Source organism: Aulonocara sp. 'chitande type north' Nkhata Bay, linkage group LG22, assembly GCF_057382095.1.
Source record: "Aulonocara sp. 'chitande type north' Nkhata Bay isolate Kocher_YH1m ecotype deep benthic linkage group LG22, A_spYH_male_GT1.1, whole genome shotgun sequence".
In the NCBI taxonomy this organism is placed as follows: Eukaryota; Metazoa; Chordata; class Actinopteri; order Cichliformes; family Cichlidae; genus Aulonocara; species Aulonocara sp. 'chitande type north' Nkhata Bay.
In genome coordinates, this window is record NC_141364.1 from 31,726,320 (window position 1) to 31,790,577 (window position 64,258).

The 64,258-nt window shown below is 41.8% G+C and overlaps 1 protein-coding gene across 2 annotated transcripts; it reads left to right on the forward strand.

Moving 5' to 3' along the window:
• Nucleotides 1-4,326: 4,326 nt before the first annotated feature.
• Nucleotides 4,327-20,824, forward strand: khdrbs1b (KH domain containing, RNA binding, signal transduction associated 1b). Of its 2 annotated transcripts, XM_086279738.1 has the most exons (11): nucleotides 4,327-4,752; nucleotides 6,593-6,714; nucleotides 8,238-8,354; nucleotides 8,734-8,880; nucleotides 13,096-13,229; nucleotides 14,101-14,341; nucleotides 14,784-14,851; nucleotides 15,203-15,261; nucleotides 15,975-16,161; nucleotides 18,325-18,392; nucleotides 20,711-20,824. In XM_086279738.1, exons 1-9 carry the CDS (start codon nucleotides 4,659-4,661, stop codon nucleotides 16,079-16,081), a joined length of 1,089 nt encoding a protein of 362 aa, XP_086135864.1. In that variant the 5' UTR covers nucleotides 4,327-4,658; the 3' UTR covers nucleotides 16,082-16,161; nucleotides 18,325-18,392; nucleotides 20,711-20,824. The 2 variants fall into 2 exon arrangements, with proteins under 2 accessions (XP_086135864.1, XP_086135863.1); XM_086279737.1 differs by having other exon boundaries at nucleotides 15,975-18,392.
• Nucleotides 20,825-64,258: the final 43,434 nt, after the last annotated feature.

Genomic DNA, 64,258 nt, shown 5'->3' on the forward strand with positions numbered 1-64,258 from the left:
CCACGCATATGAACTTGAGGGGCATCCCATTGTTAATCCATAGGTTAGTCCAGTCTTTGCAGTTATAACAGCTTTGAGGTTTTCCACAAGGTTCAGGAGTGTGTCTATGGGAATGTTTGACCATTGTTGTGGCCATTTTTGTTGAATGTTTATAAAATGCAATTTGTATTCATTTTTGTTTTTTCTTTAAAGGTGTAAGAATATTCTGACCTGGTTTTGTTATGTAAATTTGTAATAAATTTTATTGGAGAAGCTTTTGGAAAGTGATTGGTTTATTAGCTTATGGACCCTCCCATTAATCAAGAGATTAAGAGCACCCTGGATGGGTGTGGTAAAGAGGTTTTTCGTTTTTTGTTTGCCAAATGTCAGATGGGAAGACGGGAGGGTTAGAAAATGATTTTTTTGACCACTTTTGAAGTTGTTAAAGCAAATTAAGTTAACTTTTGTTTAATTTTAAGTTTTAAGAAGTTATTTGGCTGATTTTTGTTTATAATTTTCCACGAAATAAACGGCATATGATTTTTAAACAATGGAGTCAGAAGTGCATTCTAAAACAAACCTCCCGTTGCCACCCACGGCCTTTTCTTGGACTTTTTTGGTGTTTGGAACGTAAAAGGCCGCGACAACCATTCTTCCAGAAGCGCGTTTGTGAGGTCAGACACTGATGCTGGACCAGACTTCCAGTCTGCGCTCTAATTCGTCCCAAACGTGTTTTATCAGGTTGAGATCAGAACTCTTGCAGGCCAAATAATTTATTCCACGACACACTTGCTTATCCATATTTTATGGACCTTGCTTTGTGCACTGATTCACAGTCACGTTGGAACAGGAAGGGGCCATCCCCAAACTGTTCCCACGAAGTGAAATATTCCAAAATGTCTTGGTATGCACCTGTGGACATGGGAGAACACCTGAATTCAATGATTTGGATGGATGACTGAATACTTTTAGCAATATAAACAGAGTGAAGTGATTTGCAAATCTCACGGATCCATATTTTTTTCATAGTAGAGCAGAAGAAGCATATCATATATTTCAACTGAGACATTTTACTCTTTTATGAAAAATACTGGCTCATTTTGAATTTGCTGTGCAGCATCCCCTCTGTTTTCAACAACAGTTCATAAACATCTGGGAACTGAGGAGACCAGTTACTGGACTTGTGGAAGAGGAAAATGGTCCCATTTTTGTCTAGAATTCTAGATCAGGACCTATGACAGGATCCAAATTACTTGGACATAAAGTACTTCTTTATTTACACCAAAATGAGCTAATACACTTTTTAATAGAGGAGGGGACAGTGATATATCTGAAATAACACAGCAAGAGTGTCACATTACTTATTTACTGAAGCAAAAGATGTTGCAGAGAAAATTAAAGTTTTTGACTGCTGAGTCTTTGGCATTTCCCCCTGTTTTTGCAGTACCAGCAGAATATGTAAGTAGCCTCACTAATAGCTTTTCCTTGGACTCCTGTCTCCAAGTAGTAGAGCTCCAATTCTAATAATAGTCTAGAGGTATAGCATAATGATACACAAAGAGGCAGGCATTTCTCTTTAACAAAACAAAGGATTTGCATCAAAAATCAAAACAACCTGTCTATAAATTTTAACGATTTAGTGTTACTTCAGCATTTCTTTTGCTTCAATTCCTCTTCTGTAAACCATCAAGAAAAATAATCGCCCTGCCGAAAGGACGGGGGTGTAAAGTAAAATCTTGCACAGAGGTGAAAGAGAGAGTTGTTTTCTGTGGCGGCTGAGCAGTGAGGGAGGGATGGGGAGTGTAGAAGGGTTGGGAAGAGGTGGGGATAGAGGAAGAGGAAGGGGAGTGGGGTGGTGTTACAGACCTAAGCAGGTGTGACAGTTCTGAAAGCTTTCATGGGGAAAAAAAGGTTTCTCTGGCCTTGTAGCGATGCTAAACTGAGCGTGACCCTCAGACTGAACCCAGCCATCTTTCTCGCTCACTCTCACTTGCTTTCGTGCCTAAACCTCCCAAGAACAGGAAAACCCTCCGCTGACAGTGTGAAGACTAAAGGATTTAAGTGTACAAATTCCTATTCTCCTTCTATTTGTCCTGCCACCGATTTCATTCTATCTCTATTTTCCCTTTACCATCGTGGCTGGAGGAAACATACTGTAGAGATAAAAGCTTTCCATTTACAATGGGATATCATCCATTTAGTGTCTCTTCTGATATGATGGTTTCCAACATGATTACATTTAGTCAATATGCATTGAATTATATTGGTTTTATGCCAGATACCAGCCAGAAAACATTATTGGAGCATGATATGGGAGGTTTTTTAGCAAGCAGCATTTTTCTAGGAATTTGTGTGTCAAAAAAAAACAACAGTCCACTGCTCCATACTGAAATACATTTTGACAAGAACATGACTTATTTATTCTAAATTCGTGGTCTGAGAGGATGGATCCTTTAGTATTCTTCTGAATTCTCATCAACTTCTAACAGCAAATCACACGTTTCACTAGAATCTCAATAACTATATGGAACTGCATGGTTCTCAGATGATGTATCGAAGTTCATTTGGTAACCCTGTAACTGTTTCTCCGGTGCCACTGGGAGGCTGTATGGAAGAGGATTAGGAACACTAGGGAAAAATGTGGGGATGTGTTTTTTTCAGTCATGCTAACATTTACCCTAAAGCACAGCTGTGCTGAAGTCCAGCTTCACTGAGGCAGTAGTCTCCAAGTCCTGTTATACTGCAGTTTGTAAAAACGGCAGTGAAACCTGCCATAAGGAGCTGCTGAGAATTTCATTAGTTTGACTTTTAGTAGAGTTTCAGACTCCCATGATGCTCCAAATGCTGTTTCACATGCTCTTCTGCCCTAACAAGGATGAAACTCCAGGGGAGCGCTGAATTCTTGCCACTTTTACGAATCTGTGGGGCATGAAAAATGGTCAGATGCAAAGATCTGGAATAGTGATGGCTTATATAAGCCTAACCCCAGTGTTTACCTCCTTCCATCTGCCCCTGTTTATCCCAGACTGTGGCCCTGTATGTTAGGGGACATGGGAAGTCCACACGAGCAGAAGGCAAGAGCACAAGCTATCCGATTGGAACTCCTCCACCTGCCAAGAGAAGTAACTCTTCCTTTTATGAGCCAATTGAAATTCAGCTCACAGGCGATCCATTCTGTCAATGACATGAGGAGTCAGGACAACCTTGCAACCCCCAACACTAATAACACTGTAATGGTCAGAGATAGATCAAGCTGAGCGCTGATAGTTAGAGCAGGTCTTCAGCCTCTCATAAGTGTTGACTGCAGTCAATTTTTGCCTTCATTTGTTTTGAGCAGATGCATGCCTGGGTACACCTGCGGTCGATTGTAATAGTTTTCAGTCCGGCGGCCGACTGACAAATGATCTGCAATTTCAGCTATTCGCTCAAAGAGGATCTGCCCAGGCATAATGCATGCCACTGTATGTACTCAAATAACCAATATACAGGAAACCGCCTTCTTTTACTTTGCATGGACCAGTCAGCTGTACCCTCTGACACCATGTGCTCCACAGAATGGCACTGCAAGGTTCATTACCGCTTCCAGAATCAATCCTTGAGCTGTTTCTCCCAGACATTAGGCTCACGGCTGCTTTTCACTCACACATAAATGTTTTTGAATCAATAGACAGCTGAGAGGAAAACGTGTAATTCGACTGAGAAAGGGTTTCTGTTGACAGACCCACTTTAAGCTGCACAGAGACCCGCTCCTTGTCGTTGTCGTCACTGCCACTAAGGGGCAGTAGAGAGCCTCAAATGAACGCGGCACATCTTCAGGGCACACCATCTTCACTGAAATTCTGTTTACTAATTAAACACTGTGGGTGTCATCATCTATTATTATCCTGCTCACACCACTTAATATACAACCGATGTTAAAAGGTCCTGTACAACAGCACATAAGAGATAGAATATTTCTATTGCTACATATGTATGACTTTAACTGCACAGACTAATTGTATTCTTCATGTGAGAAAACGATAATATCCACAAGACAGATTGAAGTATTGTGGCTTACTTCTACAGACATCACAGCAAACATATGAGGACATATTTTAAAGCATGTGGCCTCTCTTGAGCACCTCTAGTTCAGCAGGCCACCCTATTGTATCTCTAAGTTTCCCCTAATTTAAAGTATGGGGTGGAGGGTGTGGGGGAATTGAACACCTTGTGGGCAGTCTAGACGTTTTTATTATGACAGTAACTCGCTCCAGAGCGGACACACCCATATCACTATTGAAAATCTGATAGTGGGATTGTCGCTCCTGGAGGCGGCGCATCCGAACAGCACACAGTAGGCGGCGTCAGTCCGGAGAAGTACGTCCCTCTGAGCTCACTTCCGTCGGTTTGAGTTGGCTGTTCTTCCAGCGCCTCGCAGCTTTTGTTCTCCCATTTCCAACTAGCCAGCGCTGCTGAGAAGAGGGAATCAATCAGTTGGGAAGCGGCAAACAGTAACGGAGCCGTCGGTCGCACAAAAACGCCACATGCAAAGCGCGGTCTGCAAAGAGGATACGCGGTTCTCCGTAGTTACATAATTGGACTACTTTTTCCTCCCCGTATACTGTTGGGTTTATTTTTCTCCACGCTTTATTTTTTGCACCGAAACTGACTGCCCCCCCTACACCTCCAAACTCAACAAAATGGAGAACGACGACAAATATCTCCCCGAGCTTCTGGCAGAGAAGGACAGCCTGGACTCGTCGTTCACGCACGCCATGAAACTTTTAAACGCGGGTAAAGTACTGTTACACTGTCTTTATTTTTGTTTTGTTGTGAATTTTTCCACCGTACGCTTTATCCTCTGGAGTTGAGGAGAGCGGCGCCATGTGTTTGCGGACGGGACGTGAACTACCCCGTTCACCGCTACGCTGAGACGAGGTCCTATTCATGGCTCAAAAACAAAGAAAAATACGTTTGGGCGTTAAAATCTGTAGTTAGTGAACGAATAGCGTCTGAAAGAGTAAACCGCTTAAGGCTATCGCTACACCACGGAGGAGCTACACTTTTCAGTTATTGCGACTAATATCCGCTTCCTCGCGTGCAGCTTTTGTCGCACCTGCTCTTTTCTGTAACTGTCGGTGCTCGCGCGAGTTTAAACTTGGGCACGCGGGCTGTTTCCGTCGTGTGCTCTCGAGTCCCTGTTGATATATGTTATTGCGCAGCAGCCTGTGAATGTGCGCTAGTGTCCAGGAGCGGGGGTCACCTCAGTACTTTAAAGCCGAGAATCGGCCTAGCAGAGGCGACAAAGAGCCTTTAACCGCGGTGCTTGCCGATGGCCACTGCTTAAGTGTCCTTGAGCAACAAAACTGCAGCCATGGCCGCCCCGGGACTGCTGCCTTGCAGCTGTGTTGAAGCGAGGACAAGTGGACACACACACCTACCTAGTAGTACTGTGTGAGTTGGTCAGCTATCCGTAATACAAAAAAGGATGTTAAAAGCTAGCTATGACTGCTTTATATAAACAAATGTGATTATATAGTTATGTCAGCCATTGGCCATGTGCTCTGTCAGTAATTGTGAACCATTTTCTAAAACTGATTTTATTTTATTTATTTGCTTAACTCAGGTAGCCCTGGTGATAATGAAGTTGACCGTTTGGTAAACGTGATTTGGCGAATCTAGGCTGCGTGTGTGAAATTTGGAAGCGTGGACTAACCAGGAAGACAAAGTGTGTCAGGGTGTGCAGTGTGGATGGGTTCCCTCGGTGAAACATCTACTCAGGCTTCTCCTGATCTGCAGCTGGTAGACTGTGGTGTAAGCTGGCATGTTTGCACATTGAAGGCTCGGGAGTTGTCACAGTCAGGAGGGCGGAGGTGGTTTGAGATGGGAGTACTGCAATGGGTGCTGGAGGGGGAAAACCAGGTGCTCTGCCACAAGGAAGAGGTTACAGAGGATGCTCGCAAATACTTCGTGTTGATTTGTTTCCAGTACAGATTAGAGTTGGACTGTTTTGATTTTTGTTAAAGAATGAACAAGGTCTGAGATGATTTGGCTGATCAGCTGTTTAGGGTGACATAATCACAGCAAAATTGTCTTTTAGAGTGAACAACAGCGAGAGAATGGGCTACGATTTGTTTGATAAATGGCCGAAACTATTCATCGGTGGTCAAGTGTTTGCCTTTTAATGGCTCGCTAAGCTGTTTCACTGCTATTCAAATGAACACAAATGTGCAGAGTGAAGCAGTCAACGCACTCAGTGGAAACTGCCGTTGTTTGGCATTCAGTTAATGTGGATTTGCTTGTGAATCAAAGACTTGCAGAGGTGTGTGTTACAACCACAGGAACGGGCTAAAAAGTCAGACGTGTTTTCCCCTCAGAGGGCCACAAATCATAGAAGTGATGCTGCGCTTTACACAGTTGGGACCAGATTTGTATTAATCCAACTCTAAACAGCTGATGAGTGTATGCACAACTGGTTTTTAAGATCAGGTTTTAACTCTATCCTGGTGGTGCTGAATCCCTAAAGTTGGTGCTTTCTGGTTCACGTAAGCGCACATAAGTGCTTCTCATCATTGTGTTGTATGTTGCCACTCTGACTGTTTGGTTGCCTGAAATGATCCCTCTCATCTTCCAGAAATTGACAGAATCCAGAAAGGTGAGACTAAAAAGGAAACTGAGACATACCTGGACCTTTTCACGACGAAGAACATCAAACTCAAGGAGCGAGTGCTCATACCTGTCAAACAGTACCCGAAGGTGAGCTTTCTTTGTCTCCCCTCTTTTCTCCTCCTCCTCCTGTCGTCTCCCGCTTCCCAGCGAAACCCCTCTTGATTTAATTTATCCTGCAGCTGTGTTTCAATTACACAAAGCCACGGGGTTACTTGGGAGTCTCAAATTACTCCTCTCAACCCTGATCTTTAAGCTCCAGAGTATAATTACAGCCGATACTGGCATGTTTTTAAAATCTCACTAAAAGGGATCAAAATGTTAAAATGAGTATAGCTGGGATGGCTCTATATTTCAGTGTAATTCATACTGGTGCTCAGATCTTTTCCTGTTTCCATCCCGAGCCTTACTTAGGTTTATCATTTAACCTCAGGTGCATTCAGCCATATCGGTTCAATCCATATCTGGCTCAGACGTAAGGCTGCATTGATTTTAGGATGACTGTTTGTGATAAAGGCTGTAATCTGTCCTGTAAAACTCAGAGAGCATGCTGCAGCTGCACAATGCATCATTTGCATGCTGCTAAAAAAATAAAAATAAAAAGATTAAGTTGCCAGAGTCAGTGTGGTGTCTCTTTTATGGCCCATTGTGTAACTTCTGGTGTTCAGTGCTCTTTTTGAATAGAGCAAACTGCTTTATAAAGAATGAGATCTGTAGGTGCTGCTTCGTTTTCAGCGTCGGATCGATGAGCTGTAGGAGCATCTCCTGTTCTGTGAGGGTCTGATGACTGTCTGATCTCTCAGAATGGGGATAGACCAAATTGGATGGACTCTTGTCTGCTCCACTCCAGTGAAGCAGTCAAGAGGCAGGTGAAGTGAGATAATATTATTCAACGCATTATGTTCCTGCAAGTGCAGCGAAAGCTTCCAAACTTTTAAGCCGAGCCAGCGAGCGACAGAAGCTGTCAGAGAGGGAGAGAGAGCCCAGTTTTGTTTTTTTTTTTTTGTTTTTTTGGACCAGTCGAGTTGTGATTGAGTTTAAAATAATTGCAAACATGCATTTCAGACATTGGCATTGCAGGTGTGTAATGCATCCAGTCTGCTGACCCTTTAGGGTTTTGAGGTGGGATAGGACTGATGTATTCCAAATGCAGGACAGGTGCATCCCTAACACCGGCCTTGGGTTTTAGTTGTTCCGTCACACTGCTGTGTCGGGCACGACACAGCTAATGAGCGATTCCGATTATTGGAGCTGCTTTTACTACTTCAGGTTGAAGTGAGGTTCCTTTGGGGCGGCTTTTTGTTAAACGTTTCTGGCAATGACAGCTAATTGCGGGACGCATCATACACACGGTAATTACTTTGTTGAAAGATCGAGGAGGTAAAGTTCTGGCTCACTGCATGGATGATTGCAGTGAATAGCAAACGGCAGTATTACAGCCCTCGGGGGCTCATATCGACTTTGTCTGTTAAATCTGCTACTTAAGGCTGCAGTATGTGCAACAAGAGCCCTGACAGACAGACGGTGATTGCCTCTCCCTCACTCTCCTGGTATTAAACTCGCCTCTGCCGTGATTGTCAGGCTAATTTTGTTCTGCTTTGTTTTGCTGTTAGTTCAATTTTGTGGGGAAGATTCTGGGACCTCAGGGCAACACAATCAAACGTCTGCAGGAGGAGACTGGAGCCAAGATCTCTGTGCTGGGCAAAGGATCCATGAGAGACAAAGCCAAGGTACACACACGCTTACACACATCTGGTCTTATGCACCTGTGGGAAGGTTACCTGAAGCAATAACGCATCTGGCCTTTGCTTGAGCGGGATGACAGTTAGTGAGCCCAGATGGAGTCAAGTTGCTGGATGGCTCAGCTGAACATTAACACTCAGCCAAGGGCATTCAAACACTGCACATCTGCTCCAGAGTCTTCAGGATAGCCCACTAAACCTGTTATCTACCAGTTTGATGTAATTATCAAGCTATACAAAGGAAGGGAATACTGCATGTAACCCCTGTTGCTCTCCGAGGTGGAATAAATGTGATTTTTCTCCTTGCATTATTCATTAAATGTTTGAGCTGGCTTCTTCTCACTCTCTGTGATGGTTTTTCTTTCAGGAGGAGGGGCTGAGGAAAAGCGGTGAGCCCAAGTATGCCCACCTCTCCATGGAGCTGCACGTGTTCATCGAGGTTTTTGCGCCTGTGCCCGAGGCTTACCTGCGCATGGCCCATGCCATGGAGGAGGTCAAGAAGTTCCTGTTTCCGGTGAGTTTGCCAGTTCTGCTTTTGGCCATCTGTGAACTTGCCTGTGTGGAGTTTAGTAGAGCGTTTTGTGCCGTTTATTAACTGCAAAACTAAGCCTGTAAAAGGTCAGCAATGTGGAAAACACTCAGCACCTTAACAGGGGGAAGTGATGTCAGGAGATTTCTCAATTTTAATACAGAGTCAGAGTGAGAATAGTTGAGGTTAAACATGACTTTGCCATGAGAATAGAGGCATTTTCGTTGTAGCTTAAAAGAAGATGCTTCGTTTTGTTTTGTTTTTTTTTTAATTATGGATTTGCTTTCCAAAGATCACCTCACACAAACACTGTTTTGAATCCAGGATTTGCTTCTTCTCTCCTGTATAAGTGTATTTTTATATTTGTTTAATTGAAACAGCGCTTCCTTTTCTCAGTGATATCTGAGGCCTTGTACAGGCTGAGCTCTGGCTGCAGTAAACGATTATTTTCATTGATCTGGGTGCCCATTCTTTTCTTAAACATAATCTAATAAATGCTATTGAAGATGATAACGGTGCCGTTTTGCTGTCTTAAATCCCAGGTAGATCTTTGAAAAGGGTTTTGTCTCATTCCCTAACATGACTGTCTTCACCGCCATACAAGAGAGGGAAATATAAATAGTCAACCCAGTTAAGCTGGAATTGGGGAATTAATTGGTATTACTTCTTGAACAACAGGAGATTAATTGAATCACAAAGTAGTTGCCTCTTAATTTTCAACTAAGTAATTGGCTAATCGTCTCAGCTCTGATTTGAGCTGCATGCACGCAGTCAGCAAGTTTTTCTTCAGGCCCATTTGCACACAGATGTAGGAGATGTCAGTTTCGTAATATGACTTTATTTTCCGCTTGGTTTTGATTCAAGATTGGTTTTTAAGCTCGTTATTGATTGAACTTTGAGCAAATCCTCACAAATGCCTTTAAATCTGAAAATCACACTCACCCATACCCACTTTAATGCAACTTCATGATTTCTTTAATTGCAGAGGTTAGAAGTTGTTTTGGATTGTAAATGCAGTTTCCCCATCGCCAAGCTGGGAAAAGTTTGTGAAGCTACACCGAAAGTGTTCTCGTGGTAATCGAGTGAAATTACGTTTCAGAAAGGTGGAGAGAGCCGCAGCGTGCTGGTTAGACAAAGCTTTGGGAGGAGGGCCTGCTAGGACAGCCGGAGGAGATTGAGTGGGTATTTACCTGGAGCAAACACATTCTGCGGCACAGTCCAGGCACGTAAAGCAATCAGCTTAAGAGGAGGAATTGGGCCACTTTCACTGTGTCAGCAGGGTTGCCCCCTTCATGTGGCTTGCCTACTTTTCTGCTTTCACCTGAGTCTCATTCTTCAGAGAGGAGAATCGGCCTGGAGTTGTAGAGCTTCGAGGCAGATATGTGGCCGTATTCACTGTACGCAGCCCACGTCTGCTTTGTTGGTTTTATGCTGAGAGATTCTTGAGTGCCGGCCAGCTCGGTGTGCTGTCGGGCCCAGCTGAAGCCCACAGTCCTCTCACAATGGCTCTCACCAAAGCAGGCCAATAGGCCCAGGGGTTTGTGAGCTGCCTTACATTTTTTTAATTAGTGTGCAGGGCACTATAGAAAGAATAATTTGGAGGCTAGATGAATGGGCTGATGAACCAGCTGCGGTGTTGGTGTTGCTGCGTTATGTAAAAATCAGCCGCTTACAGAAGCTGTCGTTACAGTTTAAGACCATAATCTGTCAGGCGTGATGGCCTTCATTTAGAGCAAGGCTGTGTTTTAATAAATGACTCAGATGGAGAATGGGTGGATGTAATTTGTTGCTGAAACTTTTATGTATTGCCTGTACTTCTGCTTAGGTATTCCACAGGGATGTTCCTGGTGACTAATTTACTTTTTTTTTTTTTTTTTTTTTTTTTTGGGAGGGGGGCTCAGATTGATGGAATGGCCTCAAAGTAGGAAAACTGAGCATGGAGGTGGCTGAATGCATGTTGATTGTTGATTTACAAGCCATTTGAAATTAGAGCAGGGCGATATGACCAAAAATATTTATTACGATATACATTTGAAAATTTGCCATAACGATATAACTGACGATATAATTGACACTAGACAAAATACTTTACAACTCCACAACTTGATTAGTGCAAAAAGAAAAAACATCAATATATTTTCACATAAACAAGCAGCTGTTTTTTATGTGCATGAAAGTTATATAAAAATTGAACAGTGCAAATGCAAATTCCTTACTGACAGTTTAACCAAAAGCCATTTCCAGTGGAAACTGGCCGACATATCCTCAGCATAACCATGTATAATATCCACAAAACTTAAAAAGAGGTTATACACACACAATACGGTAATATTATGTTGAAGCACAGTACGTATCACTCCGCGAGGCTCCTGCCTACGACAGCTGTAATGCTCCGACAATCCATCAAGCGGTGCGGCTTCGTAGCTTAGCAAAGTCGTACTAAAACATTTGACAGATTTTCGAGCGCCGTGTACGACATAAAATCGTTTCGAGGTCAGTAAACACAACCAGAATTCATTCATAAGGCACATGGGATTATAAGGGGCACTGTCGATTTTCAGAAAAATCAAAGGATTGATTTTAAGTGTGCCGTATTTTCCAAAAAACACGGTAATAACGACGGCCCGCTAGCATGCTCTACCAAAAATAGTGCTTTGTTGTGTATCTGACGGACGAAAGCTAAACCAGTTCCACACCACTGAAGTTGCAGCATTTTTACAAACCAATTCTGGTTCATCCGTTTCATTCAACGATCTGCTTTCGCCCTTCTCATTCTCCACCATGTGCGTATGAAAACAAAGGCACTGCGCATGCACGTTTTGCCCATATTCTATTGCGATATTTCATTTTCTTATCGTTGCCCGACATTATACGTGAACGGTATGATATGGCCCAGCCCTATTTGAAATGTCATTCTCCTATAATTATTTTAAATTGGTGCAGGTGTAGTCATATGTAGATGTGTCAAACAGCAGCTCCACTGTCCGTGCAGGTTCGAAGCCGCATGCATGTAAAGAACACAGTTAACACATTGCTGCATTGGAGTGGCTGTGTGCCAGTTTACTCTGACATGCAACTGTTTGTGTTTTAGATCACAGCAGTTTTGGTGTCATACTGGTCCACAAGGCTGTCAGCTGTCTTACTTCTCACCTTGTATGTTTGTAACTTCCTGTCAGAGCGAGAGAGAAGGTTGCTGCTGCAGCCCAGGCTAGTGGCGGGAGGGCTGAATATCGGCCATCTTAGACTTGAGTTATTTTATTTAAAAAAATTAGTTTATTTGACTAAGACAGTGAGTCTCTCACAGCCCTGTGATTTCAGCAGGGTTTGTCGTCTTTTTTCTTCCTCATCCTGTTTATTTGTGTATATCTGCACATCGACCAACGTGAATGCAGAAGGATTTCTCTCTCTTCTATTGATCGTAACGTCTACAGATCCTTGATTAAACTCAACACCTTGTTGGGTAAAGACTTTGCATCCTCTGCAGCATCAGCTGGACTGCTCCTCCCTTCAGATGAATTTCTAATCAGTCAAATGCTCTGCCTGCTTTTGCTGCAGATAAGTTGAAAGCTGATTTCTGCATCTCATATTCCAGTAGCTTTTTTTTTTTTTTTGGACATCATTAGAGCTCTGTCACTATTCCAGTCTGGGGAGTGATATGAAAAAGAATTGATTGGGTCACAGTGCAGCTCTTGTGATTGCTCCCAGAAGAAAGGCGGAGGATTGGGCTGCAGGATTTGTGCTGCTGAGACAGGCAGCTTGGCTAATCCACCCCAAGTTATTGTTTTTGCAGATAAAATAAGGTAACTGCTCATGCAGTCACACCAGACTTGTCAAGGAGTGTGCAGAGAAGTGATTTACATTTTGTGCATGATGGAGAGACACAGGAAGGCACGGAGTGTGGATGGATGCTTTCCAACCTCCAGCCTCCCACATCCACATCCCCCCCCTCCTCTCTTTAACACTCTGAGTCACTGGCACTGAGACTTTTTCTTCCAGTCGCTCTGTTAGCCGTTGGGAGGGGTGGCGTGTTTTGAGCAGCTCGGAAATGATTTCACTCTTTTATTCATCACTCCTCTTTCCACGCTGTCTCCTTTCCTTTCTATTTTTTGTGTTTGCATAGTCACTTTTCCATTTCTTTTCTTTCTTTTTTTTTTTTTGTCTTAGTATTATCATCCTCACTGTGTGTGTTTGTGTGTATAGGATATGATGGATGATATCTGCCAGGAGCAGTTCATGGAGATGAGCTACCTGAACGGAGGCCAGGATCACGGAGCCCGAGGCCGAGGTGGCCTGCCAGTCAGGGGCCGCGGTGTCCCCCCTGCAGGAGCACACAGGTGAGGAAGTGCACACAAACACACACAATTTCTCATGACAGCTGCTGCATCACTGAATATGTATGTATGTATGCACATACATACATTTTTATTGTTGTTGTTTCCCTCTCAATGATTTGGAATGCTTGGGGACCTCTCAGGCCCAGCAGGCTGCCCGGCTCTATATGCCGTCAAAAGCCTAAGTTTGATACGACATCTTAATGGTTAATATTAAGCTACAACCACCTACCAGTTAGCTGAGCTTAGTATTTAAAAAAGAAACATATAATCAGCTATACTTACCCTGCCAGGAGTTTAAAGATCACAAATAAATAAAATTTTTAAACAAACTCATTTTCTTGGCTGGTATCAGATTTTTACATTTTTGCCAAGTTTCTCTGTCAGCCTTAAAAATCCTGTACCAGTTGGGCTCTAGAGTTGGGTTGCTTTTTGCCCCTGCTGCTGTCTTTATGCAAACCTACCTGTCTGTTTTTTTTTTTTTTTTTTTAAATATTTATTTATTTTTAAATATGAAGGCAATGTGAGCAGGAAGCACAAATATGTTGAGGGATTGGCTGCGTTTGTTCAGTAAGGAGTTACTTGTAAAGAAAACTATTTGCACTACAAAAACTAACGTGTATACTTTTATTTTGTTTAAAAAAAAAACTATAGCAGAAGTGCAGCCACGTGTCTGGTCAGATAGAAAAGTACCATTTTGTTATGTTATAAGGCTTCAGATAAGAGTTCTCACCTTTGCAGTTTTGTCTTATTATACAATATTTTAAATAAAAGTAACATCCACAAATATTTCCAAAGATGTAGTTCAGCTCGTTTGAGTTTGAGACTCCTGCTGTAGATCATCACGACAATAACCCAGAGTTCTTGGTTCCAGGGGCAGGGGAATGCCGCCTCGTGGTGCTGCCGCCAGGGGAGGTGTGACTCGAGGTGGCCCAGCCAGAGGTGGCGCAGTGAGGGGTGCCCCAGCAGGCAGAGGAGGACCTCCCGCAGCACCTGCCAGGGGAGCTGTGGCCCCCCGTGCCAGACTCATAGCTGGAGGACCTCCCCAGAGGATGCCACCACCGCCTCCACACCAGCACAACCCCGGTGCAGCTGCAGAAGGCTATGACGAATATGTAAGTACCACTGCCAGTGGAAATGAATTTATCCTTTCACATTTATTTTGTAGGTTTATTATTATCACACACAAACGTCACTTCTAGTGTTGTATTTGATGAGCTAGATATAAGAAATGTGCAGAGACGCCTCAGTTGTCTGTGTAGACGTTATGTTTTCAGGTTTGACGTTGCTAAATCTGACCTCTCCACTGCTCGTCTCATCTCAATAAGATCTTTCTTGACGTTCTGTTAGCTTTGAATTGCTTGTCCGTCGTCATAGGAATAAGTCATTTCAGATGCTCGAGACATAAGGGGAGCGTGTCTGCTTTTGTACAAGTGGAGTTCTTTGGGGACATCTTGACATTCATGAACAAGACTCTCCTTAAATCTCATCCTGTTTTTTCTTTTTTTTTTTTTTTTCCTTCTCACTCTTTCCCTCTCTGTTTCCTTCCCTCTCCAGGGCTACGATGAGAGCTACACAGACACGGCCTACGAGTCTTACGACAGCTATTACAGTCAGCCGCAGGCGTGAGTGAATCAGACGTCTCTTTGGTTTTCACCTGCTTCTCACAGAATGCACACACATCGCCTAGTTGCTAGTTTCACTTGAAATGGGATTTGAGAGCAGCAGTAATACTTTTTAGCCACTCTGCACAAATTCAGCGTTGATAGTACTTTGTGTTTCATGCTGTGGATGCCAGTGTTATTTAGAAGGACCAGCCGGGACTCAGATGTTCCATAGTAGAGAGCCAAGCTTTGATCTTATTCGTAGAAGCCAATTAGCGTCCCCCTAGACATTACAGTCAGCTGCTTGATGTTTTTCAAAGATTAAAAGTGATTTTTCTTTTTATTCTTTTTTTCCCTGTTTATGACCAACAGAGAGCCAGAATATTATGACTATGGACATGGGGAGACCACAGAGTCGTACGAGTCCTATGGTAAAGAACAATTTTTTTTAATTACAATAAACGACAAACATCCTTATTGAATTGATTGAATTGATCCTCTGTATATTTGTTATTGCGTGTTGGTGTCTGAAATATGCATGCACGTCAGCCCATAATGTCTCTGATTGTCTTTAAAAACAGTAAAAATAAATAAATAAATCATCAGCCAGATTAAATTTTCCAAAATGTGCATTGTGTCAGCTAATATTGACTTTGATTGATATCACTGTCAGCTAATAGAATGGCACTGATACTCAGATCTGTCAGCATCAGTGCCATTGTGTCACATTATTTTCTGCTGCCTAAATGTTAAACATGTTGTAATGAAGGCTGAAAAAGACAAAGCTATAAGGAAAACATTGGCATTGCCAGATGGTTATTTTAAAGATCTGAAATTGGACAAAATTGATCATCCACAATGTGATGGGACAGTTCTTCACCCTGATCCAAACTGACGGCTTTATTTCACAGTTAAATATTCTTTAATGCTAAAGTCACACTGTAGAGTTTTTGACTTCTTGTTGATGTGTTGTGACGTGTTGTAGGTGCCGTGCACGGTCAGATGTAGGATTTAGTGCTTTTCCAACATGTCCGATAAACGGAACGGTGCCACAGGGCAGCTCTAATGTGCGCTCAGTCAAAGGCTCTTTGTTAGAAATGTTGAATTATTGATGTGTCTATTTTTTTTTCCGCTTCCACTCCAGGCCAGGATGACTGGAACGGCACCCAGCGGACAACTCCAGGGAAGGCCCCTCCCCCCTCTCGAGGCGGCAAGACGACTTACCGGGAGCACCCATATCGACAGTACTGAAGCGGACTCGCCACCCTTAGTGTCGCCCTGACAAGCGCCTGTCTACCACGGCAGCTCTCGCTTTAAGAAGCCCGACAAAAGTAATTGTCTGTTTTGTCTTTGGTTTGGTCTTTTCCTACGCCGGACTTTATACAAGAGAGCAAATTGGGAACTGAAAATCGGAACTGGTTTTTGAGATTTGACCGCGAACTCCCTCCCCCACCCCTTCTTTGTCGCACCAACCAACCATCCAACCAACCAAAGCGGCTTTTAGATGGGTCAGAGATGAGAAGTTGGCGTTCTATATAGTTTTTCTTTTTCTTTGAGTTTTTTTACGTTTTGCTGTCATTTTTTCCTCTGACCCTTTTTACCCTCCTCTGGCTTTTTTGCATTGTTGATCGTTAATTTTTAATTATTTTTATTTTATTTTTTTAACTGTGTGGGAGTAGTCGTTTCTAGTTGAATTAGTGGCTCATTATCCACTTGTCTAAGGAATCCATTTTAATTGTTTTTATATACATATATATAAAGAATCTGTTGAGGGTCAGTTGCAGATTCCCATTTAGGCTACATTTCAAAATTCTGTTAATATAGCCAAATAAAAGACCTTTTAAACGTTCAGTTATGTAATATAGAAACAAACAAAAACCCAAATCCTTAAATGAAGCAAAGGCTAACTCAAGTACAATTCATTCTTGATTATGGTTTGTTGTTTAAATAGTTCTAAAACGTTGTCCATTTAGACTTAGGCAGCAATATTTGTCATTGTACTTAGAGTTTTGAAATATAGCCCTAATAGACACTGTTGAGATGGACTGTCCTCATATCCTCAATTTGTTTGTCATGTTTAAAAAGACAAAAATTAATAATTTTAAGACTGAAGACAAAATGTTTGTTTAATGAGAACACGGACGAGACCTGGTCTCACCTGTTGTGCTAAAAGAAAAAAGAAACACACGGTTCAGGTCTTGATTTTGTGATCTGACTCTACATAAACTGCATGCACAAAGTACACAAAGAAGGATTGGGACAAAAATCTCCACATGGGTCTTCTCTTTCTATAGAGAAGGGATCCTGCAGCTCAATCCGAACTCTTGTACATATTTTAAAACATCCTAACTGTACTTATTCTGCCACTAGTATCTGTACCCTCTCCATAAAATGCATTATGCTACATGTGTAAGCTTGCCTAAATAGGTTACTAAATCTGTCCAAAAGATGTTTTGCAGCAGTTTGTCAATAAAGCTTAGTTTGTTTTTTATGAAACTTAACTTGCTTTATTTGTTTCCTGTCCTAGTAAAATTCTGAAATGGCCTTTTTTAAACCAGCAGTCAGATGTAGGTGTTTTCCTTTGTTTCTCATTCAAAAGCGCTTTTTAAATCTAAATGAATGTATTGACGTCTGAAGACTTTAACCCTACTAAATGATGTCTTGATTGATTATCAAAAGAGCACAACTTATTCTTTCTCTCTCTTTCTATACTTTTTAAAAAGGACCCAGAGGTAAGACCTCTAAAATAACCTGGATAGCTTCCTAATGTGTATAGAGTTCTAAAGCATTGAATGCCTGGGTACGTATAAGACTTTTTCAATCCTCCTACCTGTGGTCGTAATCCTTAATGAGAATTGCTTTTATAGCATCTGAAAATTAACTGAGTTCAAACCACCATTCAGGTCTAGGCTTCATTGTCATGAATGACAGCTGGCGCGATGGCTACTTTAGTACAGAGTGTAATGGCAGTGCAATGGAGAGGATGGTTATAACCTAGAGAACTCCACTGTAAAGGTAACCTAACCCTAAATGTTTAATTTCTTAGTGTGTTTATCCTTTGACATAAACTTTCTGGTAAATGCGTACAATTTCTTAAAATATCATTACAGTCATGGCATCAAAAAAGAATCGACTCAAAATTAAGAAAAACGTAACTTCCAATATCATACAGTAGTGGATTTCATGTACCAAAATAACTGTGCTGTGTACTAACAAAATATAATAGGATAGTGTTAATGCAACTCTTGCTAAAAGGAACAAAGCCAAATCTGTCATCATCTTCTGTACAGTTGAGCTGCTGTTACTTTTTTTATTTGCTGTGTAAAAGTTGCTTACTGTAATATTTCAAAAGGTTGTGCCTGTACAGAGTTATCTGAAAAAGAAAGCTTGAGTTGCATGAGCATATCTTCTCCTGTAGATGTTGCATGATCTGTCTCGAGTTTCTCCCAGTGTTTTTAGACAAGGTATTGATTTGGGGTTTGTCCTTCCTTCAGGCACAGCTATCGGTCACTGAGTGCCCGGAGACTGACGGTCGGCTGGACAGAGACCATGCAAACGTCAGGTTGGTTCGCTGCTACGCCTCACCCATTTAAGAGCTGCGCTGCTGCAGGCATCATCTAGAGCCCTGTTTTTTCTCTCTTGTATACCTCAGACAGCCGTTGATGCTCTTACATCACAGCAGGAATGTGCGTCTTTGCAGATGCTGTGTTTGGAGACTGACTGATATTATTGGCTAAATGCAGACATTTACTAATATTTATGGTGTTTGGAACAACAAAATTTAAAAAGCCAGCAAACGGCTGATCTGAACAGAGCCAGATTAAAACAAATGACTACACACAAGTCTGCTGGTTTCAAATGTCTGACAGGAGGAGAGGAAAAAAAATGCTGTGTTTGAATATCAGATTTTTATAGGTAGTTAACAAAAATCATTGGCTAGATACACCTTAGTTAAAGGTTATTTTGCTGTTGACAAAGACTAAAGCTAATTATTTATTCATTTGTTATTCATTGTTAACGAAGCCAACATCGTTATTTGGAGAGGTAACTGTTAAATGGTAACTGATACCCATAAAAGGTAAACTGCTGATTAAACACTTGTGCATTTTTGACATGTTTAAATGACTGTTACAGAGTTAGAATTCATCCTCATAGGTTTAAAAAGCCTCTAAGTTTGTCTTGTGGTGGTTCCCATTTAAATCTTTGCAGGTTACTACAACTCTATGTATACACACATTTCTAAAAAGGTGCACAAGTAAAGGGTTGGTTTTCTGAAGGATTTTATGAAGTACTGATGGCAAAGATTTAATGCAAAGGATTCAATTTTCAATTTGATTTTATTTATACGGCACCAAATCACAACAACAGTTGCTTTATACTGTAAGACCCTGCAATAAATACATACAGAGAGCAACCCAGCAATCATATGACCCCCTATGAGCAAGCACTTTGGAGACAGTGGGAAGGAAAAACTTCCTTTTCCACTTTAGGAAAAGTCATAGTTTGAGTTAAAATAGGCTCATTAACAGTATCACTTCTGTGCGTATCTCTCAGATTCATGTGATTTGACAACTATTGAAACCTTTGTTACAAAATAACTAAGTTTGCTAATTGGTAACATATTTTACCCTTAGTAAGAATAAATCCGCAGTCGTGTGTATCACTTGTGTCGGTTGTCATTAATAGTTATTGATGACGGATATAAATGTTATTCTGAAAGGACTCTTCTTATAATATTTATATCAGCGTAAGTGTAAGACTAGCCTGAGAGTGTCTACACAGTTTGTAGGTAATGTTCTTAAACATTCAAAGGCACTGGTACGGCCATTTAACTCCCCACCCCCCCGCACTGCTGCAAACGCCTCTGGCTCCGTTCAGCCGGTGTAACATTATGCAGCAGCAGCACGTTCATGATATTCACAGCATTTCAAAGGTTGGTTGATTCTGATGATTGCCCGGGCTCCCGTAAGTCGCCTCTGCTTCTCACAATGCCTGTGAATTGGTGTGTGGCCGCGGCTAGCCTTCAGCAAGTCTGAGCGAGCGAGGAGAGCTCGATGCCCGTGTCGGGGTGGTCTCAGGAAAAGTGACTAATGAGGATCTGTAGCCTCACTCACTCTGACTGAAGGAAAAGAGCAGCATGAGGACTCTGGCCATTCCTGAAATGGAACGAGAGGGGTTGGGCGGGGGGTGTTTTTCTTATGATGTCCTGTCTGCACCTTGAAGGCAGGAAAAGTTGAATGATGGCTGGAAAAGTATTGCTCGGTGTTCAGGCTTTTAGAAGCTGGCAGAGAAAGTGGATAACAAAGCATTTAAGGCCACTTTAAAGGAGGTGTTTTGACAGAAAGGTCACCCACTTGTTAGAAGAATGTGCTCAATATGACTATTTTTAGGAAGAAAATCCTTTCTTTAAAAAAAATTATATATATATCAAAATCCTCTCGTTCCAGCGGCTTCAAGTCCAGGCGTCTCAGAATTGTTGGATTCCGCTTCGTGTTTCTTTCAAATTGCTGGAAAATACTCTGAATCAGAGCGCTGCGAACACATTAGCTGTTGATTGAAATGGTAATGCGCTAATCCAAAATCGGCAGTCTTGCCAATAATTATGTTTCACTTAAAATGTTGCTTAGTTACAGCAGAAGAGCTGTGCTGCTTGGCAGGAAAATGACCTTTTAATTATTGCAGCCAATGCTTAAAAATTGAATTAGAAAAGTGGCCTCGTATTTTTTTTCCCCCTTTTTCATTCTAAATTGCCGCAGAGCAGGAAACAAGGGACGACTTAGGGACATTAAGAATCAGCATTGTGTATTTACATGTCCTCTCATGCCAACATCTTTTTTTTTTTCCTTTTTTTTTTTTTTTTTTTTTTTGTCTCCTCTGCAGTTGAAGCCGTGCACGGGAGCAGCTCAGCATGGTGTCGTGGTCAGACGGAGCTGAAAAGGAGTGGCCTCGAGGCCCAGTTCTGTTCCTGGCAGGGGTTGTGGGAGGTGATGGGGGTGGGTGGGGGAAGGGAAGAGGAGCAAATGGGTGGTGAGAGGTGGCCGGCTGCCATGTCATCCAAAGGAGCCAGCTGATTTAGATGTTGGGGGGAGATGAGGAAAAAGAGAAAGGAGCCGGTTGAGACTGCAGCTGGTCAGTGAGCAGACTGAGAATCCAGAGACTCCCATTTCACGTGGACTCTTTCCTCCTATTTATATATTTCTCGTCACTATCGAATTAGAGCACATTATTCTCGTGTTAATTATTTTCAAGTCTGGAAGACGCCCACTCGAAGCCTGCGCTGATTGTGCACACTTTTGCGCGTGGCTTCCGCAGACCACCCCGTGGTCCGAGCAATGTAATTGTCACAGCCTAATTTACCATAAAATGAGCGCTCCTGTTATAGCAGGCTGTGAAATCATTTTTAATTTCCTTTAACTGTTGAGTTTGACATAAAAGGAAACTCTTACTTTCCACCAAGGCGAGCTGTATCCGTTTCACCAGCCAGCAGTTTTGTATCCCGGCACTGAATTAGAATCCAGGCTCAAGAGTTAGAAATGATCGGTGTCTCGCTGAGGACGAGTTCGCGAAACGCACTCTTGCCACCTCTCGCACGAGCCCCATGCGACGCCGCGGATAATGAATGCTAATGCTAAGCACATGCAAATGCTTCCTATTTGCATGTGCTTGCATGTACCCTCGCCGCGTATGTGAAAGGCTTTCATAAGCAGCGCTGGCCTGTTCTTTGCAGTTCAGCATCCAAGAATTAGAATTCGACGAGATGGAGTCGCATGTGAGAAAGGGACAGAGGGTGAAGACAGACATTACTAACATCCCTGCCATCCATCTATCCATCATGCTTGTGTTGATTTGATTCCCCTCTCTGCCATTTTCTGCCATTATCACTGATGATATTACAGCTGCCTGTGGTGCTGAGTTACATTTAGAGGTCAAAACTGTACTTTCCTGTATTAAAAACAAATTTGTGTCCCGATCCGCTGGTCAGAGGCAGCATTAGCCAAGTCAGAGGCTCCATTTCGTTTATTGAAAAAGCCAGCAGCTCTGAGGATAGAACATTAGATATTAGGATAGGAAACCATCATTTGAGATGAAATGTCAACGGGCCATAGCCAAAACAGACCATTTTTCAGTCTTTATGTGCCATTATGTCTAAAATAATGATTTCTGCGTCTCCTGTAATCTAATGAAAGATGAGTGATGGTGTGGAAGCCGCTTCCTTTGTTTGGATCGATGGAACTGTCAAAAGTGTGAGGTTTGGAAGTAAATACTACTGTGCATTGATCAATAAAGGTTGACTTGAATATAAAAGAGCTGTGTATCGGTCATCTGCATAGGTGTAGCTTCTGGGAGGGAGGGGTGGGCACAGACATCACATCCCGCTAGTAGGGGGAGCCCCCCCCCCCCCCTCCAACAAACTAGTCTATTCCCAATCTGGTGATGTCACAATATCAGGTTATAATTACCATAAATGTTTTCAGTCAAAATTGTTCTTCTAGTGTTTCATAGAAGTTTTTCACTTCAACTGGTTGGGTGCAGTGTGGTTACGACAACAGACTATACGAAGAGTGGAAGTCTCTGTGATGCTGTCTCCTGCTGGGTTTGAAGTCTGCATTTTGAAGCATCAACTTTGGTGACTTTTGGAGTCAGACGGCATCAGATTTGGATGAGAGGTAGAACAACAGTTAACTGAAGCTAGCAAGCTTGGTTAGCAACCTGCTACCATAAACTGTACAATGCTACAGATTTATACATCCTAACTTCCGGATGCAGCAGGCCAATAACATGAGCATACAATTTTCACTAAAACCCAAACTTTTGTTTTAAATAATGACATTAAGATGGTCAGAAAAAGGCCAACAGCTACTTAAATCATTCACATTACACGAGGTCAGACCTAGCAAACGCCAATCAGCTACAGCTGCCTGTGTTGAGAAAACGGTTCCAACACTTCCTCAACTCGAATGTCAGGTGGAATAATTGCCAAAAAAATAACCCACAGTTAGAAGGGGTCAATTAAAATTAAGTTTTCTTTTTTTGTCAGTTTGTCAGCTCAAAAACAAAACAAAGTTGGCCTTTTTATTTATTTTCTCTTTTTTTTTTATATTTTATCACAGATTATATAAATAATAAATCAGGGAAAAATAGCAATTAAAAAATATATAAGAATGTAAAAAGCAATTTTAAAAACAAAACCAAACCAAACTTGGTTAAACCAGCATAAATAAATGTCACTGATACACAGTACTTTAATACAGCTGGCAAACTGCAATGACTCAGTCATGCCAGCCTCAAGGTGTAAAGACGCCTGTGAGTCAAGCAGCAGCGTGTTAGCCCAGAGATGGAGAGAAGCCAGGAAGCAGCAGAAGTGTCGGCACCAGGGTGGAAGAACTGGACGGCAACTATCTGACAGAAGGCGGCATTTGGATCACATTGCTGTTTAATGAAAGAAATAAACTATGAAAGAGAGATGTGCATTTTTACCCAGAACAGCTGCACTTCGGTAACATGTTCACAACACACAGGTTGTAAGATGCACCAGAGGAAGCAAGGACATTAAACCTAAACATTGGGCCACTTCAACAGGCTTTACAGCAAATTCAAAGATGAACAGGATCTGAACTACATCATAAATCAGTATATATAATCACGACTACAAACACTACATAGTGTAGTTCACAAAGCTCAGGTAATTTTATTAAGATAGATGCTTGAGCGTGGTTGTTGAAGAAATTGCCAAGTGTGCTTTTATATTACTTTAACTTTACCTAATTAAATAAAGTCTTCCACACATTGACCATTTCCTGTGCTTTGATTGGTGACAAAACTGCAGCTGTATGTGAGTTTGCAGGTCTGTTGTTCAAAGGCTGCCTCACCTTGTGTAAGTTAAGAGACTCCATTCTTCAAGTTCAGGAGTGTTGTTGATAGTTTCCTAACTAATGTTGCCCGTTTATGTTTTTCATACTTTGGTGAGTTAAGACAGTGATAAAATGGCAAAAAGACAAACTGCTATCAGTCTGTAATTTATGATTGAACTGGGTAAAGATGGCAATTCCTTGTTATTTTTAATAACATGGTGACTGATGGAACTGAAAACGTCCATTACCTTCGTGCACTCAGATTTAAACTAGAACCTTGTAGATTTAAAACAGAAATAACTCAACAAATAGTTCAATTCTAAATTACTTAAATAGTGCCAAATCCCAGCAACAGTCACCTCAATGTGCTTTATACTGTAAGTTAAAGGAGAAACCCCAACAATCAGATTAGACCCTAATGAGCAAACACTTGGCGTCAGTGGGACGGAAAACCTCCCTTTTAACAGGAAGACACCGTCAGCAGAACTGTGCTCAGGGAGTAACAGCGATCTGTTGGAGGTTAGGGGAGGGACTCGGGACAAAAGACACACTATGGAATACAGCCAAAACAAAGGGTGACATAGCTGCTGCCGGACAGTAACTTAACCAGAATACAACCATCTGGCAATCACTTGAGTGCCTATCCCAAATAATTAATTGCAACATGTTGGTAATCTGTCTGCATTAATAAATTAGAAAGCAAAGGTTTGGCAGCTTATCTGAGAGTGCAGTCAGTCCAACTTGGACTGTGATTGTTTGGAGACAACTTGCCTCCCACCCGGCAATCTTCTTGCAACCAGTCTCCTACAACAAAAGTGCAATCACTGAACAACCACCGATTTCTTTTCCCTTTCATTGCAAAGAGGTTGCCAACCTGCCTTTACTCTAGTGTTACTGAGCCATTACTGTTGAAGCTGAGAGTGGAAGAAAGGCAGTGAGACAAAAAGACCTGTGTCCTTCAACTGTCCTTTTTGACGTGAGGGGGTAACGCAAGCACATTTACTAACCCAAGCAAAATACAGTCATCAAATTGTTTTGACCCCAACAAGAAAGAAAAACAAACCCTGTCTGTATATGTGACCTGTGAAAATGAGTGTAGAAAATGCAGCCAAAAAGGAAGTGAAGTGAATTTCCTCGACATTATACACAAGCAAAATGTGCATGTGGACATCTGTGATCTCCTTGCAGCTGTCTGTGTCACACACAGCCCCGTGGATACTGCCCGCCTTTATAGTCAACTGGCGCTCTGTGATCACATGTGGGAGAACAAGATGGATGGAATAAGCAAGAGACAGGAGGCAAGACCGTCCTGTCTTATTCAGGGTGGGTGGATGTGTTAAAATGCTCTGAGTGTGTGTTAGAGGTGGAGATACTGTGGGCAGATATGTTGGACAGCTGGATTGAATCTTCTGGTCCTGACGGATTCACACCATCAGAGGAACATCGCACGCTGATGCCTGTGAAGACAGTGACAATCAGCCTCCTCCAGATACACATCAGCTGCTGTTTCCTCAGCAAAGGCAATAATCTAGGTGACTGGTGGTGCTTGGAGTGAGATGGGATGAACCCCTGAGGGTCATTGATGTTTCAGGGGAATTGAAGATGTGTACAAGTGGTTTCTATAAGTCTGTGTCCTCACGTTCATGTTAAATGGGTAGAAAAAGGCTCAGATGATGGGCCTCAAAAGTATACAACGGAGGGTAGTTGACAGGCACCTTAGGGCGCTTTACATTGTAACATAAAGACCCCACGATAATACAGGGTGGGCCATTTATATGGATACACCGTAATAAAATGGGAATGGTTGGTGATATTAAAGTCCTGTTTGTGGCACATTAGTATATGTGAGGGGGCAAACTTCTCAAGATGGGTGGTGACCATGGTGGCCATTTAGAAGTCGGCCATCTTGGATACAACTTTTGTTTTTTCAATAGGAAGAGGGCCATGTGACACATCAAACTTATTGGTAATGTCACAAGAAAAACAATGGTGTGCTTGGTTTCAATATAACTTTATTCTTTCATAAGTTATTTACAAGTTTCTGAACACTTATAAAATGTGTTCAATGTGCTGCCCATTGTGTTGGATTGTCAATGCAACCCTACTTCTCCCTCTCTTCACACACTGATAGCAACACCGCAGGAGAAATGCCAGCACAGGCATCCAGTATCCGTAGTTTCAGGTGCTGCACATCTCGTATCTTCACACCATAGACAATTGCCTTCAGATGACCCCAAAGATAAAAGTCTAAGGGGGTCAGATCGGGAGACCTTGGGGGCCATTCAACTGGCCCATGACGACCAATCCACTTTCCAGGAAACTGTTCATCTAGGAATGCTCGGACCTGGCACCCATAATGTGGTGGTGCACCATCTTGCTGGAAAAACTCAGGGAACGTGCCAGCTTCAGTGCATAAAGAGGGAAACACATCATCATGTAGCAATTTCAGACCAATAGCGGTGGTTTTGTTTGTTAACTTCACCATTCACATAAAAGTTTGCCTCATCACTGAACAAAATCTGCGTGAACTGAGGGTCCTGTTCCAATTTTTGTTTTGCCCATTCTGCAAATTCTGTGCGCCGATCTGGGTCATCCTCGTTGAGATGCTGCAGTAGCTGGAGTTTGTAAGGGTGCCATTTGTGAGTAGGTAATATCTGCCGAAGGGATGTTCGACTAATGCCACTCTCCAGTGACATGCGCCGAGTGCTAGTGTGGGCTCTTGCTGAATGAAGCTAGGACAGCCACTGATGTTTCTTCATTACTGACAGTTTTCTTGCGTGCACATCTTGGCAAATCCAACACTGAACCAGTTTCACGAAACTTAGCAAGCAGTTTGCTAACTGTAGCATGGGAGATGGGTGGTCTGGTAGGGTGTCTTACATTGAAATCTGCTGCAATGACCCGGTTACTGCGTTCACCAGATATCAACACAATTTCGATCCGCTCGTCACGTGTTAACCTCTTCGACATGTCAATGGCTGTGAACAAAGAGAAACTTGTAAATAACTCATGAAAGAATAAAGTTACGTTGAAACCAAGCACACCATTGTTTTTCTTGTGACATTACCAATAAGTTTGATGTGTCACATGGCCCTCTTCCTATTGAAAAAAAAGGTGTATCCAAGATGGCCGACTTCTAAATGACCACCATGGTCACCACCCATCTGGAGGAGTTTGCCCCCTCACATATACTAATGTGCCACAAACAGGACTTTAATATCACCAACCATTCCCATGTTATTACGGTGTATCCATATAAATGGCCCACCCTGTACAGAGAAAACCACAACAGTCAAGCAACCCGTGGGCAAGCACTTGGCAACAGTGGGAAGGAAAACATACCTTTTAACAGGAAGTAGCCTGCAGCAGAACCAGGCTCAGGCAGGGGCAGCTATTTGCTGGGGTGGGAGGAGGGAGATGGGACAAAAGACTTTGCACTGCAGAGTAAGAGGTTAATAACTAATGATTAAATGCAAAGTGGTCTATAAACACATGAACATTCATGGTGGTAGCCACACTGTTCCAGGTGCTAGAAAAATAGTTGATATACCAGCGATGCTTCCTTTGACCTTGCATGCACCTTTTCTGTTGATAAGTCAGCCATTCACCCTCAACTTGTAAACATTTGCACTCAGATTGGATCAAATTGTGACAGAATTGAGATGCGTGCATTCTTAAAGCAGATGTGAACGCAAAGACCCATAAAGTGGACATAACGCATCAAGACACAGCTGCATGTAAGAACCAGATATAAGAGGAATCTTTGTGACCAGCTTTGAGTCTTTCCTCTACAGTAGCTCGTCTGTTGGATCAGACCACACGGGCCAGACTTTGCTGCTCATGTGCGTCAGTGAGCCTTAGGTGCCCATGACCCTGTCACTGGTTCACCAATGTTTCTTCCTTGGACCGCTTTTAATAGATGCTGACCAGTGCAGACTGGGAACACCCCATAAGAGCTGCAGTTTTGGAGACAGTGTGATCGTCTAGCTATCATAATTTGGCCCTCAAATCCTTATGCTCGCCCAGTTTTCCAACTTCAAGGACGAAATGTTCACTTGCCCCCTAACATATCCCACCCACTAACATGTGCCATGATAAAGAGATAATCAATGTTATTATCTTCACCTGTCAGTGCTTATTATGTTATGCCGGATGGGTCTATATAAGGTATACAACCGTGATGGGCCACCTGTTGTGAAGCCTTGAGCTGAGCATTTTCACCATTGTTGTCCTGCTGTTTTCAATCTGGACATGATGACCAAGGGTGTGGAACTGACCGAGAAACTAAGGACAGTTAGCCTTCATACACACCCTGTGTCTTCATCTGTCTGAACACTAATTGTGATCATCATTTATTAAATAAAGATCATTTTGGAGCCAGTTACAGTTGCAAACAGCGTCTGTAATCATAAGCTGATCAGGAAAGTGAGCCAAGTCAGTTTTCCTGGCGACTACGTAACTGGACATGTTTCTGAAACCTGCAAGTCGCTGACTTTGATTTTCTGACCTGGAAGCTCAGTTCATCCAAGTTCTATCTCATCACCTCACAATGCTTTCATTTTTCTTTTTCAAAGAACCCATCTTAGGTGCATCTGCAGCTTCACCACTCAAACGTACTTTCATATTAAAATAGACTCACTTTTATGTAGGTCTCTCAAAGGCTTTATTAAGTAGAACGCAGAACTTTCAAGACTAAATGTTGGTGTTTGCATAGGGATTTTGTCCCCCTTCTCTCCTGCTCCGTGTAGTCTGCACAGCGCCCAGTCGTCATCGTGGATGGCAGTGCTCAGCGGGGGCTGGAGGAGACAAACTAGGCCAGCTATATAAAGTGGATGAATCTTACTTTTGAAATGGTTGCCATGGAATACTTACAAGATGATGCAGTGAAGGATGGGATACTCAAGAGCAAGGCTGCATGTCTGTTTGTGTGAGCGTGAGTGTGCATGTGTGTGAGAAAGAGCCTGGAAGAACATCTTGGGTTGTTTACTAATGAAAGCCAAAGAGAACAGCCTCGGTGTGTATGCATATATCATTTTTTTTCTGTAGGAACACAGAGAGAGAATGAAGAGTGCCTTTCCTTCTCTACAGGGGAAGCTATCCTCAGAAAATGCCATACCTGTCGTGTTTCCTAAAGAACATTTATCAAACTGCGACATTACATCTAAAGAGCAGCATGGCCGTCTTTTAGTGTAGTTTACAATCTGAAGGCTTGCGACAGCCAGACCTTTCACTAATCCCATTGATATTCAAACCCGCGTGTGTTTTGTGCAAGCTTGCGCGGCGTGTTCACATGTTGAATTCTTACATTTCCCGAGTGGCAGGCAGAGATCAATAAGACTCGAGCTTTACTGAAGTCAGCTTTCTCTTTAATGTACAGACAGCTCAGGTACGGAGTGGAGGGGAAACAGCGAGTGCTCAAACCATTACAGCTTGTCATGTCCTCATGCTGCTTTGTCACGTCTGATTTCAATCAAAAATAATGAAGTTACTCGGCTTTGTCTCAGCGCAGTAGCAGAGCCGATTGTGCAGATGCATCCGTGCCTGAAGCTCGCTGTGAAGTAAGTTCAAGTGAAGTTAGAAGAGGGTATTTAGAACTCTAAGTCACTGCTTATTACGAGACCTGTTCATGTTTTTCCCTGTTTGGAGCTGTCAAAAGTGTACCAGTAATGCTTCAGCCTCCATTTAGCCATTTCAGTCACTTCCTTGAGCAGAAAAATGAAAACTAAACTTGTTTGAAACGGCAGCGAGTCAGGAGCTTTGATGAACTAAACCCGGCTCCGTGGCTATTTTGCAATCAATGCTAAATGAGCGCAGCAGTTAACAGAAATTACATGTTATTACCCAAATTGTCAAGAGTAGGTCAAGGGATCCAATAAAGTGTGCAATTTTTCCTGCACCTTTTTAACACATTCATGAACCCAACCTGTAAATTTAGCTGTGCTATCATGGTTGCAGCTTCCGATGGCAAGCGAGTGCACTGGGCCCAGGCAAGGTTCATTTTCCAGCTTGTTCGATGAGCGTGATCACTGCGTTCTGTGGCCGAGTGTGGTTAAACTGGTGGGCTTCATTTGGACTTAGGCACAGCACACACAAGTAGTGCGATCGCTAACAGCGTCTAGGCACAGAACTCTAACACTTCCTCAGTGGAAAATGCGGTGTTAAGTAATTAACAAATCTGTAATGCATGTGAGAATTCAGTGTCACTGTTTCTAAAAGTTGCTCCAAATAAGCGACAAAATGCAAAAAACGCAAACCTCATTGTACTCGCCAAAAATGCCCGTGTGAATGAGAGAGTGCACGAGAGAGGACTTGAGATGCCGAGACACAGCGAACCAGAGTCAGGCGTGCATTGTTCAGGGCCTGTGGAGGGCACGGTGCGAGTCAGCCATGTTACTGTGAGTTCACCGTTTAAGAACTACGTTTTTTTTACGTCTTGTAGTCACAAGCCTAGAAATTACTACTACTCTCCAGCATATAGTACTCAGATTACAAAGACTGGCTGACCATCTGTTCAGATAGCAGTAGGGAAAACCAACACAATTGTAAAATGTAACACTACTTTTCTTTTAAAATAGCAGTGTCAAGGGAATTTTTGGCAAAATAAGCAAAACAGTTGAAAAACTGAACGTTATCCATTTTTGCTCAGTAATCCTGTGATGGATAGTCAGTTTGCAAATATTGGCCATCCTATTTACAAAGGCAGACGGATTGCTACCAGGTTGTAAATCAATCTGAACTGTTGCAACATGTTGCTTTGCAACAGGGGGTTGCCTCGGCTGGTTGCCAACTAGTTTCATTCTGCTTATTGTCCTATATGAATGCAGCAAGCCTGTGCCTATATCGTTTTGCTGTCATTTTTGCATTTTGATGTAGTTGCTGCAGGATGGAAACTACATCCTTAGTTGTGGGTAAATTTTTGGAGTTCTGTTTCAAATATGAGGTTCTGGTGAAACCTTATATTTGAAGGTTCCACAGGACCTTCACGGTAAGTAGTTACCGTGAATTTCTCCATGTGCAGACCCCAGCAGATTAGCAATTTTGGCTGATTTAAGACAGTTAATCATCAGAATGCTACTAATTTCGGTCATGCAGTGATATCCTCCCTGGTGTGATTGCAGCTTCAAGCAACTCAGGGTTAAATGTTTCTACTTAGTTACAAGCAGTTCCTAAAATGTTGTAAAGCTCTTGTGCCTAAGAGTCCCTCATGCTGGAGTGTGTTCTAACATTTGCAGGGAGAGCTTTTCATGCATTTCTATTTATTCCTCTCATGGCAGTCCTTCAAGGAATAATCTTTACCTTTGGCAAGTAGTCAAGGAAGAAGGCAAGAGCCACACTACAGCAAGTACAGCTCATACTGTATGTTGGAATAATGGAGAGCCAAACGTCATGGCTGACATATTTTCCAAGCCAACTTTATTTAAAAGGCACTTTTAAAAAAGTAACCACTAAACCAAGTGTCAAATATCAGGAAAAAATAGAATAAAATAAAATAAATAGAATTAGAGCAGCACGGTGGTTAGAAGGACCATTCTATGTAAAGTTTGTATGTTCTCCCCGTGTTTGCATGGGTGGCTTCCTCCCACAGTCCAAAGACATGGAATTAGTGGGATTAACTGGTGATTCAAAATTTCCCATAGGTGTGAATGTGAGTGTGAATGGTTGTCTGTCTCATGTGTTAGCTCCGCCACACACTGGCACACTGTCCAGAGTGTGCCCCGCCTCTTGTCCCATTGTAACTGGCTCCAACTCCCCCCCCCCCCCCCCCCCCCCCACACACACACACACATTTAAAGCTTATTTAATTAAAGCAGCTTATTCTTAAATCATGGGACTTCCAGGAAAAGCATTTCATCAACTATCAAGGCCATTTATATTTAATACTGCTTTCATCACATGCTTATGTATCATAAGTATTTAAATGTAGTTAATGTACTTAAATATTAAAAAACAACAACATGTACAATCAGACAAGTGCTAGAGTAAGAGTTAATGGAACACCATCTGAAATATTTATCAGCAAGACAAGACCAGACTGGGGAAGAACATAAAATATTACTTTATGCAGACAACGTAATGGTTTCTAACAGAAGTGAAAAACATCTTTGTTAATTGTTAATAAAAGAAATAGTACAGCACGGCGCAGTTTCAGTATATAAGGAGAAGAAGGCTGTGACTGTGAAAGAGAAGGCCGTACACTGAAGTACTCACAGATTAAATATTTGGAGGAACTATCAGAAATAAATTGTGACATAAAATGCACAAATATCAAAACTCCAGTCTCTTCATCTGAACGTAGCATTTTACATGGGATAAAATCATAACACAGGTGTGAAAGTAAAGCAAATTATTATGAAGTTTTATCATTATAAAACAAAAATTAATGCATGCTGTTTAATACACGTTAGCGAGCAGTTTAGTGAAGAATAGGTCTTTGTCTCATAGCTTATTATAATTGCTATCTTGATCAAACTTTTGTGAGATATGTTCAAACACTACACAAATGTTGAGATAAACAAAATGTCCAGATTTAATAAAACTGTAAAGTCCAACATCAAAAGGAGAGTTTACATAATTGAAATGACCAGAGGTATAATATAGTTTATGTATATTCTTATATATTATCCACCCATCTTTTTCCGCTTATCTGGGGCTGAGTCACGGGGGCAGCAGCCTAAGCAGAGAAGTCCGGACCTCCCTCTCCCCAGCCACCTCCTCCAGCTTGTCCAGGGGAACGCCAAGGCGTTCCCAGGCCAGCTGAGAGATATAATCTCTCCACATGTCCAGGGCCTCCTCCCGGTGGGACATGCCCGAAACACCTCACCTAGCAAGTGCCCAGGAGGCATCCTTGTCAGATGCCTGAACCACCTCAACTGGCTCCTTTCGATGTGGAGGAGCAGCGGCTTTACTCTGAGCCCCTCCTGGATGGCTGAACTCCTCACCCTATCTCTAATATATTACATACATAATAAGAAATATGGAATTTGAACTTTTTGAATTCCTACATCAGCCAATATTTTTTTCTTGTTTATTTCTTTTGTAATATTGGAGGTATAACTTTGAAAATGAAAATAAAGTAACATATAAAAAATATGGGAAAAGACTTGTGTTATTTGACTTGAATATACTGGTAACCTACAGAGTGTAGCTCTGCATCCACACATACACTCCCATACAAACACACACCTCTCTCACTCATTTCTTTATTTATTTATTTCACGTCTTGCAGTTGGCTGCAGGGAGCTCGAGTTGGAAATTATAAAATTTCGACTCCCTCATTTCTCTCCAATTTTACTTCAATTTCTTCCCCATTCTGCGCTCCCTCCTCTCTAATTTCTGTCTCTCCTCTCCTGTCTCATTGTGCTTGCTGCTTTCCTTGTTAGCTCTGCTCAGGTCTCTCACCTCTCATTAGCTTCTTCTCTGCTGACTGGAGGCACCTGTCCTCAGGTCCCACTGCGGATATCTCAGCCTCTGTTTAAATCAATTTCCATGTTAAATAGCTGCTGGAGGGACCTGGTGGGAGGAGGCGGGCTGGATACCGTGGTCGCGGATGGGTTCGGGGGGTGGTGGAAGAGGTCGAGACGTTACAATGAACTACAACTCTTTCACACCGCTGACCCTCCAGGCTGATCCACAGCCCCTGTCGTGTTCTCTTTCACTTTCCGTCTCTCTCTTTCTCCCCCTTCTCCTCTCCTGGTTTGGCCTTTTATCACTCTGTGTTCTCCCCTTTGGCTTTTTTTCTTTTATTTCCTTCCCCGTCCCTCTATCTCTCTTTTTTTCCCCTTTTCTTTTTCAGTCTTTGACTTCCATTCTCCCAGCACAGCCCAGGGCATGTTCTCATTTCAGATGAGAGCTAAAAAAGAGTTGTGACAAGGTGGTGTGTGTGCATTTGTTTGTGTGTGTGCATTAGGACCCTCAGTCCTACAGACAGGGGAGAGGGGGGGTGCTTCATATATTAATCTCATCCTAACAAAAGCCTGTTTTAGCTAAACCAGTGTCAGCTGCATGTCAGCCATCTATTTAAACATGCATGGAAATCATGTTGGAGTTACTATACATGTTTCAACCATGATCGTGCCAATAAGAGCAACCGTGAGCACAAAGCCACAGCAGGACAAAAATACAAACAGAATACCAATTATACTACTACTACTAATAAAAAATAGAAATAGCTTGTATTCATTTTAATGTTGCGTCTTTGTCTCTATCCAAGCTATAATACCTCACAAATGTAGTACTTTATTTTAAAGACTATTTGAACAGTGGGCTTGTGAACCATTAAGCAATCACATTAATTAATTTGCAAGATCAAAGCGAAGCTGCTCTTTGAAGCTATTTCTGACTCTTTAAAGGGTAAATTCACCTAATTAACAGCAAAACACATCACATCACACATGTACCTGTAGTTGTGTCTAGTATACTTATACTGAACATTTACTTTTAATTTATTATCTCAGAATTCCAAGAAAAGCAGTGAATTTTGTATCTGAGAGGCACATCATTTATAGCAATGTTACCCAATTACCCACATTGATGTACTCTACCTATCTGCAGTGCCTCACTTGTTCTAGTAATGACATGCAAATTGGAATTAGATTTATATTTGTGTAAGTTTGTTTTGTACAAGGCTTCTAAAAATGCAAGAATTCTTTCAACAGCAGATTTCGCTGTATAGTGCAGTCCTGGATACACTTTTCACTTCACCATAGTGTTGTTGCCTTTTTGTACAGTTTCCATATCTCCACTGTAGACCCACCTTTTCCCTCCTCCCTCACATGAGCTGAAATCAGCTGATTGTAGCACAGGAAGTGTAACACATTACACCCAATAGCACTGATAGCAAATGAAATCGAAATTTCTGCTAATAATTCCAAATACAGTGGGGCAAAAAAGTATTTAGTCAGCCACCAATTGTGCAAGTTCCCCCACTTAAAATGATGACAGAGGTCAGTAATTTGCACCAGAGGTACACTTCAACTGTGAGAGACAGAATGTGAAAAAAAAAATCCATGAATTCACATGGTAGGATTTGTAAAGAATTTATTCGTAAATCAGGGTGGAAAATAAGTATTTGGTCAATAACAAAAATACAACTCAATACTTTGTAACATAACCTTTGTTGGCAATAACAGAGGTCAAACAGAGGTTTGCACACACAGTAGCTGGTATTTTGGCCCATTCCTCCATGCAGATCTTCTCGAGAGCAGTGATGTTTTGGGGCTGTCGCCGAGCAACACGGACTTTCAACTCCCGCCACAGATTTTCTATGGGGTTGAGGTCTGGAGACTGGCTAGGCCACTCCAGGACTTTCAAATGCTTCTTACGGAGCCACTCCTTTGTTGCCCGGGCGGTGTGTTTTGGATCATTGTCATGTTGGACGACCCAGCCTCGTTTCATCTTCAAAGTTCTCACTGATGGAAGGAGGTTTTGGCTCAAAATCTCACGATACATGGCCCCATTCATTCTGTCCTTAACACGGATCAGTCGTCCTGTCCCTTTGGCAGAAAAACAGCCCCATAGCATGATGTTTCCACCCCCATGCTTCACAGTAGGTATGGTGTTCTTGGGATGCAACTCAGTATTCTTCTTCCTCCAAACACGACGAGTTGAGTTTATACCAAAAAGTTCTACTTTGGTTTCATCTGACCACATGACATTCTCCCAATCCTCTGCTGTATCATCCATGTGCTCTCTGGCAAACTTCAGACGGGCCTGGACATGCACTGGCTTCAGCAGCGGAACACGTCTGGCACTGCGGGATTTGATTCCCTGCCGTTGTAGTGTGTTACTGATGGTGACCTTTGTTACTTTGGTCCCAGCTCTCTGCAGGTCATTCACCAGGTCCCCCCGTGTGGTTCTGGGATCTTTGCTCACCGTTCTCATGATCATTTTGACCCCACGGGATGAGATCTTGCATGGAGCCCCAGATCGAGGGAGATTATCAGTGGTCTTGTATGTCTTCCATTTTCTGATGATTGCTCCCACAGTTGATTTTTTCACACCAAGCTGCTTGCCTATTGTAGATTCACTCTTCCCAGTCTGGTGCAGGTCTACAATACTTTTCCTGCTGTCCTTCGAAAGCTCTTTGGTCTTGGCCATGGTGGAGTTTGGAGTCTGACTGTTTGAGGCTGTGGACAGGTGTCTTTTATACAGATGATGAGTTCAAACAGGTGCCATTCATACAGGTAACGAGTGGGGGACAGAAAAGCTTCTTACAGAAGACGTTACAGGTCTGTGAGAGCCAGAGATTTTCCTTGTTTGAGGTGACCAAATACTTATTTTCCACCCTAATTTACGAATAAATTCTTTACAAATCCTACCATGTGGATTCATGGATTTTTTTTTTCACATTCTGTCTCTCACAGTTGAAGTGTACCTCTGGTGCAAATTACTGACCTCTGTCATCATTTTAAGTGGGGGAACTTGCACAATCGGTGGCTGACTAAATACTTTTTTGCCCCACTGTAACTATCCATATAAGGTATTTCCCGATGGCTGTTGAGTGGTCAGTGAACTTTGGGCTTGAAAAAATAAAGCCAAACACTGAACAATTCTCGAGAAATGGCAGCAACAGGTAAGATTTCAAGGTCTGAGCCCCGAGTTGAAGCTTTATCATGGCTGCTTTCGTATTTCAGGATGTCAGTGAGGCAGTTTGAACTCTTGTTGACAGAATGGACACCACATCTGAGGAGGCAGATAAATCATTTCAGAGAGCTGATCGACCTGAAGCAGCATCTAGCTAAGTGTCTGAGGTGTAATATTTATCTATTTCCATATTAACGGATATTTTAAAAGGCTTTTAGGGGTATGGCTACCTTGACTGAAGGGTGTGCTAACACAATGACAGCCAGTCGCTGTCTGCCATGTTTGTGCTTTGTCCTATTTTCCATCACAAAATTGTATTTATTTTATAGCCAAATATCTATTTCTGTATTGATTCATTTGCACTGAAGCATTTTTAGTCCTCCACAGATTTGAATGTTTTTGCAAATGCAAACATGCACGTTGATTGTATGCTATGGAAATTTCACTGGATACTGGCATTTGAAATAACTGTAGGGATAAAACTTACTGTGGTGGATTTAAACACACAGCTCAGCTAATGTTCAATATGTGTCATCATGCTCTGTGATTACATGAGCGAGCAGCCTTATAGTACCGGGCTAAGAGCTTGTATTGGTGTATGTGTGTAGAGGATACTGACAGCTACCCAAGCTTTCTCATGTAATGAATAGCCCAACAAGCATTCTGCGCTATTGTCACTAAGTGTAATTATGGTCTTGTCCCAGATTAGTGCACACACAATGCAAATTAGGCATTAATCGCCCAACTCTCTCTCTTTCTGTGTGTGTGTGTGTGTGTGTGATGTGTTTATGGCTGTATCTTGATGTTAGCTTCCATCATATCCTGCTGAACACCCTATCTGATGAGATTAAAGATTAATTACTCCCCTTAATCCCCATATAAAAGAAATGGGCCTGGTTGCTTGATAAGACCATCACCTAAAGATTCATGGAATGGTGAGTAAACTAGTATTAGACTAACAACATACACACTCCACCAACAAACACTCATCCTTACTCAAATACACATCACACACATACACACACGCAGCGGCAATATGACCATGGTGGGTAGTGACAGGGATTTAGAGTTTTCAGTGGAATGTCTTCCTAATGCTTGATTGTTCAGTATTTACACTGTGTTTTTTCAACTTTTGCATCACGGGGAAAACTCATTCTAAATAACGGTGTGGCTACAATTTACAGCTCAGTCTCCAAAAAATCTGTTCCCATGCAGGTGAGGTCAATATCAAAGATGCTCTGATATGAGCAGAATCTGACAGAGCTGTTTAAAATGTATCGCTGCAAGTTTATTTGGCCGATGGTATTCTGTGGTGAAGAGCAGCCTGAGAATTTTCATGATGTTGGGAACTTTCTGCATTACCAGCAAGTATTTCAAGGTCAGAGATGTCTAATCCCTCATTCTCTACATCTCGTCTGAATGGAGAAGTAAAGATTAAATTAGGCTTCACCTGCAGCAGGGTTCCAACTGCAGGCTCTTGTTGAACACGGCCATCTTGAGCTTGGTCTGAACATGGCTGTGATTGACATCTCCCCTGTGGATTTCTTCATCTGTTGGGGTTCCAAATCCATCCTCTGTGGGAAATAGCATACTTGGTAACCATGGCAGCAAACTTCGATTGGAAAAGGAAAATGTTCGCCACATTTTCATACATTCATAAACACACTGTTATGGGAAATATATTTAAGTCAGGGCTACTATAGTCAAAAGAGGTCTGAGAATTACATCTGTGCAGAGGTGGCACAAAGATGAGGGATGAGGAGGGAAGACAAAAAAACAGCACAGAACATCCACTGGGACTGAGGTGGAGGTGGGTGGCAAAGTGGCTTTGGAGATGTGCAGCAACTGTGGGCCGCCACTGATATCCACAGACTTGTTGTGATTGTGACTGAGCTTGAACTGGACTAATAACATTACAAATACTTTAGTTTGTGACATTTCACAGATATAATCAACATTTCCTTTCAGTTTCTCTTCTTGGTTCCCTCCGGTTGCTCCTTTTCAGACAACAAATCATATGCTGGCACTTTTTAATCAGAGAATAGCACCAAGTCAGTAAACTTCTGGGATATTGATCTGGTCACTAAAGTAGCAGAGGGGGTTGTTAATCAGTTTCAGCTACTTTGGTGTCAATGAAATGAACAACAGATGAAACAATGAGACAACCCCTTAAACAGGAATAGTTTTACAGGTAGAGGGCACTGACATTTTCCCCTCCTCATCTTTCCTGACTCTGTTTTTCACCAGTTTTGCATTTGGCTTGGATCAGTATCACTATTGAGGCAACACCTGGACCCTACAGAGATAGGACAGGTAGTCCAAGGAAGTGAAAAAGTAATCAACATGTGCCATTGCAAGATATCGCAATGGCATGTACCAAGGTTTACTGTGCCACCAGCACTGGAGGAGATTCCAGGAGTCAGATAGTTACTCTAGTAGAGCTGGACAGGGCTGTAGAAGGCATTTGCCATAGAGTGCTAGGATTGGCAGGTCCACTACTAACATCCTGTGCTTTTCAAAGATGAGAGAGCTTTACTCTGAGCACATGTGAAAGACATAAAAGGGTTAGAAGAAGCCAAAGTGAATGTAAGCAACCTGTGACATTGTTCAGTATGACCAGATCATCTCTAGACCATTACTGACCCTGGGGAGGCATATCCACAGAGGGACGTACACACCTCTGTAGGCTTGGCAGCAGTACCCTGACAGCCAATAGGTATCAGGATGAACTCCTTGGACTCACTGTCAGATCCTACATTGGTGCACTGAGTCCAGGATTCCTCCTGGTGCATGAAAATTCCCGGCCTCATGTGGCGAGAGCATATAGGCAGTTTATGGAGGATCAAGGAATTAATGCCATTGATTGCCCCCACACTCACATGACCGAAATCCAATAGAATACCTCCGGGACTTTATGTTTTTATGTTTTGGCCATCCATCCCTGCAAGATTCCACCTCACACATTCCAGGAGCTCAATGATGCCCTGTTCCAGATCTGGGAGAAGATCCCTCAGGACACCATCTGTCATCTGATGATGAGCATGCCATGTTGTCAGGCTTGCATAGAAACACTTGGGGGCCATACAAACCACTGTGTACCATTTTGAGTTGCTAGGATGAAACTGAATCAAAATGTCCTGCTGCATAATTTTTTTCACTTTGTTTTTCAGGGTGTCTTTGAATTCAGCCCTCTGTAGGTTGATCATTGTTATTTCTATCAAACGATGTGGCGTCTTTTCATTCCTAACACATTAACCGCTCCAGTATAGATATCCAGCACGATTTTTTGTACCTGGACCTGACCAAAACAAGAAATGAAAAGATACATTTAAAAGTCTAAAACATATATAAAAGTGGATTTAAACGATAATGATCACGATAAGTTATTCAGGCTCTGTTTTTATAGATACATCTCTTGTATATTTTTGGACATTTTGTAAGTCATTTGCCATTTATCATCCATTCCTCTCATCACAACCCCTGAGCTCTAAATTATCAGCCTGAACCCTAACACTATCTGTTGCCCTATGTTATTATAATATGTCCTTTTTGTTATTATTAAATTGTTTTCCTGTGTCTTGGAAATCAGGGACCAAGAAGATAAACCTAAAAGAATTGGCCTTCTCCAAAATAGAGGGCCTAGATGGAGTTAAGGTTAGGATTATCACCCATGATGAATAAGACCTCAGACGATTAAAGTTGAGAGTAGTTTAACTTGGTACCGGCCACACGTTATTTCAACTGTCATTGCTATAAGTTGCTAATTCCTGCTTGAATCAAACTTTTCTTGCACCAAAACTTCAGAAAATCCAAAAACAATGGGTTGGCTGTGGTTCAGGTGGTCGATCAGGTAATCTACCAATTGGCAGATCGATCCCCATTGATCCCGTCTGGATGTTGAAGTATCCTTGGATAAATACTGCAGCCCAAGTTGCTGCCAGCACATCCTTGTGAGTGTTAGATAAAGTGCTTATAAAAAGTGCTGCATGAATTTATTTGTGATTGGATGAAAAAAAATGTGTGCAAAGTGTTTTGAATTCCCAACTTAACCGGAAAGGCGATACGATACATATGTACCAGTCCATTTACCATATTCCATGTTCCCAGACATCACATTCCTGCTTGTTTCTTCCAGTGTGTATGCTCCTTACGCAGATCTTTTCCACTGTTAAGTATTTTACAGGAGACAAAACTAATTGAATTTTCCTTGAAATGCAGTTGAGAATGCATATTTTAGGAGTGATTTGTAAATAAACTCCAGCCTAGCTCAGCAGCTTCCATGGAGTACTGGATGTGGTTCGTGCTTTGTGTAATGTCGCTTAATAATCTCGAGCTGAGAAGGAATTAGCAGTCAGACCTTTAATTTAAATTGATGCGTTTTTATCGCTGGTCGAAGTGTGCGAGTCGTTAAGAGTGAAGCTGTGGTTAGATTGCAGCGTTGTGTAGCTATAGATGAGGGGAGGAAGAAGACAAAGGATCATGGTGATTTTGAAGAAAGCTGCTATCCTCACAACATTCAGCCAATAAAAATTGTTGGTGTGCCTCATTAATACAACATCACATGCATTTAGTATTAGTTTTTTTTTACTTGTGGTATTTGTAGGAGCTTTAATCGTGTGTCCCATTGTTACAGATGTCAGCTTAAGACATAGCTGGGCGTGGCGGCAAAAATGCATTCTGAAAGCCTAGTTCCATGTTTCCACCAGCAAAGCTGCGGCAAAGGAGATAATGAAGCAGCTTACAGATTTTCCCCACAATGTCAGGATGGCGAGGGCACATCGTCAGAAAGGAAAGGCGAAAGTGGTGAAGGAAAGAAAGAGGCATTTTTAGGGTAATGACATGCAGCCTGTTCTGCTAAGAAAAAAGATGTGACTGCGGCTTATACGAAGCAAAAATAAATCTGTTGTATGTTTCTGTGCACTAAAAGGTGGAGACAAGCTCTTGTTTCGCCACTCTACCCACCCCACCCCCCCATTACAGTCTGCTGGCTCTTGTTTTCTTCTCCCAGACCTGTCAGGCAGAATAGAGTCACATCTGCTCCCCGTATCTCCTTCAAGTCAGGGGGACACAGTTGGCAAAGCTGCAGCTGCTGGACAGAAATGTACAAGCGTGTGCAGTGTGTACACGGCAGCACACATGTGTCTGTGTGCCTGCGAGTGTTGATGGCGAGTAGTTAACCAGCACTTGTCACAAGGGACATCATTAGGCTTCGCTCGACAGAAACAGGGATAAAGATGGAAGCAGGAGGGGCGAAGGAAATTAGAACGGCATCCACTGCTGTCTAATTCCAGAAAGAATCGTCGACTCTCTGCTTGTTTGGTTGCTTATATGTGAGCAAGTGTATCTAGTTTAGTCTTCCTCCCTTGCTCTCTTCTCCTTTCACGCCCACGCAACTTACTTTTACTTTAGCAACAGATTGCGAGCTCCTAACTATGTTATACTGGCATCCTTTGCTTTTTTTCACCCAGCCACACAGGAAGTGATCAAGAGACATTAATGGTTGGGCTCAAGGTTGAAGTGAAAATTTAATTTTCATCCTTTTTTGTCCATTTTTCAAAATATCATCCACGCTGCGTCTTCCATAAACTAGCATCCAGGCAATGTTTAAGAGGCGCAGTTGTAATAATTAGATTAAAGTATGACTGGGATGTGGAAGATGCTGAGCTATGGTTACTGCTCAATATTGTGTGTGTATTGTCCCATGTTACAGAAAAAAGAAAATCTAGCTAGCATTACCTGTCTCTCTTTTATTGGTCCAGGTCCAGTTGTTGCTGATTGATAGCAAATGCATGGCAACCTCAAGATACCTCTGCACAGTCTCTCACAGTCAGTGGGGAGTGTGTGCATGCCGCATGCCAATATCAGCTCTGCAGCATTTTACTCTTTAGAAGAAAACCCTATAAATATTAACATTACCATACTTTCACAGATTTTTATAATTCATAATCACTGTGCATTGCACAGTTGGGTGTACTATAGTAAAATTCCAATTATTATCATACATATGGCATCAGTGCTCAATACAATAGCCAGTGCAAAATTACAAAATGATAATTTCTTTAAATCATAACATCCAAATTATATCATCGTAAGCAAAACATGGACCTTGCCACTTACTCATTTGTGGACTACTATTTTGAATCCCCCAGTTTTGGCATTAAACCCGTCTTAGTCTGTTTTCCCTCGTCATGTCCATCAGTGTAGCAATCAGAATTGTTGTCTGGCCAAAAAATGCCAAACAGATTTACTTTCAAAACCAGCAGAGAAACCACAGCAACAACCAACGTGTGCATAAATAACAATGACAATATTACTGAAAATCACACAACAGTAATAATACAAGATGGTTTTAGGGGCAGCAGCACCCCAAGGTAGTCTGTGTCTGTACCTGTGTGTACACATGTGTGCGTAGGCGCTCGTGTTCATAAGGTTTCTCCATGTAATTTCTAATAGTGGGTGTGGGGAGCCATAGCCCCACCCCACAAGACCTGAAGCAGGCATGGAGGAGACCAGGGCCCCAGTCATCCAGAGGCCCCCCAGAGCATGAGAGCCGCAGGAGGACCACCGCTGGGTGGGTGAGAGCTTCAGGAGGGTCACGCAGCAGTCACAGTGCAGAAGTCCCAGTGGGGTGCAGCAACAAGTCTCCTGGCAGCTGGGTACACCAGAGCAGACCGAGCACTGGGCCTGAAACCTGTCTGGTTGTTTCCAACTGTCACAAAGTAGGTTTAATAGTTCATCACATTAAACCTACTTTGTGCCCAAGGGCACCCCATCCCCCAACATAGCCAGGGCCCAGGCCCCACCAAGCAGCCGCCAGGAGCGAGCCGGCGCACACCCGAGCATCCAGCCCCGCACACAGAGAACTACCAATGCACGAGGTGGGGCACCAGCCACTGGTAGGGAGTCCTTGATCAGGTAACCTGCTAGATAAGTGAGGCCTCCATCACACAGGCCTATAGATCAGTCGGTAAAGTTATGCGTTACTTTACTGCAACACATTTCAAACTACACAACACTTTAAAGGTGAATGATCTCTGTTTCCAGTTTGCGTCACACTCTTCAACTTCAGGCAACCTGATAGCAGTCAAAGAAACTGCAAAGAGGGTTTTTGGTGGATACCTGTTCGCAGCTAATTTGACGGCCAAATGAGACCTAACTTTATTGGAAATATAAAATTCTCATTCCTGGTGATACCAATTGGGATATTAGTTTTGGCTTCCAGAAAACTGGCTCCATACATAAACTACTGACAAACCTGAACAGCCTACTCTTAAAGGCTGTTTTTATTAGACTAAAACTCAGGCTTAATTAGCGAGGGGTGGGTATTACTGAGAGCCAAAGAATGCTGTTTTCCCTAAAAGTAGCTTCAAATTTTACCAACATTAAAAAAATGATCATCATTCTGTATTGTAGAAGATTACAAATTGGTTGTTATTTACTTGATTTTGTTTTCAATAAAAGGAGTTGCTCCCTACTGGGCACAGAAAAAAGTGTCCACATTAGACTCTTTTTCAAATCTGAAGGCTATGTCTAGCATTTATATACAGTCTATAGTATAAGTGCATCTAAGTAATTATGCATTCAACAAATACATAGTGTAGTATTGTCATATATTTTATCACTCTACTGCACAGAGTACTTAAAAAAAGGAAAAACACTTACTTTCACACATCCATAACCAGAAACTGTGCAAAGATAGACTAAGATATTCAAAAGTAATGTGATGAACTATTAAACCTACTTTGTGACAGTTGGAAACAACCAGACAGGTTTCATGGGAAAAGTTGCTCTCTACAGTGGAATAAAGCACTTGTGCTTCGCTGCACCCTAACTTCTACAGCAACAACCTGCCCTACAGTTCCGGACTAGAGAAGAAAAAAAAAGGCGTATACATGGACAAAAAGAAAAAGGAGGACAAAAATAGAAGCAAATTGCCACAGATATAAGCAAAGGAGAAACAAAAGGGGCTAGAGTGAGTTTGCTCTCTTTGTAGTTCATAACAAAGCATCCTGAGCTCTACAAAGCTCCTCTACCCCCCTGCACTCCTTCGACTTTGAGTTGTGAGCATTCAGACTCAGGCTCCGTAACAGGCTCCAGTGCTCGTGTTTCATCCCTCGCATATGAGAAGGAATGAGGCTTTGTATTATAGCAGCACAGCTCAGATGAATATTACTTAAGCCCACGCACACAGACAATGCATGGCCATAAATAAATAATACCCATCTCGCCATGCTCCGTAGCATTAAGAAGTGCAGGAGAAAGACGCTGGGAAGCCGGGGGAGAGGAGATCCAAGAGTAATAAAAAAGGAAGGGCTATAGAGCAGAGAGGAAGAGAGAGAAAGAGGAGAGCAGGGGGAGGAGGGGGAAAGTTGGCAGCTTCTGGCGAAGGCTGAGAGACATAGCATCACATTAAAGGCCAAGGCCAAAGACTCCTCAGACCGTTAATGAGATTCTCTCTCTTTCTAACTCTGTGTCCTTCTCGCTTCACTTTTTCTCTTCTCCCACTGACTCTTCCTCCTGCATCTGACTTTATTTTCTGTCTTTTTTTTCACAGCATATTCGACCAAACTCTCCTGAGCCCAAGCTCATTGTCCTCAGCCAAAACAAAACAAATATTTCATAAAGTTTGTCTTAATAATTGGGCAATGTTTTGGATGTTAGTGCTAATTAAGTGTTTAATAATGCATTAGCTTTTAATTTCTGCTCAGCTTTCTCTTCACAACATTGTGGGGTCACAGTGTGCTAGAAACTGGCCTGCTGTAAATCAAATCTGCATTTCTCCTGCAAAAGCACGTCAAGGTAATGTCAAGTTAACCTCCAGAAAATAAAATACTTGATGGGATGTGTAAATTGTTAGCTTTGGCCAACACTTCCCCTGCTGGTTTTCTCATTTTTCTACATGACAAGGTGACTGGCCTTGCTAGCAATATGACAGCTTAGCGCAAATCACAGTCATGCATAAACTTAACAAAAAAAGTAAAGAAATTTGTGTTAACTTTTAAACATTGGAAAATGTGTTTATTTCCCTTTAAATGGTGCCACGTTTGCAAGAAATATGCACTTGGGAGTTAAACAGCAGAGTTTAGTAGTAGCAGTAGCAGCTAGCATGGAAGAGCTAGCATGCAAGCATGGACCCGGGTTAGCAGCATCTACCAATCAGGCACCTGATTGTCAGCACCTTTGGTACCAGAAGGTCAAAACAAGAGTCATTAGCAGAATAAGCTGTTTGGCACTGCCAGAGAAGATATGGCAAATTTTTAATGGACGCAACCCACATACTCCACTCTGCTGCTCAACCAAAAATTGAATTAAAACAACAAACTGGCTTTCCAACAGCATGAGATTTATTGTCAAGAAGCACTGTTACAACATACACTGAAACTCAAAGTTTTGTTACTTTTAGTGCCAAGTTCATATAAAGAGAAATATGTGACATATAACGTAGCCCCCCCCCCCCCCTCCCCTCTTGTTGATCACCCTGGTGATTGTTTACCGGTGGCCTAGTAGATGACAATAAGTTCAGATTCTGACTTCTAGGGTCTGGCGTTCTCTTTGCTGCTAAAATGGCTTGTGTGGTTTTATAATACAGAAATAAAAGGGAATATTTGAGGCCTTCAGAAAGAAAAGGGTTAGTGGATACCTCTGAGTCTGGCAAGGCATTTAAATGGCTCTCTAAATGATGTGAAATAAATTATTCCAACATGAGGAAAATCATTTACAAATGACACTGATCTCAAACAGCCTGTCCAAGACTGGCTGTCCCAGCAAACTCAGGCCAGAGCAGACTGATGCAAAAAATAAAAAAATAAAAAATCTGTCTGCAGGTAGGATCTATGGGTAATCCTTGCAGCTGTTCAAAAATGCATACGTCTAGAGCCAGAAAGAGAATTTTACCTGCAAGGAGCTCTGCTGGGATAAACTCTCAAAATGAAAACTGGAGTAAGGTTATGGTTTCCCATTAAACTTGAGAGGCAATGATCATGTTGGAATAATGTTCTCTGAACAAATAAATCCAAAATATGTGTTTTCGATTTATTCAGACAACAGGTTTTGGTATTCCTGTCCCAAATTACAGGTCATGGTTCATTTTGATGGTAAGAAATTGTCACGGCCCAGCGGCACAAGGTAACTGAGATGGACACAAGTGCAGAAACCAAACCAGAAGTGAGACAGTAAGTGAACAAAAGGTTTATTTCCCCCCACAATTAAACACAAGCAAAAACAAAATGACGCCACCACATTAGAGGCGCGCAGTAAAAACTAAGTCAACTAAGAGTGACCTAGACAATAGGGGTGCAACAATACTCGTATCGATATTGAACCGTTCGATACAGTGCTTTCAGTTCGGTACGCATATGTATCGAACAATACAAAATTTTTAATTTATTTTATCAACTTTCCTTCTGACGATGCTGTCTGTGTTGAGCGCTCAGTGGATCTGCGCTCGACAGTGCAGCCTAGGCGGAGTAGTAGAACGCAGATTCACTGAGCGCAGGGCAAGCTAGTGAGACAGAAGTTAAGCTCTCCTTGCAACATGGCAAATTGAACCTCCCCCACCCTAATTCAGATCTGGCGTTTGGAACTATTTTGGTTTTCATATGACGTATGACCCTGAAGGTAAGCGCGTCATGTACAAAAGTAAAACAGTATGTCGGATGTGCCACGCAATGCTTAATTACATTGGTGGGAGCTACTGCGTTAGCGCAGTTAGCTCGTTAACATGTTGGCCATCCAGCCCCACGCACGGGGCAATCTGTGGTAGCTCGTTAACGGAGATTTGCCGTGTTGTGGCGTTAACGTCATTTCAACGAGATTAACGCTGACAGCACTAGTGGGAACACAACGAATATGACTGCACATTTACGCCAACATCATCCTAGTGCAAAGACAAGTGGAAGCAGACAAAAACAACAAGCATGTATGCTACAAACTTTACCCGAGTCATTTAGACAGCCGTTAGCACATGATTCTCCTTATATATGTTTAATATGCTGCTGAGAATATAGCCCAGAAGAAGAATATTGTATAGCTTTTATTTTGGAAAGAGCCATTTCTCTGGAATAAACTCTCTTTTCCAAAGATGAGTGATTTCTCGATCAGAGATTTATTTTTTTTATTACTTTGTTGCTTCAGCAACATAAAATTTAAAAAATGTAGAGCGGAATGTGGAGCGGAAAATATTCTACAAATTTACTGATATCAGATGGAATGACCCAGGTCGTGGGAAAATGAAAAACATGTACATATTTAACAAAACTATTTTCTGAGTTTTAATCAGAGTTCCCTGGATATGTTCCCTGTTTTTGTTGCGCAGCTTGTCATATTTGCTAAACTCAGCATTAAAGTTGGAAGAAAAAAAAGCTTTTCTTTATTTCTGTGGCTAAAGATGAAAAGTATTCCTGGTTTGTTTTGCAATATTGTAAAATACAACTATATATCATTCACAATTCAGTCACTAGCTGTATTTTGAAATGGGGCATATTTCAAAAGTGTTTGCTCGAATACTGGATATTTCTTTCGTATTTTAACTTGTCAATATCATTTCTTAATGTATTGCTCCCAAATTACACATCCTGATTCAGTTTGATGATACAAAAGACCCCTAAAAAATTCAGGATTTTATCTTTAATAGTTTTTGACATATTCATGTTAAAACACTGCCGCAGATTTGTGAAAATAAGAACTGAAAGTGGGTTGAGGAAACATGAAAAAAAGGATATATCTTAAAAAAGCATTTGCTGAAAAAAGCAAAAATTCCACAGCAGTTGTTATTTATGTTCAAACTTTGGACCACTACGTTTGTATGCAAATCGGAGATGAAGACCAGTGCTGATTTGAGATGGAGTGACCCAGTAACTTTGTCAACTTTCTGCATCTTATCAAATCATAATGTTGCGCTATCTCTTTAAAAGTTTAAATAAAAGCAGACCTTTCAGAATGATAAAGATCCGAAACAAACAAAAAACCACCAGAGAGAAAAAGAAACCTCACAAGTGGTAAAAAAAAAAGTTAAAAACTCCATCCATGTCATGTCGTCTCCAGTTTTGATCGGTGACACTGGTTAACGTAAACAGAGGGATAAAGTAACAAAAGGGGTTCAAGACCCCAGTATAGAAAAACAAAACAAACGGCTGCTGTAACAGTGATTTTGTGTGCTGCCAACAAGACATGCAGCTAAATCAATATGCTGTGAAGGTTAGACTTACAGTACTTAAAACCTCTATTGATCAGTAGGCCTTTAGGCTTCCATAATTCACAGTGACCCCGGTCCATCTGCTGGCATCCCTTAAGGTCTCTGCAGGGAGGAAGATTTACACAACAATGGAAACACGCATGAAATTTGGTTACTAAGAAAACAAAACGTGCATCCAGTTTTTTTTTCATCTACTTTTAAGTGTAATTAACCAATGAAGCTCATATAATTGGTCTTTTCTGATGTGAACTGTGAGGAGGACGGTGGGCCAGAGAGGCTAAATGGGCTGGATAGACTTCACTCTGAATCAGTGTCGATTGTGAAGGACTTTGTGGTGCACTGTGAACGACGATCAGACAACAGCTTGCTGATACCATCCCGTTTTGTTCTGTAGCCTTGTGTGTGTGCGTGCGTGTGTGTGTGTGTGTGTGTGTACTGAGCTCTCCACAAACTGGGCAGCTCTCTTTGTGCAGTACTTGTAAGGCTGCAGCCACTGTTGGGTTTGTTTTGTTTATGCACCTCTGTGTTTTCTGGCTCATTTATGCTTTATTTTGCTCTTAATTTTAGTCCCTTGCATTACATTGGCTATTTGCACCTGCTGTGGTGCCTTTTTTTATTCATCAGTTTTGTTTGTGTGTTGCATTCCTTTCCTGTGACAAATGCTGGTAGCGTCATGCCGATGAAGGTGGCTGCATTTGAAATGTCCAATCAGATCTTTGCAGGGGTATCGAGAGAAAAAGAGTTGACGGAATTGATTGTTGGTTTTGACTTAAAAGCTGTAGTTCTCACCTGGGATGAGGGTATTTCTGTTAGCTAATATACAGCACCTTCATGTGGCTATGCAATATTGCAGTCTTTTAAAGGACATTTGAACAGAATCGTCACTTTTCTTTGGTTTTACTCCTTGTTCTCTGGATGTTTCTCCTTATGTTGTGTCTTCAGCTGAGTCTGTCCTCACTATTGTCTCTTTGTGGATGCTTGTTTTTTATTTTACTCATTTAGGCTTTGGATTTTCTTTATTGTTGCTTATTTGGCCTGCTTTAGCATTTTTCAATTTGGTTCCTCTGTCCCCTTCCACTACAACTGATATCCAAACACCAGCAATGTATTTCAGTGTGAGAAGTGTCACCAGCTAAAGAAAAAAAAATTGAAAATAAGTCAGAGCAGCGGGCCATCAGATTTTACAGCTTCCTTATAAATAAATCCTGAAAATACACTAAACACATGACTGATCATCAGCATAAGAATTCCTAACAAAGGTGTGATCTGCAGCTTCTTATTTCAGCTTACTCGCACTGCAGTGATGCACTGGGTCTTCTGCCAGTCACATCCTGCTAGAAAGCCTCAGTTTCATACTGAGGCTTTCTAGCAGGATGTGAAGCATTTCTGAAGAACTGTTGTATTAACACCTTGTTGGCTTTGCAACTGTTGGCACAGTTGCTATGATGGGGTTGCCAATACCGACAAGCAAGTGTAAAGTTAGGACTGTGGTCTGTGATGCAGGGCCTGTGTGGAGATTTGAAGAATGTGGGTAAAAGAGGTGCAACACACTGCCGATAACGTACATCTTCTTCATCTGGCGTTCAGTTGGTGCTGAGGGGTCCAAAGTGTGCCGAGAAAATATCCACAATACAATTTCACCCTCACTCCCAGCCCGGACTATCGATACCAGGCATGATGGATTCGCTTTAATATTATTTATGCCTAATTCTGACCCTACCGTCTAAATTTCACAACAGAAATTGAGACTGATCAGACCAGAGAACGTCTTTCCAGTCTTCTGTTCTATCATTTTGGTGTGTGAACTGTGGTGTTCTTGGCTGACAGGAGTGGTACTCGGAGTGGTCTTCTGCTGCTGCAGCCAATTTGCTTCAAGGTTTGACATGTTGTGCGTTCTGCATACATTGGTAGTTACTTGAGTTACTGTTTCCTCCCTATTAACTAAAAGCAGTGTGGTCGTTCTGCTCTGACCTCTGACATCAACAAGGCTTTGTCACCCAGGGAATCAGAGAATTGCTGTTTTCCCATATTTTAGACCATTCTTTGATATACCTTTATTAGTCCCACAAGGGGAAATTTCATAAGGCTGCTGACCTATTGGGTCCTGTAGAGTTCTTTGTAAACTCTACAGACGCTTATTTGGGAAAATCACTACAGATCAGTGTTTTCTGAAAAACTCAGACCAGCCCATCTGGCACCAAGACTAGATGTATAAGATATAATGTAAAAGATGTAACTAATGAGGTGGCTGGTGAGTGTATATTAGAGATCAATTTAAGGGTGTGTTAACTCGTTACTGCGTAATCTTGAAATACATCAAAATAATACCTCATGCTTACAGAGCAATCCTTTTCACTAATCTATAATCTGAATGTCGTGCCCCAAATGTGTGTGTGTGTGTGTTTTTTTAACATTTTACATGCTAATAAATATTGGACAAGCCCATGTTACATTTCTCAAATGCCTTACTCCCACTCTTAATCTCCAGTTTTCAGCAGTGATTTGTCTGTCTTTGTCTACCTTTGACACAACATACAAATCCTTAAATGCCAGCAAGGTAGAAATCATATCAACTTTTCTAGAGAGGCTGACATTTAAAAAAGGAAGACATCTGGGCACACAGGCAGCAAGACATCACGATCGCTGACATTGTGCAGCCACAGGTGCAGTTAGATGTGGGTGGACATTTTCTACTGTTTCTCTTTCTGCCGCTCAGTATCAGTGTTACTTTTCAGGAAGTTCTGGGTCCATGCAAGCAATCAATTAACAACAAGACACATTAGAACATTTGAAACACTCAGTACTTCCAGGAGATCTGTCGTCCAGACTTCACTTTATATTTGATTTACATTTGAGGTCTGTTACCAGATCTGGTGTAGACTATCAGATTACATGTTAGGTAAACAATTTAGTCATAATCGGCCGTCTCAGGACTTCATTACATTCCATTTAATCGTAGTTAATTATGTTATACAGTCCAACAGTTCATATAAAGCTCACATAGAAAGCATTCTACTTTTCTGGCCTCGTTGAATAATTTTCATGAACTCATCACTGGAAACACTTTTTTAATATGATTGTGTAAACATTCAACAAACAAGTCTAAGGAGCTTGGAAAGAAAAGCGTCAGGAATTCTTTAATTTTCCTTGAAGATGTTTCACCTCTCATCCGAGAAGCTTCTTCAGTTCTAAGAGCAGCTGGTGGAGAGTCACAGATTTTAAGCCCCGTGGGAGCGTCCCAAAGAGGGTTGTGGACCCCTATTGATCCTCTACCTAATCACATGAGCCAAACAGGTGTCGGTCACAATCAGCCAAGGTTTCGGGTGAACCCATTGTGAAACCTAGCCCCACCCATGTGATTTACTGAGGTCAAATGGCCCAGGATTGAGGTGTCTCTGGGAAGGGATCTCAAAACCAGATTATGGATCCTTATAGATCACATCCTGGGCCATTTCCCAATAGGTTCACCCAAAACCTCGTCTGATTGTGACCCCCATCCTTAGACTATGATGACCTCGATGACTGAGAACCTTCATAGACATTCAACAAACAACAGTTTTGCTCTTTTGGGTGTTTTTATATTAATAATATTATAATTTTACCATGCTTGCCTGAAACAGCTCTTTCTTGTAAATGAGACACTGAGTCTCAGTGAGATCACCTGTAAGGTTAAATAAATCAATGAAAATGACTATGGATGTGAACATTAACATGCAGATTTTCACCTCTGTAAGTCTGGTCAGTTTTTCTGACTAATCTCAGTGAAATGTTACAAATCAGTGTTTAAGTAAGAAAAACATTCATTCCTGACACAATTTCCACATTTTTCATAAAGCTGGAACAACTTTGGAACCACTTTCCTTGCAGTGCTATAATTATCTAACAGTTATCACATTATCACCGTTATCGAGCTGATAATGTGTGGTCCAGTTACCTGGACCCGCACTTCGATGAGTATGTATTTGTACACTCCACAGTGGCAATTACTCTGCGTCAGCAGCACCTCACGCTGAGCACACACCAGTCAATAACCAGGTTTGATTTGACATGTAGCGATAGGGCTGTATAAGAGGACTTGTGTGTTTTTGTTTGATAGGCCACTATGTGCCTAGCGCTGCCTGACAGGGGCTGTTTAATTCAACTCCTACTACCATCACGGTCAACAGCACCAGGACTCTGTCTTTCAGCACCATTACACACACTAATGGAACTGCATGTAATATATCCTCCCTACGCAAACCTTTCTCCCTCCTCCACATGCCGTCTCCAACACAAAATTATCACTCTGCCTTCTCACTCCTCCGTCTCTTTCACCTGCCTCACTGAGTCTGCCACCCTCCCTCCACTCGTCCCCTGGTCAATCTCTATCTCTTTGTTGAAGAAAAACGCCCACCTGCTGTAGTTCCTCTTGAGTGCTGAGTGGGAGAAAGTACAGACTCCAAACCAACTTGTTTTCAGTCGTTCTGAAGTCTGTACCCGTTGCGTATCATTTCCAAGTTCAACAGCAGACATTAGAGGTCAAGGTCAAGGTCAGATTTATTTATATAGCACATTTCCAACAGCCGATGCTGCACAAAGTGCTTAACAATAACAATAAAATTAAAAACTACAGTGTAATACAATAATAACAATAGAAACAATAAAATAGAAGAATTAAAACAATACTAACTAATTCAGATAAATCCAAAATGCTTGGGTCATAATGTGTTAAAAGCCAGAGCGTAAAAGTGTGTCTTTAGTAAAGATTTAAATTGCTCAAGAGTTTGAGCAGATCTAATATTAAAGGGGAGACTATTCCAAAGTCTGGGACCTGCCACAGAGAAGGATCTATCACCACGAGATTTGAGGTTAGTCCGTGGAATGGACAACAATAGTTTTGAACTAGATCTCGTGGGTTTTCCTGGAGCATAGGCAGAGAGGAGCTCTGACAAGTAGGGGGGGGCTCGGGCGTTGAGTGACTTAAAAACAAAAAGTAAGAGTTTAAATTGGATCCTGTAGGGGACAGGGAGCCAGTGTAAAGAGGCTAAAATTGGGGTTATATGCTCTCTCCGTTTGGTACCGGTTAGCAGGCGAGCAGCAGCATTTTGAACCATCTGGAGGCGATGGATGGTGGCATGATCTAGGCCATAATACAATGAATTGCAGTAGTCCAATCTGCAAGTAAGAAAAAGGTGGATGATACGCTCGAAGACGTCAGCCGGAAGGTATGGCTTTATCCTGGCTAGCTGTCTTAGCTGAAAAAAACAGGACTGAACTACTGCACTCACCTGCTTATTCAATTTAAAAGAGCCATCAATGTAAACTCCGAGGTTTTTTACATGTGTTTTACAATACGAGGAGAGGGTACCCAACGTGCTGTCGATATGATTAGAGGGCTGACAAAGTGCCTGCAGGTAAAACAGTGTGTGTTTGGAAGTTTGTCTTTGTGGCGGAGGTGTGGTCCCGGGCGCGTCTGCAGGGGAGGAGTGGTGCGGTGGGCGGTGCTGGAGACGCAGGTGAGAGCAGCTGATGGCGCTTTGGACTGATGATGGTTTCCTTCCCTTTTATAGCGAGACGGGAGAGGAGCGGAGGGGAGTGGGAAATCAGCTGAGACCGACAGCTGTCAGACTGTGGTCGGTCATAACACAGGAAACTGTAAATAAACGTGGCGTCTGGAGACAAAGACCTGTGCGTGTGTGTACCTGTGTGTAGTGCATTTCACAGTCTTCAATGCACTTTGCCTCCTTTTTGGCTTGTCAACGCGTTTCTGATTGTCTTATTGTCAAGTGTTTCTTTTTAATCATTACATTTATTAAGTCCCCCAAATTCAGTAACAAAAGTTTATTTCTTTGCACTTTTATAACATATAAAGAATACTAATATTCTCCTTAAGAGGGCTGTATTGATTTGTACTTTTTCCAGTTCCAAAATGAATATATTAATACAGGTCAAGTCTGTTCCCAAGCATTAAACAAGATATGGGAGAAACACTCTTTGACCATGTTACCCTTGTTGCATAATATGACAGTGTGTTTGAAACACAACAAGCACTGAAACCAGATGATCAGAGAGAAGTCAGCCAGAGCGCAAAGAAATAACAAATGTCAGGGAAAAATGTTTATATTTTGTGGTTCTGAAGGAAGAAACACATGTACATTGGAATATTGGATTTTTAAATTGGTGAACATCTTAAAAATTCAATGTCTCTTTTAGCTGTAATTTGAAAGTATTGACAGGAGAGTATATTTCAAAGGAATTGTTAAGAATTTTTTTTTTTTTTGTTGCATCATTTGCATCGTTCAATGGGTGCAGGCAATTTCAAGGAAGCGATTCTGCAGAAGCAAATTCCAGATTTGAATCCATCAAAAACAGCCAAGCCGAGCAGGAGAGTAACTGGATATGTAACGAGACGTTTCTATAAACCTGAATAATCATCAGTGTGTATAAATAAAACAGTTTTGGAGAGTTATCATTAGGTAAGACCAACCAATTTTCATCCACTATATAGTTGGCATAAATGCTAATTAGCCCATTATTAACTTTAGTTGATGATCCAGTGCACTTGCTTTGCTTGTGCGTATAAATTGCCAGTGGTTGAGGATCGTGTGACCAAATGTAATATGGATTTTCTAACAGCCAGCGCAGAGCATTTTATAACGCTTGTGTCCTTGTGTATGCTTGCTATCGCATCTTTGTTGGCTTTGACGATAAATAAAAGTGCCAGCAGGCATTCTGTCCAAGAATGGGTTCGTGCAGATGGGGTGTTTACATGTGCTTTACCTCTTCAACAGTGTTGACAGCCACTGTTTTATCATTATTTGAACAGTATCAACATACGATACATTTTTTAGCTCATAAAAACATAGACAGAGCTTTTTAAAATAGGTGTCCAGAGCGCCAACTAACACATGTTATGTTTTGCCCACAGCAAACCCTGTTGGAAGCATGTTCCCACAGCCATGGGCCCGGTGGGATGCTCCTGGTTGTCTCTGTTGATTGATCAGTGCCATTGTTGTGTTAAAGGAAAATTATTGTACTCTCAAAGCATCACAGCGCTGATGATCAACAAAGTAATTGGTGAGATTTTGGAACATAGACCCACTGATAAAAATAGCTCCACTGGGACATCGACTAGGGATTTGCCAGATTATCAAAGGTATGAAAAACAGCCCTGCTACAGTTTAATAATGAAAATGAACACATGGTGCCACCAACGGTGGTCAAAGATTGACCAGGAACTGGGTACTAAGTATCCTATTTCGCATGGTTAATTCTAGTCCAAATAAATTAATCCAGTTTTTTCACAACTAATCTGATCACATGACTTCTCATGTTTTTCCTTCTATTTTTGTTTCAGCTGCTGTATTTCAAGATTCTATCAGATACCTTGTTGGTCACTGAAGCACCAATAGAGTCCAATAAACTGAACTGTCACCTCTCACAAATCCCACACTGGAGACTGGTCTTGAACTGTACAGGAGAAATTGTGCTTTTTGAGCAGTTCAAGCCAGGAGCAACCTACCATAGAAGACAAAGCCAGGATTTATCCGTCACGGACCAGCTGGTGAGATCAAAGTTAATCACCTCAAAGCTGCGGTGGTGCAGTGTCGGTCCTACTGATGCCATGTCAGCAGGTTACCAAGACACAAGTCTGACACAATCTTTAACCATCACAGACACACTAGGCTTTTTAAGCATGTTTGATTTCAGTCTGCACCTGTCACGCAGCACCAATGCTTATTGATGGCCTGCAATCAGCACTCTTGGAAACACATAATAAGTATTGGTGTTACATAGAATCTTGTACTTTTAACATTTATCAAGCCATCAGCAACCTGTCCAGGGTTAGGGCTAGTGTTGGGTGGTTATATGCTATAGTCAGTGTTGGGGAGTAATGGAATACACGTACCTGTGTTACGTATTTAAAATACAAAATATGAGTAACTGTATTCCGTTACAGTTTAAAAAGGTGGTATTCAGAATACAGTTACAGTTGGGCTTTTGGTAATTCCACGCCGGTGGAAACCCAAACAAAATGCTCATAAAGATGCTCTAATGTCTGAGTCTCAATCTCGCAATCTCAATCTTCACAGACGTCAGAGCAGAGGGACAATTTTCCATACACTTCTTTTGGGACCTGCAAGCGACTGGAAATCTTCTTACAACCACAGGTACCACTCCTGGGGGCCATTAACAAGAATTCAGGTTTAAAATTCATCTGTACTGGCTTTAACTGGGAAGCCCAGAAGCTGTTTATGGTTTTAAGGTAAGCTGCAGTATAGCTAGTAATGCCAGTAATCTTGCTGTACAGAAAAATGAGAAAACTGCAGTTGGAAGGAGTTTTGTACATGTCATCATGACGAGCTTCTTCCTGTACAGAAAACAAAGTCCATATTTCTTGTGTGTCCAATGTCTGATGATGCTTCTCCTCCTCAAGTTCATTCTGGGTATGTTATTATTTCAGAAACATTTCAGGCAGCAGTTATGGTGAACCGTTCCATCTGGCCGCATGAAACGCTATCAGCCTTCCCATTTGTTTTCCCAAAACAACAGAATCCCTTATGACGCAAATCTGAATAAAAAAAATTGTACATTGTCTCAGCCTCTGGGGCACACTGGGTAATATAACAAAACCCCTTTTAGCAAAGTTGTTATGCACCACAGCTGATTCAATAAAAACAGGAAAACAGTGATTGTCGTACCATACGGCAAAGCAGCAAATAGAGCAATTTTTAATGACTCGATGCATTGTATCTGTGTGTATATGTGTACATGCACACGGCACATGTGTGGGAGTCAGAGTTTATCTGCACCCCAGGGACAAGGGGCTATAATGGAGTATTGATGTCGCAGAGGGGTGGGTGAGAAGAGGGCGATAATTAGATTTTGTTCTCACTCTCCCAGACACAGCGTTTCTAATGAGAGCGCGCCTCTCGCCAATAATTACCTCTGTATTTTTTTTTAAAAAGCATTCTCAGCTCAGCACAGTGGACACCTGACCTCAAATAAACCCAACATTAGGTGGTGGCATAATTAGGTGTCATTAGGTGATCAAATGTGTCACAGTGCGCAGACTGTAAGCGATTACTTAATAAACCCCAATGTCCGTAATATTTGTAGTTCCCAGTCGAAGAGAAGAGCCAACAGCTAATCAGGCTTTGAGAATTTTTTTTTTTCCCTGAAAGCATCTTCAGACCTTGAGTGTTAGGTCAGGTACTGTGCCTTCGCTGCTTCTCTTACTGGGTGCTAATGAAATACTCCCTATTGGGTGGGAAGTCAAGAGGCCAGACAGTATGGCGGGCACATGAGCTGTGGAAGAAAACACCTACAGCCTCGTCATGCTTCACGCCAGAATGAATGCAGACTGCAGAAGAAAAATGGCATGTGTAGATTTATACATCAAATATAAAACGAGCATTTCAAAGGAGACCTGGTATCCTTGGAAACCCAAATTATACCCATTTTCCTAGAGTAACATCTGTTGGAAAATTTTCTAATAGCAGTTTAATGCAAAAATATGAGATATATGCCCTCTTACTTTGTTCATTACTTTGTTCACCAAATGAATGAATAAACTTTCAATCCCTTCTTAGTTTGCAAGAGTTTCCAAGTATGCCAAATTTTGTCATATTTCATCAAATAAATGGCAAATACTTACTGATTTTTGGTATGAGGAAAATGATCTAATGCCCTCCGGCTTTTCTTTATCAGACATCTAAAGATTATATTTAAAGATATGGAGTTTTCTTCTAAACAAAGTTTCTGTTTTACATTCAGTGTTGCTTACCAAAGTGCACTGTGTGGACCCCAGGGCCCAACAACAGCGCTGAATGATTTTCTTTAGTGTCCTGGGTTCAGATGTACTTGCTCATAGTCTATTAAAAAGATGGATGTATACCTATCATGAGGGCATCAATTGGTCTCCTTACTATTGTTTCACTAAAACCAACTTTAGGGGGGCATCGATCTCCCACTCCAGCTTGTCAATCAACCAAAGACCTAGACAGAGTCCACCTGACTTTATATCTGATTTAGTGCTCAGCTCATATAAAATAATTGTTGTGGGTGATTTTAACATCTTTGTAGATGCTAAAAATGACAGTCTCAACACAGCATTTAATCTATTATTAGACTCAGTTGGCTTCTCTCAAAATGTAAAAGAACCCACTCACCACATTAATCACACTCTAGATCTTGTTCTGACATATGGCATAGAAACTAAACATCTAAGTATTTCCTCAAAGCCTCCATAAAGCTAGAACATCTTACTATTCACTGCTGATTGAAGGAAATAAGAACAACTCTAAGTTTCTCTTTAGCAAATAACATTTGAACCATTAGAGAAAAAATTACTTGTAACCATTACTTGTTTTTTCTGTTTTCTTTGTATTATTGCAGAGTCTTTACCTTACAATACAAAGTGCCTTAAGGCGACTGTTGCTGTGATTTGACGCTACATAAATAAAATCGAATTGAATTATGGAATAGACTTCTATTAATTTGGACGTTTTGCAGCCAGAGCAGGCAGACCTGCTGACATTTAGAAGAACACAGGTTTGGCTTCATTTTTTAAAGAGAGGCCATGCATGTCTTTTATATGCAGTCTGTGAGTGAAAACTATGGCTGTAGTTGTGACCATGCTGTCAGTTTTTCCAACTGTTTCATATTAGTTACAGTCCAAATCCAAGAAACTTTAAATTTCATAAAAGAACTAGAAGTTTGTTTTGGCACAATGTTTGAAAACAATGTTCCACATTAGTAGGGTTCCCAATCCAAACGTTATGATGCTAGAGTAAATTTTACAGGCACTTGCTCACACAGTTGCTAAAGGTCGGTCAGTTTTACAATGCAACTAGAGATCCTAATAAGCTGCTTATAAGAACAACCTACTAGGTCGTGTTTTGCGGGAAGACAGTCTCCTGAGTGTACATGCACACACAGACACACGCAATGTACCACAAACCACCAAGTTGGCCTTTTTCTCCATTACCCTCCTTAGAGACCCCATTCACACAACTTTCAGATGATTTTGATCTCGACAAGGATGCAGTGAACCAGCAAAACCACTCTTTCACATTTCAGCCCCATGGCAACTACACACACACACACACACACACACACACACACACACACACACACACACACACACACACACACACACACTACCTCATCCTATTCATTCTGCATTAGATGACTTTTGGAGATCAGCACCATTTTCGCTCTCTCCACACCTGGTCAGCTTTCAGCATTGGTTCAACCAAGGGTCACACTGTAGCATATTAATGGTGGTTTATAGACATGGAGTATGTCTCGGAAAATAAGTCACATGTGGCTTCAGGTTGTATGTTGTCAGACTGGGTGATAGTGGGACCACGCAAGGACCATTTCCTTCAAGAGAATCAGAATCAGAATCAGAATACTTTATTGATCCCTGGGGGAAATTATTTATTTATAAAATATATAAATACAGAGATATTCCCAGAAAAACATGAGAAAATACTGGGCGTACTGTGTGCGTGATATGTGAAGTTTTCAAAATTGATTTATCAATTTTCTTCATTATCCTGGTTTCCTGCCATTAGACAGGAGGAAAGAAAACAGGAGTTGAAACATTAAGAGTGTCATTTCTGCTTCCCGTCTTGGTGGACTGACGGCGGTGGGAGAGTAATAAAGCACCTTTACACTTCATTGCCTCATAAATCCTAATACATTTCATAAATGAACTGCCGCACCCGCCGCTCTCTTACTTAGCTCCCCGTGTTCATTTGGCTGCGTGACTGCAGACAGATTCATTTACCAATGCCCCCGGGCCAGTACCGCACTGCCACTGGGACCCATTTCAAATGCGCTGGAGTCACCGTTACAGGATTACAAGCTCGCGTTCCTGCATGTTTCCATCACCTCAAATCAAATGTTGCTTTAGCCGCCTTGCGCAGGTTCAGAGGCAGTGTATGTATGTGTGACTGTGTTTGTATACGTGAGCGCGCGCGTGTGCTAGTTTGTTACGAGTGGGCGGAAAGATGGCATGCCTCGGGGACCGGTTTTGCCACCCTGTTTGATCACTGCAAACACGAGTTCCGCCTCTTTTTGTACCGTGAACTCAAGTGATCATTGATTTTGCGCTAGCTGGATGTGAATTCTCATCACCTCCGGGGAATACGAGGGAGTATTGAATGAGGTGTGGGATTCTAGTTTATAAGAAAGTTGGTGAGCGCCACATGTCACATTGCGTATCAGTGTGGTTTGACTCTTGAGTTGTTTTTGTGTGTGTATGTGTGTGATTTAATACAAAGAACGACACGAAGGTTAAGATAAGGAGTAATTAAGAACAATTAATTTTCCACAATCTGTAAAATGAGCCATGAGGACACTTCTAATCTCTTCAGATAGAGATACTCAGGCTCACTCATGAGCATGGTTTCAAAGTGGGGAGGCAACAGTAGCCAATGAGTACGAGTCTTTTTCTTTTCTTCTCCGCATATAAAGACGTGTTTCTCTCTCTTTACCAGGGGGCGGTGGGGAGGGTTCGATGGCAGAGAGACATTTCTGTTTCGGCCTTGCTTTGTGAGTCATCACAATGAGTGATGAGGACTTGGCAACATTGGCACAGGCATAACACGCTAGATTTGCCGTGGAAATGTGCCGTGGCAAACCCTCAAAGAAACATCAAGGTCTTTTGCTTCCACGTGGAGGCAGAGAGATGGAAGAAGTGGGGGGGGGGGGGGGGGGGGGTTTGGGGCAGGAGGATGTGTGTTACAGCATAAGCTGTGGTCGTGCATGGACATCACCCTTGATGTAATTCATTTTATGTCATCAATTGTACCTCTTTGGATAGGACACTCCTTTTTTATGAATATGTTTGTGGAACACAGGGCCTAGGCTTTTAGACTCGTTGACACATTCATACCTTGAGAGTTTCATAGCCTTGAATCATCTATGGACACTTATATAAGACAGGTCTCCCCTCCCTTTTTGATTTGAAAATGTAAACTCATGTAGTGTTCGTGTTTATTTGGAACATTTCCTGCAATGGCAGAGGCTGTCACATATCAGATTTTCACAACATGATTATCATGACCAAAATAATCATAACAATGTTTGATTTTATATAAAATCTGAAAGAAATACTTTCCTTCAAATCCATGTTTACCCTCCCATACTTGTGAGCGTAAATTGTCACTCTTGTCTGTCATCTTCTATGAAATGATTTCGAAGAGAAGTGTAACACCACAATGATACCTTGCAAGTCACTGCATTTTCTTCTTTGTCTTTCCATTTTATTGGTGACAAAAAGACAAGCTACAGGGGCAAAGCCAACATAGAAGTTTAGGAGTTTCCTTTAGACCCTTTGGCTCCAAAAGTAAGTCAGTCCCCATGGTCAGACCCATGTTAAAATGCTGAGTTTAAGAACTTTCCACTAGACCTCCCCTCTGCTAATTCCGTCACTGAACTGGGGGTCTTGACCACGTTTCCATTTTACATAGAATAGAAAAACAACAAAAACTCTGCTTTTTCTATAGTGTAGATCATTGACAAGTTTATGTTTCAGTTTTGTTGAGTTAAATTCTAGTATACTGGATCTTTTAGTAAGTAAGTAAGTAAGTAAAGTTTATTTATTAAACGCTTTACATAGACAGGTAGTCACAAAGCGCTGCACACAGAGATTAAAATAAACAGTACGATAAATAGCAAAAAAGCACGTACGTATGCCTGTGTGTTACACTGATATATCATATTACCAAGCTTATATGTGTTCCGTGATTCTCATTTAGCACTTCTAACTCCCCAAACCCCCCAAATGCCAGAACACTCCAAAATGTGAGTACAGAAACCTATGGGTGACATCACATTGGCTACAGACATCTTTTAGGCCTCCTTCAACAAAGACCTTGAGACTGGTTGGGAACCTTGCTGGCAACCAAAATTTCATTTCAATTGCTTTGGTTGCATAAAATATGCTGTCTCTGATGCTTGTCTGTAAGGAATCACCATAAGCTGTAGAGAAACTAAAAGAAGATGGAAACAACATTCACCTTTAGTGTAGTATCTGCAGCTTTTCAATTGTGTTGTTTGCAACGATCAGAAACTTGTTTTACTTTCACGGCGAACATTCTTCATTTCCAGTTTGAATCACCCTTTTCTCAATTTCACTACCACTTGATGAGTTGTTTGTGAGTGTTTGGAGACAAGTCAAAGGGTCACAGGGTTGCCAGAGATGCCATTAACCGGTCTTTAGGCCTCCTTGAATGGGGCTTTAACAAATTATTTCACAGTGACTGCCAGCGACAACTTGCAACCAGTTGGGGAATTCTCACTCCTGGCAGTTGACATTGGTCTCTAAGTCTGTGTCACTGAGGCCTTAAATATGATTTATGGATATCTAATACAGATCAGCCAGCGAGAAAAATGCCAAATGTGGTGTTATTGGCCATCCAAACAGACACCAGTCAAACTACAAACAGTGTTGGCTGGAAGTACAAGTTCCCCTCCTCTGGAGAAAACTAGTGTATAAAAAAATGGACTTTGATGTAAAATGAATTCAATATTTTAACAACATTTCTCTGTGGGTCATTGTCATTGTCTTTTCATTCATTATTTATGTACTTTTTTAAATCCATACTGCATTTGTGAATTTTTAGGCCCCTTGTTTTGGAGTGCCTTTTGGAGTTTCTTTTTTTCTCACACATTTGATTTTCTCTTGCAGATGTTTATCCCTTGGTTTTACTGGCTCTCCAACATTTTGTTTCTGTGGTTTGTCACTCCACTATCAGTGGGTAGATTTCCTTTCCTTGCACACAAAGCTTACAGGCTGGCTTATACACTGGAGCTGTTGGCTACAGTGTGAGCATGTGGCAGCTCACTCATCCACAGTGATATAATTGCAGCAGAAATGAATGCACACGAGATCAATTCTTGTCTTTTGAAACGGCAAACAATGCGGTCTGCACAACCAGAGATCCATGAGGAAAATTAAGCAAAACAAAATCTAAGCAATTTGTTGCCCCGAACACTGACTCTTCAATGAGTCATTTTTCTTGTGAGTAAAACAAAACATCCAAATTTCCATCAAACTCACTAAAAGCAGATAAAATAGGAAGCAGCAGAGGGGAATTGGGGAAACAATGTGATGGGGTTTTGGGTAGAAGCACTAGAAAAGGTTGAAATAGCCACGTGTACTATTATGAATGAATCGTACAAGGCCAAATATATGCCTCTTCTGTAAGTCTGCCTCTTTTTGACATCATGCAGCTTTGATTTTTGCATAAAAGACAGAAAGGTAGAAGAGAAATTAACCCTTTCTCTGTGTTAACACTTGTGTTACATCTGTCTGTCTGCAGTTCTGTACTTTCTGTATTCCCATCTCTCTGAGTAATTGTGTTTCTGGATATACAGTACATCACAGAGGACGTGCGGTGCACTCAACCGTAATCTGGTCCTAATCCCTGCTAGGGGCATCCAGGAGTTGGATATTAAAAGTGGGATTTTATTTTTTTTACTTCCCTCTGACTGCCTCATGACTGCGATGTTAGGCTGACAACAACAACACCGGCTGAAAATACATTGCAACCACCAACCTTGACCTCGCCACCGAAGAAAAAATAGAAAAAGAGCCCAAAACAAAAGACACGTATGTGAGGCGGTGCGGTTGCATGCTTGTGTGGATCGGGTAAGTTTCTTCAAGCTCATATTGAAATAAACCTACAGTGAGTCACACCAGTCAACATTACGCAGAAGGAAGAAAGAAAAGCCTTTCCATGATACGTAGCCTTCCACTCTATGTGTGTGTGTCTCTTTTTGCCAATTTGCATGACGAGCGAGATA

What these genes read in the sequence shown, in the direction of transcription:
- khdrbs1b (XM_086279737.1), top strand. Translation starts at nt 4,659, where the DNA reads ATGGAGAACGACGACAAATATCTCCCCGAGCTTCTGGCAGAGAAGGAC. An exon ending in CATGAAACTTTTAAACGCGG is followed by an intron (nt 4,753 to 6,592) that starts GTAAAGTACTGT and finishes CTCATCTTCCAG; the next exon opens with AAATTGACAGAATCCAGAAA. An exon ending in TATTACAGTCAGCCGCAGGC is followed by an intron (nt 14,852 to 15,202) that starts GTGAGTGAATCA and finishes TATGACCAACAG; the next exon opens with AGAGCCAGAATATTATGACT.